The sequence below is a fragment of the Hyalella azteca genome, unplaced genomic scaffold (genome assembly GCF_000764305.2).
Source record: "Hyalella azteca isolate HAZT.00-mixed unplaced genomic scaffold, Hazt_2.0.2 contig6160, whole genome shotgun sequence".
Lineage (NCBI taxonomy): Eukaryota > Metazoa > Arthropoda > Malacostraca > Amphipoda > Hyalellidae > Hyalella > Hyalella azteca.
Window position 1 is genome coordinate 758,087 of NW_025936328.1, and position 72,089 is coordinate 830,175.

Below are 72,089 nucleotides of genomic sequence, written 5' to 3' on the forward strand. Positions count from 1 at the left end.
AATTTACTATTATTGAAATTTCAGAATTTTATAGTGAAATTCATATACATGTATGTGCTCGCGTCAACATGTAATGTCAAAGCCACAATTTCTCTTAGGTATGGTCTTACGCGACCATTAGAAATGTTTTTAATATTTAGTATGCAATAAATGCACAATCAAAAGGGAAATGATTGCAAAATGGATATTTGTAATTGAAGATGAATCCAACAAAACCGGGGATTATACATGTTCAAACCCATTGTGAGAACTGGGTTAATTGATGGGCTGAACTAGGTTTATTTATGCACTATAGGATTGCATCGTTATACCTGTTGTTAGAAACTTGTCAGCAAAGTTTCGATTTCGCGACTGTTACTGGCTAGAATTTGAGTTCATGGAGATACCTAAGTTCAGTGATTTAGATTTATTTCTTCAGTGTTAAATCAATTTGAAAATATTTAGTGACTGATTAAAAGAGTAGAGAGAGATCAAGATAGACATAGAGTGGTGTTAGAAGCTTATTTAAATCTCATAGAACTAGTAACCATGCAAGTTGGGCAATGAGGGAATGATATCATCAAGTTTAATTATTAGAAAAATTAAAATGTATTAGTGAAAATGCAGGAAGAAATCATTGATTACTCCAACAGCCCTCATTTAAAATTGAAAAAGACAGTGCAGACGCAGTAAAATGCAAGGAACAATACTCACAACTGAGTATTGAACTCTGGGCAGTAAAAAGTATGAGTTAGTTCACCTACATATACATTACTTGAATCGATGTATGTATTGGTTTATCTAATATATCTGATTTAAACTTAAAATTGACTATTTTATAATAAATTATCACTAGTTCCGAAGAGTCATAATTAAAAAGCAGCTAGTGATATGAATATCAGTAAGTTCATGTGAGCTGACACTTACGCAATAGCGTGGTATTTTTTACTTACATCAGTGGATCCTATCCAGGTTAAACTTTACCATAAGAATATTAAAGCAATATATTTCATTTTATGATAGATAAAACCTATGTAGTCATTCTTCAAATAAACAACGCATAATTATGTACATTTAAAATGCAGCTCATAACAACAGAATAATATTCGTGAAAGAACATAAATAAGCATCCTACAAATTTAAAAACGCATATTTAGAGAGCAAATATGAACCCAGTCCTAATACTTCATAGTAATACTTCATATAACATACGTCATATGTGATATTTGGCGAATATACGCCATATATGGCTTGGAGAAAATAGGCTGTTTCAGAGATTAGCCAATGGATTTTGCTAAATTAAAATTATTAATCGAAAAAACTACTAATTTACTCAATAAAATTATGTTGAAAGGCTGGAACCATGTAACAATTCTCATGATTTTTCAACATCCTTAATATTTGATTCACCTCTACGAGTTGACATGTTGATTCTCAGCCTATTACCTTGTAATTAAACTTTAAAAAAATCAAGGAATGCGAGTACCTTAAAGTTAAGGTTAATAGTAAGTAGTTCATGTAAAGTTCATAGTCAGTAGTTCAAATCAAAACAAGTTCATGTCGCGATTTGACAGCATTAAAAGTTCAGTGATATTCATAAACCAAAAACGATATTCTAATTCTGTATTTTTTTCAGCAGTGTGTTTTCGAGCCAAATAATATTCAAGGAGTAGGAAGGAGAAAGACATAATTTTCTCGCCACTTGAGTCGGCGAGATTTGTGAGCAAGGAAACCGCATTAGTGTTGGTTAAGTCAGGGTTGGGTTAAGAAGAAATCGATGAGTTTGCTTTTATTTTAATCTAAACCTGCAAAATGAACGCTCTTCCGCTGCTCGTCGTGGGGGCAACGCTGCTGATCTTCTCAACAACAGGTCAGATTTTAAATAAATTTAAGGCATTGATGTGTTTAAATTCAGATTGTGTTACTGCTATGTGTTTTTATGGCATTGTTATGCGATTTCACTTCAGCATGATGAAATATTTTCCCCCCAATTAGCATAATTAGCAGACGTATTTGAATTAAAATTAATTAATTGTAATCATATGTAATCATCGAGTTTTTTTTCGTGTCATGTAAACCACTCGGTTGGGTAGTTGAAGAAAAATTTCTAGTAAGATCGCAATTTTTCATAATAAAAGCTACGATTTCTAGGAATAATAGTGAATTCGTTAATATTTATCGCTGTGAAGCAAGTCTACAATTGAGCCTGCAAACTTATAGCCTTTGTACCTTGGAAAACTTCGTCAATTTTTACGCTAATGTTCGAGAAGTGAACTTGAAACGAACACGCTCGCATGCTTGGCATTTGTACCCCATAAAGTTGGAAATATTTTGTGCTTATGTCTAACTTTTCTGTAGTAATGAGAACGTGTATGACATGCGATGAGAATCTCTGTGCATTTCGGTTTCATTAGAACTTTGAGCGAGAACCAAGCGCGGTATTATGGCTAGGAGGGCAAGCACGGTATTATGGCTGGAATGTCAAGCTCGGTTTTATGGCTGGGATGTCAAGCGCGGTATTATGGCTGGGACATCAAGCACGGTTTTATGGCTGGGATGTCAAGCACGGTATTATGGCTGGGATGTCAAGCACGGTATTATGACTGGGACATCAAGCACGGTATTATGGCTGGCACATCAAGCACGGTATTATGGCTGGGATGTCAAGCACGGTATTATGACTGGGACATCAAGCACGGTATTATGGCTGGGACATCAAGCACGGTATTATGGCTGGGATGTCAAGCACGGTATTATGGCTGGGATGTCAAGCACGGTATTATGACTGGGACATCAAGCACGGTATTATGGCTGGGATGATAAGCACGGTATTATGGCTGGCACATCAAGCACGGTATTATGGCTGGGATGTCAAGCTCGGTATTATGGCTGGGATGTCAAGCACGGTACTATGGCTGGCACATCAAGCTCGGTATTATGGCTGGGACATCAAGCACGGTATTATGGCTGGCACATCAAGCTCGGTATTATGGCTGGGATGTCAAGCACGGTATTATGGCTGGCACATCAAGCAAGGTTTTATGGCTGGGATGTTAAGCATGGTATTATGGCTGGCACATCAAGCACGGTATTATGGCTGGGACATCAAGCACGGTATTATGGCTGGGTCATCAAGCACGGTATTATGGCTGGGACATCAAGCACGGTATTATAGCTGGGACATCAAACGCGGTATTATGGCTGGCACATCAAGCACGGTATTATGGCTGGGACATCAAGCGCGGTATTATGGCTGGGAAATTAAATAAGCCCCTCAGCCTGGGATGTCAATCACGATATTATGGCTGGGGCATCAAGCACGGTATTATGGCTGGGGCATCAATCACGATATTATGGTTGTGGTGTTAGATGGAATCCACACCACAGTAACATTTTGGAATGGAGAGAGAGAAAAAAAAAGAAAGACAGATAGAAATAAAAGAGAAAAGAGAAAGGGAAAAAAGACGGAGAGAGGTAAAAAGAGAAATAGAAAAAAAGAGAGAACAAGATGAAAAAGAAGAGACAGAGAGAGAGAGAGAGAGAGAGATAAGAGACAGAGAGAGATAAAAAGTGAAAGATAAAAGATAGAAAGAGAAAAAACAGAGACAGAGAAATAAGACAGAGATAAAAAAGAAAAAGAGAATAGATAGAGAAAGAAAACAAGAGACAGAGAAAAGGCAGAGAGAAAAAAACTAGAAAGAGAAGAATTTTTTCGTTTGTACAACTGTTATTTGCATAAGGGAAGTTATGACCGTACGCGTAGTCGAGACTACAATAGAAAAGGGACGAATTCATTAGAGAAGATAGAAGCCAATGTGACCAGATTTCTGGTTAATATGCATCAATTCATGGGGTTTCCAATCAAATAAATGTTCAAACAAGCTTGAATTTCTTAAAAATCACGTGGGAGCGATAAGGTGAGCCGTTTGAAAATCATTATACTACAAAATTATTTTAAAACTGAAGTCAGATGGTATCCTTGTGTTCAAACTTTGAGGTTGCTTTGTTGGTAAACAAATAAGAACATTTTTATAGAAACTACATTATGTCTAAATAATGTATGGTTACAAATTAGGTTTAAAATTGAAAAATTAAATAGACTAACCACAGAATGATTTATCTTCTGAATTTTGCGTTTTTGAGCAGCTTATTTAAATGCAGTTTAACGTATGTTAATTTCCATTGTGATTAGAATAATTTATGTAACAGCCGCAAATCTTCAGAAAATTATTTTAAATAGCTTATAGATGAATAAAAATACCTCAGCAGTGTAAAAAAACTTGTCATGAATAATACGAAATTTAAAATCAGATCAGATATCCTGGCGCATTGATTGCAAATTAAACGGTGTATAACTTTACTGCATCATGCTTTATAAATTCAGATTGTGTGAGTGTGAAGTCATTCTATCAGCTTATAACTATCACGTAGTTTGTAGCTCCGAGTGGTAGAAGATTCAGTAATTAATTCAGAGCTCATGCACCAACATACTAAATAAGTGTACAAAGATTTTTCTAACCTCTTTAACCAACGTTTTTAATGAATTATCCATTCGTTTAGGGAATATTTCTCTACAAATTAGGGACAGATACTTATTTATTTACAGATATTTGGAATATTTTGCAAGAATTTATCGTAAATATTAATTTTCCGTATTTTCCGCACATTTTACGCGCTTTCATACTTTTCAACGTACCTATATACTATTGTATTTTTTTTGAGATTCTTGCTTTTTTTTTTAAATTCTATACTCTAATTCGTTAAAAAGTATTGATAATTTTTTCCTTGTTTTGATGAACATAATTTTCACAATCCACTTATTTTTATTCTAGCACCGCTATTAAACCGTTTGCGGCGTACAATACTTACTCTCCCCTATTCAGTGTCAAAATGCTATAATGTCTGCGATTTCAACTATGAAAAATCAATTGAGAAACATCTACAGATTTTGGTCTGATAATATCGGTTTTCTCACGAAGTTAGTGCATGCACTCAGGAAAGAGTTTTGTTTAGTTTTCAGAGTAAAAACAGTAACAAAAAACGTAAACTGTTACGAAAAAATGGAACAGATTTTATGTTTTTTTTTTATTCTCTAACATATTTTGTTAAAAGTGAACGGGAAACGAGCTCGGAAAAATCATTGTGAATTCTCACTTGATGATTTTTTGCAGGTTTGTATGAAGCACTTGAAAATTCTTTTGGAGATATTCTTATTATTTCTGGTACTGAAAAAACAGCCTCAAATTACCGGGAAAATTTCTGTCCGTGTTTTTGAGACGCTCAAAATGATATTGGAAGAATGCTGCGGGTATTGGCATCTTCCGTAAAACGCTGACAAAATAAACGATAATGAAGGCTATCATGGGATCGATGAAAACGAATGAGGGGCCTAGATGGGTTCACTGAGACGCTTTGCGGTGGAAATTCTCTCTTAGAGATGACAACGAAAAAAGACGGTATAGTCAAATAGGAATCTATACGTGGACTTATAGAGAGGAGAGCAAGCTATCGTGCGATCATTTGCTTGATGGGCTCATTCAGCGAATGCGTTTGGATTTTCCTTAAAGTTTTCTGGTGTCTACTGAAAAGTTCCTCACTTCATAATTGAATTTTTCTTAATGTTTTCTCCGGTTCCTTGCGAAATTGCAAACTACAGCATTGAAATTTCTCCAATGTTTTCTCCTATCTATTTTGAAAATATTTTTTCATACTGAAGTTTTTTTCAAGCGCAACGTTTCCAGTTCAAGTTTTTTTTTCAAGCGCAACGTTTCCAGTTCGTTTTAGTATTTGTTTGCCATGACATTGAATTCGCACTTTTCACTTGAGTTTATTCAATTTGTAGAAACGTCTCAAACAAACGACAGTTGCAACTCTACTCATGCAAATCTTATATCACCTGATATATAGACTCTATCCTACGAAAAAGCAGTATGGATGTTTTACGACATTGGCTACCGGTAGACGATCTATAAGAAAGTTAGCGAATAGGCCATCGAGAGGCTACAAAAGGATTGAGTTCTCATTTGGTTCCGCTCGATCCGACCGAGAATATATTTTGAAAGTTCCGTGCATATGTTTTCTCGCTTTTAATTGGGTCCGATAAGCGAGAATTTTTTGCCTGAATTCCGTACTTAAAGTTTGCTGTTCACGCATTTTTTTTACTGAAATGTGAAATAAAAAGAAAGAAAATAGTACGGGATTGTCAGGACCAATAAAAATTTTGCAGCTTTTATTACAAAATATAAATATCAATGCCTTAATCATTCATCCTGCTACAAAGTTAAAGTGCTTCAATGATTAATTGCAATGTTCCTCACAACCACGCTATCAAAATCCCAAATACCGAACATTAATGTTGCTCGTAGCCTGCTAGCCGTCAGCAGCTATCTCGGCATTCCCCATTTCCTCCAAGGCAAGAGAAAGAGAAAGATGAACACTAAATGCCTCGGTATGCATTAAATTACAAAAGCCTTTAATTGCCTCATAACAAGGCTTGCTCCAAGCTTTACGATGCTTTCCGGACACAAGAAAAACTTGGGGAATGAACTCCATGAAGTCTTTATTGTACACTAAAATTACTCCAGAAATTGTCCAGAGTTTGAGAGATGCCAAAGAATGGCTGGATTAATTAATGCTCGCTCACAAGTGTTGACAGGAGTTATACATGACGAGGTTGTGTTCAACAGAATAACAAATGTCCACTGTGCCTGTTATGATTTTGGCGCAAAAATGCTACCCAAATAGCATGCATCAGGATTTCTTCACAAAAAAACGTTCCTCAACAAGCATGTGGTCAAGATTTTTTTCACTTGAAATGCTCCTGATCCCGCTGGCTTTCAATTTGTTTTCATGGAAAATGATTTTAGAACTAGCATGCTATTCATATTTCCTTATATTAACTGCTCCACAGCTGACATGCTGCCACTATTTTTTCACATAAAATACTCATCAACATGCATGCTATCAATATTTTTTCAAGCAAAATGTTTCTTAACGAGCAAGCTGACGAAATTTTTGCGAATTAAATTCTCTTAAACTGAAATATGCCAGTAAGTTTTACGTGAATTGAATGTTTTTCAACTAGCATGATATCAAGGTTTTCTCGTGTATTAAATGCTCTTAAAAATGCATGCAGCAGGTACCAAGAAGGTTTCTCAAGTAGTTCTGGTTATAAATCTAATCTTTAGAATGCCTGATATTTCTTATAAGAGGCTTCTAAGCTGTAAGCGCTTAACAACGCTCAAATCTTAGTGTTCATTTTAATTTTTCCCGCGCTGATGAACCTCGTAACCCTACTGGAGATTATTCGATATTTATTGTATAAATAAATCTCAAATGTTTGAAAATATCAATGTATGAAGAATAAAATAACTTTTGTTCGGGTTTTAATCTGAATAAATGACATTTATTAAACTGAATATATGATCGTATAACTGAAAATAACCGGGGAGTAGGATGAGTTAATTCATAGTGAACATCATAAATTAACTGTAATTTAAGTAAAATAACAAACATTATTTCGCATAAATTGGGATATTTGAATAAAAAATCGTCTTACAGTCGTGGCATTCATTAGAATACTATAAAGAGTACCATAAAGTGTGCCTTTAGCTTTTGCTCAACATTGCGTAACACTGAAATATCAGATGGAATTCAAAGCTAAAATACGCCAATACAGCCGTTATTCCCGTAAATTGCCAACTTGTATTCGTCATTTCCAGCAATTTCAATAGCAATCATCAAACTCTATGGTGCACGGCGAACGCCTCGTTTTGCATCGCACAATTCAGGTCGATCTATTCATGTCAAATTCAGGCGCTTGCAGCCCTCAAAAATGGAACCAACTATTCATCCTGGTCGACGCGGGAAAAAGTGAAGGGTGTTGGCAGGTGGAACAAGGCAACCTTCCATGTTACATCGTAGAGTGATTTTTCTTCATATGAAAGAAGCTGTAGATGTTATAACGTTACGGAATAGGACCGAGCAAGAGCTTTTCATTGCCAGAAAATCCTTGAATTTGAGTCAAGAGAAAACGATTTATCATGTGAAGGATAAAATAAACGGACAAAAGAAATTTCTACGTAAGGAAAAGATATTTTTGCGAATACACTGTAAAAATAAGTTATGGATAAAATATTCGGCAAATTCATGCTTACATCGTGAGATTAAAATCCGATGAATACGCTTAAAAAATCACGTTACTGATAGAACTCACATATATCATGCATGATGAATATGCGACACGATGAGTGTAAGGAAGGAATAACTGCAGACTAGGCAGGCGTCGAACACAAAAAGAGTTGAGTCGTACGGGTGAGAGTCAATAATTTGTATGATTTAAAGTAGAAAGGAAATGGAATCATGAATTCTTATGCTGTCTGATGAAAAGTAAGTCGGAGATTAATGATTTTCGTACTTGTGAACGAAGTTGAATAAGTTGTATGAATGTATTTCTAAGGTGCTTGTATGAGGAAATTTTATCTTTTCCAATTTGTAATACAGTACGTTGAAAAAATCAACAAAAGGGTGCCAGAAATTTTACACAAATTACGGATGAAAAAATACTAAACAAACAATTTTATTTGCTCATTATATCGCTCCAGTGGGCGCTGCTATGGCTTGGTATGTTGTCGATGACGATGAGAGGATTAGCAAGACGTGGCGTCCTTCCCCGCGTGGCGTCCTAGTGACGTGGCGTCCTTCCCCGCGTGGCGTCCTATTGACGTGGCGTCCTTCCCCGCGTGGCGTCCTAGTGACGTGGCGTCCCTCCACGCGTGGCGTCCTATTGCCGTGGCGTCCTTCCCCGCGTGGCGTCCTAGTGACGTGGCGTCCTTCCCCGCGTGGCGTCCTAGTGACGTGGCGTCCTTCCCCGCGTGGCGTCCTATTGACGTGGCGTCCTTCCCCGCGTGGCGTCCTAGTGACGTGGCGTCCTTCCCCGCGTGGCGTCCTTGTGTCTTTGTCTTAATCTTCAGAAATATGGAATCCTCGCGAGTCAAGATTCCCATTTTTTGCCTTGCAATTTTTTAATGACAGAGCATATTTACTTTACCAAGGGCAACAGAATGAGTTTGATAAAAAATGCTTATTCCATATGTATTTTGACAGATGCTAGTCTATATAATATTTTTTCGCAAAACTGGTCGTTTGAATAATACAATTAGAATTTGTGGAGAATTTGGAATTGAGAACCACCGACAGCCTGTAATATAAGCACAGAAATTGTTCATTAATGTCAATGCCAAATATAAAAATCTATTTATCATTGATACTAACAATCCACTCTGACATTAAATAATAATGTTACCAATTTCCGTGTTAGTATTTTATATCCGTTTTGCCTGGGAGTTCAATGGAAAGAATTAAAAAAGCAACTGAGTCCTCATCCAGGGTAAGATTTCAGTCATATTCTTTGAATTTTTTCGTTCTTTGAATTTTAAACACTTCAAAAATACAATTACTTGAAACAATTTTGAAACCCGCCATTAAGTGGAAATAGCGTTCACGTTTAATACAGTGAATAAATTGAATAACAGTGAATACAGGGAATAAATTGATAAAGAAAATATTAAAATTAATACAGTGGATAAATTGGTAAAGAAAATATTCGCAGATCAATGAATAAATTACTAAACTACTACGTTTTCATATCGAGACACTTATTTCATCAGTGTTTTACAGATCAATAAATTCGAAGCATGCGTTTTTCATTAACGTGCGCCTGGTTGCTTTGACAGGTTCATCGAAATTAGCAATGAAGCGTTCATAATTAAACTGTTTGCAGGATGAAAGCTTCTTGGGAAATATGCAAGCGTGTCACTTCGATGCTCGGGAGTAATAATTAATGGAAAAGATCAGCGACACCGAGTTAGGAAAGTCATCAATAACTCTCACGTGTATGAATGATTTAGAGTCACTGAGCTTTCCTCTTAGAATATTCGGGAACAATAAGGTTATAAGAAGGTACGTTAGCGAAGATTTTCGGTTTTGACGGAAGTGTGTTGAACTGTGGGTCTCTTGCTAAAATGACACAATTAAATTAATTGTTGAATTTATCTCATTAGCTTTTTTTTCAGGAAGAAAATGATTTCATATAAATTACCAATTAATAAGTTTACTTTGAAACAATACACGAAATACTGTTTAGAGCAATGTTATTTAATTTTTATATGATAAGCCAGGGAAGAACAACGCAACTAATTTCTTTTTCACAACTCAAATTATTCAGTGAGCTATTCGGTGGAATTTTAAATCTAACGTCTAGTCTACGCAGAATTTTGGTGAGGCTTCTTCGAATCTGTAAATATGTGCATGCAAATATCTAGCTCATATATATTTTGATCGAAAAATATTATCCTGTCATTTCAACTTAGTTAATTGGCATCATTGAATTTTGTATGCAAAATAATTCTGGACAAGTTTATAAGTGATTAGTAATTTCCGAAACTTGAATTTCTTTATTTCCGTACGTATATTGTTACAAAGTGTCAGATTTTATAACCGAGCTGATAGTTTCATCAAAAATATTCTTTTGCTCTGATAACTGGGCTTTCAGTTAAAACATTCAAACTTCAAAACATATTCAGAGAAGTGATGATCTTTGTAACTAAATTGCATTTATGCAAATTTATTAACCACAAGCATAATATTTAAAAGAATTTGAATGATTTGTTTCCCCCTTTAGAGATTTTCAAATGAGTTCCTCAAATGGGTTTCGTCCGCCGTAAATCTGCTCGATATCTCTTTCTCAGGCGCCTTTTATCCTGACTATCTTAAAGACTGCAGAGAGCGGCGACCATTTTCGGTCTTTTCCGAAGTGAGTTGAGTAGGAACTCTCATTCCCTAATGGAGTCTATGAAAACAGAAAAATATATAAATTAGAACTCATGTCCTACAATATAAGCTATAACACGGTTGGCAGAACTTTAACATATTGTTGGTTGTATTGTTTTTATAATCAAAATATAAATACCTAAACGAGGCTTCAATTTATTTCGAAGTGAAAAATCAAGTTTAGGGTCAGAGATAATAACTGAACAAAAAATTTCGTCAATTCACAGGCATTCTAGCAACGTTTCCGGGAAAACTTCGAAGGTTTAATGGGCGTTCGTGCCAGCTTCGTCATCTCAATTTGAATGCCACGGCCCCATGAATTCACTGAATATTTTTCGTTGCCATAGCACGCATGTCGGGCAGTTGTGGGACATGGTCGGAATAAATGACTTCATTAGAATGAAGATCAGAGGTCAGACAAATGCGTTACGTAGGTATTTGATAATTAAACTTTGTTGCGTAGATAATTTTTTGTTCATGATACATATTAAGAGCGGGAAAAATAATTCGAAAATGTTTGAATTATTTGAAAATCGATATTCATTTCATGTCTCGATTTTTGGAAAAAGTTGAAATATAGTTAAAAATTTATGATATTGAAACTTGAAAATTAAATGTTTATTTGGTCATGCGGTCAAATTTGTGAAAAATCTCCGATGTACTTCTCCCAAAATACGCATCTTATTAGAAGGACGCTTATTTATGACCGAAAATCAGTGTGCGAATGATTTTGAGTTTGTTCTCTCCGGGAGATGGTCGAACACAAATGAAAATGCCATGGATTCAGATTCGAATTTCGTCGGTTTTATAGTATGAAATAAAGTATAAGAATATATATAGAATTATCGGATATTTTCCATCACAACCGACTGTAGGGATAATTGTGATTGAAGGTTCAGATTCCCCTTTATATACCCTACTCTCATTTTGAACTATGGAAATAATTTGCTATATCACATGATAAATCACAGGAATTGTCACATTTTTATTAGTTTTTGGTCTAATTAGTATATCATAAAGTGTGCAGTGGTAGAGTGTGTAGCCGTAAGTTGAATGATGGGAAGCGAGGTAAGAATTATCAAATCATATATGCAGATTAAATTTATTCTTACAACCGTCAACACATACGCCCCTCAAAGAGTGCTGTATATTTTACAAATTTCATATTAAAAATATGTGGACCTATATTATGCGGGAAAAGAGGAGGCGTTTTTACCAAAAAAATGACAATATTACTTCTTCTATTAGTTGAGGCACAAAGAATTTGAAGGCCAAATAAAGTCGTTCCGAGTGGCATTGATGGTCAGTCAGTTTTAAAAGAAGGCCCCTCGACCAAAATCAGAGGGCGTTTGCCTTGGTAAAAAGCCTCATTTCGATTGAAAATATACCGTACTTTTCTCCAGTTATGAAACGCAGCCCCAGGGAGTAAGAGCCTTCTACTTCAGAGATCGGAAATTTTGGATGGACCTGAAGAGCAAGAGAAAATATGTATTCATAGACTCTTTCATAAAAATTCTTCATTACGTTTTGATTAATTTACAAAAAATCCCATCGTTATGTAGGAGATTTTTTTTGGCATAATGACAATTAATAATAATACGAATTGTTTGTCTTACTGTCGTGTTGCACATATCAGGCAGTTGGATTAGTTTCTGTGAGAATTACTGTCATGAGGGGAAACTTTCGTATTTTTGTGGTGATATTTTACTACATTAAAAAACTACAGCATAAGTATTTTTAATTACATTGAAATTTATTTGAATATCGTTAGTTTATGTTTGAAAATATTTTTTCAAAGCTCAAAAATGCATATTTCCAACCCTTAGAAATACCAACATTACTCCAATTTGAGGAGTAATATTACAAATATCAAGACAACGTCGAGACAAATAATAAAATTGACCAGGATTGACCATCTTTCTGCTGCAGTCTTCGTGCAGTCAGGCGATAAAATGAGTCAACGAAGGATATGAAAGGCTCTGCAGCGGCAAGGCTCTCAGTTTTATGTTTTGAATGTTACGCGTTTCTTCGCGATATTTTCTCTAGGCTTTGAAGAAGTTCAATACTGCGATGCTGATATTAAACTGTTGATCGAGAAGCTGTTTGCTGCAAGAAGTTTGGCGTAAACATAATTTTTTGTGTCATATTGCGCATGGAAAACCTGTTCGAGTTTTTTTGTAATCTGCACGAATCGATCAAAACGAAGTGAAGTTCTGTAAAATGGAAGTAGTTTGTCTTCATGCTGCGAGGAAAAAGAAATAAATTTATAATAGTTACCTTTAAGCGTTTACGAAATGAAATCATATTATTCAAAAGATTATTATGTGAATTTAAAATTTAAATTATTTGTGTGTTCGCAGTAAGAACTTGAATACTAACTAACCAATTTTTTTATTCCCAAAACGAATTAAAGAACATTCCGAACTAGATGATAAATTCCACAGAGTGATAAGGCGTTGAACTGAAGAATTTATTATCTTCAGTTTAGAAATTCATCTGGGTTTGAAACAGTCATTTAGCAACATATATTATTGTCTGCTCTAGTCTGTTCTATAAGTCGTTTGTAAAAGTGCCTTAAGCCGCGACTCGGAAATAAATTCTTCCTTTATTATACAGACAACTTGGGATAATTTGCGCTTCTCATTCTGAAAAAGTTGGATGAGAATCAAAACTTTTGCATGATTTACCTCGCCATTTACCGCATCATCCATCAAACTATTCTAGTCGTATTGATCAATCACACCTTCAATTCATCTTCGTATATTGGCAAATCTATGCACTGACAGGTAGCTAAAACTGATGCTTAGGACCTTCGAGTCTCGTAACTTTGTTCAGACCTTCGAGTCAAAACATGTCAATTACGCCAAAATGTACAAGTACTTCAAAACCATCAATTACTTCAAAACGTACAAATACTTCAAAGCGTACAATTACTTACTAACGTACGATTACTTCAAAACGTGCAATTACTTCAAAACGTACAATTACTTCAAACGAACAATTATCTCAAACAAACAATTATTTCAAAACGTACAATTACTTCACAACGAACAATTACTTCACAACGAACAATTACTTCATAACGTACAATTACTTCATAACGTACAATTACTTCAAATCGTACAATTACTGCAAACGAACAATTATTAATTTAAAACGCGCATTGCATTACCGTGCTAGGTATAGAGATAAAATAATTTGCTCGAAAAACTTGCAAATTACTTGCAATAACATAAAAATACATTAAAGTTTACTGTAAACTGGGAAACTGCGAGCTAAAATTCAATGAAGAATCACACACAGCAATTATGTACCCTAACTGTCTGTTCTAGAAAACAGAAATGCATCAAGAAAATGCAATTGTTCTTTTATTCTCGTCAACAAGCTTTAATTTTTTTAGTCGATTTTTTCTCCTAATTTTTGGATTGCTTGTAAAATTTCTGTCGTAGAGTTTCTATTATCGTTTGAGCGGCGTTTATAGGTAAATTATGGGTTTTGAGTACTAACGCAACATAAAACTTCTTTTCAACTTCTATGCTTCTTCTTTGGATAATGCAATAAATATATATTTTTCGGGATGTAATCATTGTTATTAACAAATCATATTAATTTGTAGTGTAAATTTATAGGAGCTTCCCATAATAATTTCGAAATTTCACATTTACGAGTAATTTTTTGGCTCGTTATTTCAATATAGCTACGAATTTTCAAACATGTAATAGAAGAAGCGTGCCGCCTATGTCGCATTCTTATTGTCTTTCTGACCAAGAGTTATGCGTCATTTTCAAGAAAACATTGTTAATTTGTTTGTCAATTTGCCTGGCTCATCCCGTCATGCATCATGGTGCAATGATGACACGTAATGATGACACACAATACAGGGATTCTCAGGGCAAGCGAGGAATTTTAGGCGCAGTGATTGCCCTGGTCTTGTAGTTCATGCAAAGATCCATCATGCCAAACATCTCATTACCGCGCGGAAAACCTGTTTATTGAGGGAACAACTGCTAATTTGTATAAGAGTACAAGTAGAACCGTTAATCAGCGGTGGAGTGATTCATATAACCTTTCATTGATTAGATTCTGTCATAAGAGTATCCCAAAAAAACCTATCATTGATCAAAATGTTCGATCTGTGTAGCCTAGTGCAATAAATATTAGTTAAGTACTCGTTCGGCCGATAAATGACCCTAGGATCGCAATAAATCTAACTATAGTTGTGTAAAATTACTGTAATCTTTCAAAAATGTTCGCCTTTATGTCTTTCTCTAAACTTCAAGCAGAAAAAATCCGCTTTGAATTCCTATGCCTTTCTGAAAATCTGTGAATTAATCACTTTGTTGTACGAAATTTATGTATTTTCTCGAACGAATTTATTCCGCCTAATACTTTCCTTCTCAAATTCTTCGAGATATATGGAAGCGGATCTGCTCTTGAAACCACAAAATCTCTCGACAAGCCTTGGAATTTTATGTTAAATCCAATAATGTCTTTTAAAATAACATCGGAGTCTGTAAAATATTTCTGTGACGCTTTCGCTTCCCCAGATTTGGAAAACACTTGTGCTAGATTGGACACGCAGACGGCGATCAGCCGGATCAACGCTAATGTTGTCCGCATTTGAATGAATTCTAAGGAATTATCGAGCCTTTTGGTCGCTATGTGCCTAGAGTCCGGAACTTTCAGTTATTATTAAGCTCTGCTGACTAAGAGTATCAACCAAAATTATTATCAACAAATGGAGCCGTGTTGCCATGCAGAGTTGTCACGTAAATCCTTCCTACACGCGTACCATTTCCCCCATTATAAAATAATTCACTGAACTTTAAGTTCAAATATTGACTAGCATCGTTTACCGGCTAGTAATCTTACCAGGAACGATTAAAAAGATGTACGAGGAGAGGCAATAAATAATATATATATATTTTTTAAACTTAGGACATTATGCTATCCAGGTTAGGTGTTGTACTAGTTTAAAAACCATACCATAAACAAAACCGTAAAAACCATAAAAACATATAAACCATATCCGATGTTAGTTAATATGTTAAAAAAATTATTATAGATATATTTTACTTGAGGAAACCTCAGCTTTCAGCTAACAATATGCAATAAAGTTGTTGACATTTTTATATCTGTTTTGTGTGAATTATTTATTTGTTTGATAATTATTTTATTTCAGATTTGTCGACTGAAAAAAATTTGCGTGACGTCATAGTAAACTTTGAGACTCTCTCGGAGTTCAGAGTTCGTGAAGGAAATTTTTTTTCTAAATCCTGTTACTCGCACAATGAAAACTTTGGCTCTCCCAAAGCGCGTTGGAGAGAAGTTAGGACGTTTAGTGATTTTTCAAATGCCCTTCCATTGCTAAAAGAAAACCTACTTCCTGAGTTTATTTCCACCTCAAGTAATTCATCTCCCCGGACCGACAACACCAAAAGTTTCTTACGAGTTCAGCCCAACGCTTGAATTTAGTCATTCGTGTACCAGGAAAATTTACATGAAAAATATCTACGATAAAAGAAGTGATAATAAAGGCTTAATAAAGTATGGAGAATTTGTAATGGTTTAACTCAGGCACAGAGATCTTAACTTAATTGAGTATTGAGTTTTAATAACTATTTATATTTATATATTTAACGAGATTGATTCATGCCTCCTCATTTTTGCGATAATAAGGCAATCCAATGAATGAAGCATGCATTTCGTATCAACCACCAAGATTTGGTTCACAAATCACAAGTATTTAATGGCAGTAAGCACTAGCGTTCAGCAATATACTTTTCACGTAATTTATTGCCGCATTAATTGAGTAGCGTCACGCAACAAGTTCAATGAGATTAATTGAGAATCCGGAAAAATAGGATGTAAAAATCCATGTTCTCCCTGTTTTAGCATCCGACAAAATCGCGCGTGCACGTGTAAAAAATACAAATGGGTTGTGATACTCGCGTAAGGCTGCTCTCATCTCCCTATCTTAACGTGTGAGCAAATTCATGGTAAGGCACCATCACGGCGAGCTGTCTGATGTTCGCTGCGATAGCCTTCGTTTGATTCACTACGCGCATCACAAGCTTCTTTTTACTGACTCGGGACATCAGAAGGTGTGGATCATAAAAAGCATGCGTGCATATCTTGGTCTGTTTGCAAGACGGCCGCTACCAGTTCCTTGCATCATACCGAGCGGGCTTCCAGCTGCAGAAATATTTTACAATATGACTTGCAAACATCGCATGTCGAGACGCGCGAATTATTTTTATGATGCGATAAAGATACGAAGGCTTGGGAGAACGCTGCAGCTGTTCGTTCCTTAGCTTTGATGCCCGCGAGTTGTGTTAAAAGAACGTCTTTTGAAGTTGTTTGCTCGTCGAAGGTGGTTGCTACGGTCGCTGATGTCTGTTCTGATACAGTGATGTGCTGTGCTGTTCTATTCCAAACAGTCCCGACAATAGTTGATCGGATGAATAAATGTACTTGAGTGTTTGTTTTTGACATAAAATCAATAGACGATGAGCATGCAATGTTCGTATTAGCATCTTGAAACAATAATCGTTGATTGATTATTATAAAAAACCTGATAGTAGTTAATAAATTATTTATTCAGCAAAAAAATACTCTACAATGAAATTAGGAAGCATTGATTCGAAGTTGGAGGGGTGCGTGCTAACAGCACATATATTATAACAAAGAAATTATATTCAATTGATTTATTGGAGGCACAACATGCCGTGACGCAGGACATGATTTTCACTTTGACGTTTACCTTGCAATTCTTCCCTGAACTGAATTAGCGATGCATTGAAAATTGATAGGGAGACGTGGACATTTACCGGACAAGTGTGAGAGGCCGGTGGACACTCGTCTGTAATTACAGGCAATAGCGGAGAGTGGTTAACATGCACAGCGGGAGTGCGATACGAACTTATACCCTCTGGGAGGGGAGAAGGGCATGATGACTTGTAGCGGCAAAAAGAGAGGTAATAGCATAGAGGTAATAGGTGCGAAGATATGAATACCAATACCCTCGTCTTCAGAGAGAGGTAATAGGATAGAAATATAAACACCAATAAATACCCTCGTCTTCACAGAGAAGCAATAGGTTTGAAGACATGAATTTCAATACCCTCGTCCTTCACTAGAGCGAACACCCACGTGATGAACAAGCGTTAAAACTTTCAACAAATGAAAATGACCGAAAAACATTGGCTGGAACTTCATTCATGCTAACAAGAAAGCCGTATTATTCGTACAATTTATACTAATGGTTATTTTTACGTCAACATGTAGTTTTTCATAAATTGCCCACATTAATCTAACATTTGTTTATAAAAATCACAATCAATACAACTTTTCGAAATCAGACAGAGCAGTTTCTCTTCAGGGTATTCCTATTTGAGATTACATAAAAACTCAATAGCAAATTAACAGGGTGCGGATTTGCATTTTTCATTATCACATTTCAAGGCAATTTCAGAGTTCATTGATCTCACTGATGCAATGTATTTTTAGTGAATAGAAGAACTACTTGATCAGACATCGGCACGCGTATGAAACAATGTCGTTTCATTTAACGCTCTGCCAATCGCACATGTGAAGGCAGTTCAATTAACTCAAGCCTTTAACGTACATCACATCTAACAAAGAGAACTACTTAGAAATCGTGGAATGAGATTCTCTTTTCTGTGCTAACAATTAACTATGTAAATTATGTCGTTAAAAACTTGCCTACTGCCTTTCATTTACAAAGCAGCCAGCCCATTTATATTTAAATGTGTCTCAAACTCTTTTAAGCATTCAAGAATGATAAGTTATCTCGTTAACAAGAACGTACTAGAAAAAGTTTCGAAGTCTTTAATGTAGCAGTCATTTCAATCAATGAACAAATTCTTAAATGAAAGGCAAAGAACTTCGAGACGGTAATTTGTACTGCGAAGTTCCGATCAAGTTTCATCTTCCACAGTTTCATTTAAACATATAAACTTATTCAGATTTAACTGCGTTAGGTAAATCGGATTTTTTGTACTTCAGCCTTATTAACACAAGCTCAATTTAATTATAAAACTTTTAAATGTAAATATTTTTGATTAACCTACCCAAATCAAATAAAATATCAATACAGTTCATGAATTCTAGCGCCTAACCAGAAACTCTAACAATTTTGTTCCCATGGACAAGCAGTTTGATTGAAAAAAAAAACAATTTGAATACATGAAGCAGAAATAATCTCCGCAAATATTAGGGCTCCCGGCAAAGGAACGCGCGGCATAGCATTTTTTTGCCCCTGCATGGCGACTTTTTTGTCTGGATGTCCAATCCATCATAAGGCCCTCCGTGTTTTCTTAGTGAAAAATAATTATTTTTAACAGAGGCTGGATTGATTAAGCACTTTTATGACGGAAAAAACTTTCCAATATTGGTCCAAAGACTTCTCCGACCCTCAAATAATTCAACTGCACTGAAACATCAATTCAACGTCCCTTACCTTTTGTAAGGGACGTCCCTTTTGAAAGCATTTATACTTTAACAAATACTGCGCTACGCTCACCACTAGACAAGTACATTTATATCATCTGCCCTTTAACACTAACTGGAACATATCTCGCTCTTAAAACTAACTCTTGGTTTGCTTCCATACTTTTGAAAATAAGTTCATTGGAAATGTTACGTCTAAGGCTTCAAACGATCTAGTAAAATATATTTTCTTTATATTAATACAATATCTAAATTAAACACAGAAGAAACCCAAACAAAAAATCTATGAATCCCTTACCGATTGACAGGTGCTACCACTACACAAAAGCCGTTTGTGATCGTATAGTTTCGGTAGCACTCGATTGTCTCTTGAGGTGTAAAAACGCGACACTGGTGACCGTAAACTCAGATGCTTTACACATGAGACAGTGTAGACTCCCTTATTCTACTTTGGCTACTCGAATAACTGCCGTATCCAATATTTTACCTAACGAAACACATTTCTAGCCAGAATCATTTGCTTAGTTTTTAGGCATTACTTTTAATTGAGACAAAAATAATTTCAGACCAGTTAATAAACTTGAAGTTGAGATAAAAAAATCATAAAAGGCAATAAAAATACCGATTTAAATAATCAAGTAATTATTATATGGTGAAAATCAATATGTGCAAGAATTGAAATACTACAATAAATGAAATCACAATATTTAATGAAATTCAATATTTAAGTAGGAAAGCTCTAATTATGTGCACCGTAGAGAATTATCTAGAAAGGACTGGTTAGAGGAATGGTTACAAATTTGTAATTCCTCTCTTCAGCTTGATATAATAAAGCTTTTTACCTCATGCAATGCGTTATCAGAGGTCAATATCCGCTTACCTGCTTCGAAAACGTGCCATTATAATAACTCGTTTTATGGCGTTTTCTTTTTAGACTGATGACGAGGTTAATCGGAAATTATATATCGTTGACAGTTTCCATAAAGCATTATACTGTATGGTGCTCGGTAATGGTTCAATACAATTTAATGGCATATGGAAGCTGTAATATCATTATACTGTATGGTGCTAGGTAAGGGTTCAATTCCAGTATAATGGTATATGGGAACTGTCATGCCATTATACTGTTTTGTGCTCGGTAATGGTTTGCTCTACATCGTCTCTGAGTGATTCTGTATTTCAATATATGTATGCCGCGGCCGGAGGTTACATGTGGAGATCTTCAAACTGTAATAATATAAATATTACTCAGAATTATTATTAATGAACAAAATTATAAAAAATTAGCCAAATATCACTATTTATGATAATAGACTTATACTAGATACTTGCATATGTGACACTCTATTCGTATTATTTTCATGTAGCCCTGTGGTCTGTAAGAAGATATTCGAGCGCGACTAGGCAATAATTATCGCATCGAAATATTACCTGGACCTGGCAGGGTATTTTCATTAGTAGAATCATAAGGTATTGTAAATAGAAGGAGAGAGAAATGACACGAATAATAATTGAATTGATTAATGCTTCTTAAGATTTTCTATGTGTTCATTTTATTCATGAATATAAAATTGAAGTTTTATTCAAATTTAAAAACGACAGTTGAATAAGAGTTCAATGCCTCAATTGGTTTAAAACTTGAAGCTCATTATTTAATAGAACTTTAACTTTAAAAATTTCCGTTAAAAATTCAGAGGAAACTTTATCAAAAAATATCAGTGATTTTTTATCTCAATCCACGCTGGGCTGCTCAGCTAGTTTTCATATTTTTTTTCTAGTTATATCTTTATAAATAAAACTGGAAAAAGCTAGTTTTTATATCTTTTTGTCAGCTTGTTCAGGGAAAAGAGGATCAATGACATGAATGCCTCCACGCAGCTTTGCATGTCATCGATTTTCGCTGGTCAAGGCTTAATTGGGAGCAGAGATTGATTGTGCAGTCAGGGCGCTGGTCAAGTGCTGGTCAAAGTGTGCAGTTTGCAGTGCAGTCGGCAGGCAGGATAAGAGAAGAATAAAGTCAATTTTTAGTACATTTTCTCATCTATGGAAAAAAGGCGCTATTGTGCTCGTCATGTCCGTCCGTCTGTCCGTGCAGTGCAGTAGGCAGGCAGGATAAGAGAAGAAAAAAGTCAATTTTTAGTATATTTTCTCATCTATGGAAAAAAGGCGCTATTGTGTTCATCATGTCCGTCAGTCCGTCCGTGATTTGACTGACGGACGGACGAGAAAATGCGCTCTCTGTCACTCACTGCAGTGAGTACTGATCTAATTTCTTGTGTTAATTTTTCGCTGTGGATGCTACGATGTGGGAAACGAAGGTTTGCACTGAAAGATTAAATGTCATGGAAAATAACACAGAATGGTTTCTACCATAATATTTTAAGTACAATTGGCGTGTGATATCATCTCAAATTAAATGTTGTACATTATCTATCTACAATCCTTTGACAATAAAATTATATCAAGGAGTAAGAAACTTCTTCATAAACTTTATCTAAAGAAGTATTAGCCAATCTTTGTGAAGGGTAAAAATTCCGATTGATCGCATTTTAAAGTAGGTATAACGTGAACGCATTATTCATGTTCCAGAATTGCCTGGTGACTTGGCAATAATTACCGTGATCAAACGGCACAGTTCTCTATAAATTATTGAAATTGATCCTTCGAGAATCCCTTGAAGTTCTTGCCATGGCTGCTATTCTGATCAAATGAGGTATTCTGCCACAATGGGAATCTTATCATCTAGAAACTTTTCATCTCGCTGCTTCAGCATTAGGCTCATTAAAGGATTTTCTTTATAGTTAAATCGTGCACTTCATTAAATTAGCATGATTGATCACCTATAACAATTGTGCGAAACAAATTTGTGATAAACATAAATTCTATAAATAAGGCTTTATTCCTTTTTTATTATTACAACACTTCTCTTTAACTTCACTTCTTGTTTGTCTGTCTGTCTGTCTGTCTGTCTGTCTCCTACAAATCTTATAATCGATATTTAACACACTTCTACCTGTCCAATCGTTCTGAAATTTTGCACACTTACGTAAAGTTGGAGACAATGCATGAATCAATTGACAGAATAAATAATTTTATAAATAAAAAAATTGTTTCATTATTAAATAAAATTTAAAAATTATTTCGTCTTCTACAAATCTTAAAATCCATATATGACACTATTTGACCTGTCCAATCGATCTGAAATTTTGCACGATTGCATAAAGTCAGAGACAATGCGCGAATCAGTTGACAAAATAAATAATTTTGAAAATTTTAAAAATTTTGATATATTAAAAAAATTTTGAAAAATATTTTTTTAAATATTTGAAAACAAAATGAGAAATTCATTGTACATGTGTAACATCCAAGACTCTAGATTCTTCAGAAGTGTTGTCTTTAAAAAATAATTTTTAAACGCATATTATTTTGATATCTGTTTATTAATTTCATATCTCTGTATTAATTATTTTAGTTACATGCTCTTTAGTTGAATGCTTACTTGGTGGAAAAAAAACGAATTTCAATTCGCATAGTTTGAAATTTCCAGGGATGACGTGACAAAATAAATCAATACAGCAAACTATAGATTAAATTTTCAATAAAAACCATTTCGATTGGCCTAAATATTTTTCAAAAGACAACCTTAATGTAAAACTTCATAGTAAAAAATGTGCGGTTTCATTGAGTGCGCCAATCAAAAATAATTTATTTGTAAGCATTTTTCAGCTCTTTCGCCTACGAATGAAATATTGATGATTTTTTTCCAATATTCAATTGATTGTATTCAAATTCTAGATCAAGGTCGAGGAAAAGTTTTTACTGGTGCTACGGCGAAGAGATTGGTAAAGAAAAGATGCTTACACTATCTTAATCTCAAACTGAAAAAGTTGGGGTTATATATGAGGGAGATAATGGTTCCATAATATAATGAAAAATTTTCTTGCGAAAGAGTTAATTTTAAACTAAAAAAAAGAGAAAATTTATCAGGTGGGAATTACGGATAAAATTGAAAAATATTAATTAAAATACCTACGAATTTTAGAATCATTATATATTTTTAAACAGAAACCCAGTTTAAATGCTGCATTCAGTTCCTATCCTCTACAAATTGTAAATAGATAGTACTTTCCCTACATGTCATCTCATTTTTATTTCTGTTATCTTCGATTTTAGTTCTAATGTCTCAAGTTTAGGTGAATTGTTTGAATGTGAATTTTAGGTTACTAATTGTTTGTACCTGTGTTCTAGGTTTTGAACTGACGATGGAGCTGGACTCCGAAACGTTTTCTCTTATAAGAAATGGTGAAATTTTTGACAATAATATTTATTGACGAAATTCAATGCCATCTATGTAATTGGTAATAATTTGTGCACAGCGGATAAAAGAGGAATGGATCAAACATAAAAAAATCGTTTTAACGAAGCCTTTTCGTTCAATGGCCGTGATATGCTGTAATAAAAATTAAACATTGAAATTTAAAAATAGATTTCTAAGTTCTCTAGGCAGTCATACAAGGAAGTTGAACGAATTCTTTACAATAAAAATAATACTTTCGCAAGCCTTATCTCATAATTCATTTGAGGCTACACATTTGAAATATATTTATTCCTTTCAACATTCCCTCTAAGTAAATCAAGCTGTGATATTAATCTCGAAGATAACGCGGGATGAACGCAGCCTAAACCTTCCTTGACCAGAATCCCCAACCCAAGGCCCGTAATTTGCAGGCAAGCTTCAGTTGTTCAATGATGCCATCAGGGCTCACCCGTACCTCGGACTCCATTACGCCGGCGCCTTTGAAGCAAACTTTGACAATGGCGCGCTAACTTAACCAGAAATCTCTGCGCCCCCCGTATACCCGTAATGGTTTAGGGCAAGGAAGCTGTGGGTGTGGGCAACGTATGGCTAGGTTAGGTTAAGATAGGTCAAAGTAAGTTTTTTATTTGATTTTGAATCGCCTCTTATTTGAGTCGCCTATGATGGTCTATGAAATATATATGGACGAAGGAAAAACTGTGCTGGATTTGCATTAAGATAAGAAATCAATATTAAATTGTCATTGTTGTTATTATTAATTAGATTATTATGTAAAGATACTTAAACTCTAAAAACAAGATCTGCTGTTAAGATTATACGTTTATGTATATATTCTTCGTTATTACTTTCTCGGCGAGGAACTCAACTGAATGTGTCGTGAATTGTGTCATGAATGCGAGGCGAGGAATAGCTTCCTAATCTGCGGCATAGTTTAGGCTTCCATTAATTAAGGTAGCGTAAGTGCAACCCGTGAGGCCGCTATACATGCGATAAGGGACTGGACAGAACTCCACTTGGTGCCGCCTAAGTAATGAGATCTAAAGCACCAGTACGACCCGCTATCGTAATCGGGTTCTGCTGGATATAATGCTAATAGAATTCTACGCGCGACGTTCATTTGCAATAAGTTTATGTGCTTTATTTTGGCGTTAAGTTTGAGCATCTAATCAGGTGTGAATTTAAATAATTTATTTGTATGATACTCCCATAGATTTCACGCAGAGCACAATTTCATTTTTATGATTGGTTTCGAAGATTTTTTATAATTTTAGGATGTTCATTAAATAAATATTGGAAGTTTGATTTATATGCAAATTTGCAGAGATTGCCTTGATTTATGCCAGTGTCATTGTGTGGATTCAGTTTTTTTCCAATTATTTTCAATGCATGACAGCTTTGTGTGCATGGAACAATAATACTTAAATATTTTATGCGAAATGACGGTTTCATAACTTTTAATGATGAATGCAATCATTTTGAAAATTTCACGAAAATGTGATGTTTTTAAATTTTGGAGAATCAATGAACTATAAATAGAAGAATCATTTAAACATTCAGTTTATTTTATATTTTTATTTTCAATAGCTCTTTAGTAAACTATTACGACTGCTGCTTTAGCTAATTATACGTCTCTTTTGTAACCCTATTTATTCATTTAAACAATTTATTCCAATTTATTTATTTTACTCGGATGTATCCTTTCATTTTTACCGAACTGCATTCGGTTTCAGGGAGCAGAATGGAATTAACACACAACACCTATGGTATAAATAAGAAGGCAACTCATTTTTAAAAGAATGAGATCATTTTACATAATGGGTCTTTTTGATCCTTCAAAACCCAGCCCATTTCCACGAAAGTTTTTGATTAATAGTTCGTTCCGAATCAATAATTCTTATGGTTCACATAACTAATATTATTATTATTTTTATTACTAGATGAAAAAACAATAGATTGTTATTAATAATAATAAACTATACTGGATTTGAATTGATGAGCTAAATTAAATAAATTTCCTGCAGGTTTCCCATCTTCTTTAAACTCACAATCAAAAAGAATAGTGAATATATGGAATCAATTTCGTTCAATATTGAATATATGGAATCAATTTCGTTTAGCTTTTTTTAAAGCAGGGAGAAAATTGAATGTATAAATACTAAATTAAAATATACTGCTCTTCCCTGCTGTCTTAACATTGGGCATTTTTCATTTCCTACAATCTTTCCAGAAATTTATCGTTCTTACAATCTTTTAACTCTAATGAAAATACTGAAAATGTTACTTTCCTGCTGCCATGGCAAACGTCTAAAATACACGTCGCATTTCCATGCAGAAGAAAGTCGTTGGTTTTACCTTGTGAAATTTATTGATCCCATTTTCTTAAACTCTTTCCAGAAATTTATCCTTCTTACAATCTTTAACGCTCAAGAAAAGACCAAAAATGTTAACTTTTGCTGCCATTACAAACGTCTAAAATACACGTCGCATTTCCAAGGAAAAGAAAGTCGTCGGATCTACCTTGTGAAATTTCTTGATCTCTTTTTCTTACAATCTTTCCAGAAATTTATCCTTCCTACAATCTTTAACTCTGTGGAAAAGACTGTAAATATTACTTTCTTGCTGCCATGGCACAAGTCCAAAATACAGGTCGCATTTCCAAGCAAAAGAAAGTCGTCGGATCTACCTTGTGAAATTTCTTGATCCCTTTTTCTTACAATCTCTCCAGAAATTTATCCTTCCTACAATCTTTAACTCTGTGGAAAAGACTGAAAATGTTACCTTCTTGCTGCCATTGCAAACGTCTAAAATACACGTCGCATTTCCAAGCAAAAGAAAGTCGTCGGATCTACCTTGTGAAATTTCTTGATCCCTTTGTCTTGCTGCAGATGGCGCTGGCAGTGTCGGCTCTTGGTCCCAAGTGGTCGAAAAGTCGCCCGAGAAGAAACATGTCACGGCGCACGCGAACGGCGAGAGGCGAGGTGAGAATGTTGTTACCGGACCAGATTGAACATAGTTCATATGATAAAAAACTGTGATGAACAGTATTAATAGTTTACATGACGAAAAAAACCGTGATAGGCAGTATTAAGTTCAAGTTCAGTAATGCACAACAAATTAAACACTTACATAAGCAGCAACTGGTACGACACACGAACAATGTAAGTGACAAACCGCGATTGAACGTTCGTTGAAGTATCGTGTATAAGATTACAATTTAGTCGATTCATATTAAGAGTAAATTGTGACAGTTGTGGTGAAAGATTAGAAAATTTTGTTATTAATAATGTCATTACACAATAAATATATTGGTTGAAAATATATGTCCCTTAGCACGTTAGTCAGACTGCGCGAGTTATTGCACCAAATAAAAATCTATTCGATTGCAGGCCATTCGTTGATTTGCTGAGTATATCAATCGGAGAATAACATAGGAGATTAACGTCTATTGACGGATATATATGTGCTCTAATCATGTGTTCAATGCTTTTTTAAACAGTTTTGTTCGTAATTTAGGCATCAGGAAAATTCTGCCGATTTTAGCCAATAAATCATTAAACTAATTTGTTTGTTCAAGTATCATTTGAACAGAAATGGATGGCCTGATTCTCTATAAAACAGTGCTGTCAGAAGAAAAACAAACATATGTGACCTTTATATATCTTTTTATTTTAATTAACTAAAGCAGACCATTTGAAAAATCTCAAAGCATTTCAAAGTGAGAGTCGTCAGTGTTCAAGGTGAGTTTGAGTTAACCACCGCGACAAACAGATTGCTACTCAAACACAGTTATCGATGTTTAATGAACCTCAAGATTGTGCTTTTTTCAAATAGTACTTCCTGTTCAGAGATAAAATTATTAGAAATGTTTTCGATGTATAAAGTTCTCAGTTGGTTGTAAATCCTAGGGCCACGTCCCATGAATTTAAGATAGATTTTATAACAGGAATATATTTTTGAGAATCAGCCGAATGACATAATTATCTATCTACTTACTGAAATGTGGATAAATAATTCACATTAATATAATATATAGTAATAATTCACCATAATTCCTACCTAAGTTAAAAACAAACTGGAATTTGTCGGTTAAGCCATTGCATGTCGAGTCCTGTTCGTGAGATCGCCGCAGTGGCACGTCAATTCGAGGATCTATAGTCAAGATGTCCGCAGCTTTTGCCATTAAATCTTATTTCGAAATCATTCTTCCTTTAAAGAATGTCGCACTATACTTCAGCTTCTGCTCTTGAGCTCAGAATAGGCCTCTGAACACGCAAAGATATCGTTCGCATGCGTGACAACTCGAGGTTAGAGTTACAACTCGTGGTCAACTAGCAATTTTTTATCCGCAGTATTTCTGAATGTTTTTCCGTTGAGCAGATGCTACAGGACTGATTTTTTTGCATTATGCATACTTGTGAATGGTGTCTGAGAACTGAAGTTTTACGAGTGAAAAAACTCTAAATGATAAAAAACTACGAAAGTTAAACGGGTGCGACTTGCAGCTTAGGCATCAACTTAATATATCTTCATAAATTCAGTACCTAAAGGTCGTAGTCATAGTTGGAATGAATCCAAATTAAAAATTATCAAGATAGTACAGGGTTATTCTTGTTAAGAGCTCCTAACAGATTAAATTTGTAACTGAATTGCGAAAAATGTTGATATATGACGTTTACGAAAGTTATGGATGAAATTCTGTTAGTTATAAATCTCGATTGAAAAATGAAAACTTCGTCGCAAATTATTGCATCATTCATTTTCGATTACATCTATTCTGTAATCCCTGATTAGTGCATTTGACTGATGGAAAATGAAGCATAATTATATAATTTGTTGGCTGTAAAAGGATCAGCTGCATGTGGACGGAATTTCAATGTAGTGGGCGTTGCAGTTTGCAGTAAATTTTGCTGACTTACAGTTAAAGTTCCAGGATTCCAATGAATATTTCTCAACGAGTTGTGAAACTGATTGAGCAGAAAAAGTCACATCGGAAGTTGTTCCTATATTAATTATTAAATTCAGAGTGACCTGATGGGATAAAAGTTCTCTTGTGTAGACCAAGATATTTCATCGGCTGCATAATGAGGCCTTTTTTTGCTAAATAAATTGGCTGTATAAACTTGAAGGCCACGCAACGATTACTCATAATGAGTTATGAGCTCGCGTGTGAGGAGATCTGAGCAGGCCCGTGTCTTGTGAGGATAATCCGCCCGTCCTCAATGAGAAAGAGAAGGAATTTCCTCGAACTGCTGATCTGTGTTGGAAGAACAATGCAAGGAATCGCAATCGTTTAGTTAATTAAATCAAAAGTTCAAGTAAAATTCTTCAAATAGGAAAGATTTCAGGTTTATTAGATCAATTTCTTTAATTAAAGAAGGAGCAGATTGAAATTAGTCGAAAAATTTAGTCGAAAAATTTGCCGCGATTATTCACCATTGTCGTATTGAACTAAGAATAAGTGTATGCGAGATCATCATTATTAATAGTCATTAATTAATATATTTATTATTTTATTAATAGTCAAGACATATTTTATTAGGACATTATTTCTCTGGCTTAATCCTAAAATTTATCGAAAGGATTACATCGAATTGCATACCACTTTAAAAAAAATTAATGAACTGAATCCCGAAAACAATTTCTTAAGAAAATAGTTTCTCAAAAAGATGGCACACAAATTACGAACCAAGCTAACGCAAAAATTACATGATTTATTGTTAGTAAATTTCAAAGCATAGAAATAGAATCGGGACTAAATACTCCATGATCTTAGGTTGTTAGTGAGGCAACACCTCAACTTTCATACAGCTTAGTTACGCATAGATAGTGTTGGTTCGAGCAAAATTCCATTTTCAACAAATCAACTGCAAATAAACATTCCATCATTTAATGTTTTTTTAGCACTACTTCAACTTTATTACAATTTTGTGTGGCAAATATTGTTGTTGTTCGAGCACAATTTGCGATTTGCTGCCCCTTCGATAATAACTTGTGCGACATGTGCAGCTGTAGCTTATGCGACACATCCTCTGTTCTCTCCAGTCCTAGTAAACAAGTGAGGTCGACCGCTATATTAACGACCAAACTTTGCTGGTCTCTGTCACCGTGCAATCACACGACATCCGACTTCACTCAACTTCCCTAATCTGAGTTCGTGCCTGAACATAATTCAACTTGGCCACACCAGCTTGGGCAGTTTCACATAACGTGAGAACAAAAGTTCAGAAACAAGTGCCTACAAAATGCACATGTTTCGTGTAAATGGATTAATGACACAGAATGTTGATCTAGGTTCATGTCACGCCATGATAAAGAAGGCGACAAAAGTGCTGCAAGGCAGAGCCCAACGGCTGGGTGTCGATTGCTACGTGCAGGCCTTAAACGAGAGTAATTTGTAATTTCATTCCGGGTACGTAGGATAGTGTTTGTTTTTATAATGCACGGACCTTTTTAAAGCGATTTGCATGCATTTTTTAAATATTTTTATGCATTTTTCATTGATTTTCATGAATTTATTGAACACAAGTATTTACTAGAAATTACTTACCACTATATACAGGTCTATTGATAAAATTATTTTAATATCATATAAATGCATAAAAAATTGTCTAAACTCATGCCTTGCATCTTTTTTCATCTTATTTCCTTCAATTGAGTTTTCATACACGTACAAATATTTTCCATGCATTCAAAAACATTTTATTTGCATTTAAAAGCATTTTCTACGCACTAAAGACCATTATATATGCATTTATAAGCATTTTGGGTGCATTTACTGACATTTATCAACCAATTTCACAGTTTTTAGGTCGTTTTTATTAATTTTCTTGAAATTTCGATAAACACGTATTTTTCCACTCGCACATTTCTAAGTGATTTTTACTTGTTTTTGTACTTTTTCAAGCTATAAACAATATTCATTACGTTTTTGGTTTATTTTACATTGTTTTTCTACATTTCTTATTCGATTTTTCCGCATCCATGGCACCATGAAGCCAGAAAATTAGAACAGGCATTGAATTGAGACTTTTATATGGCGAGCTTCTTCGTAAAGTCTTTTAAGAATTAAAGTCTTCGGTTTCCAAATAAGTTTGTAATCATCAAAGACTTGTCACCGTCATGCGGTAACCGTCATAGGGGTGATTAAGTTGTCTGCTGGTTGGAATGATAATTATAATATGTAGAGGTGACACGGTCACAAACAGTCACAGTGACATCGAAAAACCAAGTAATATGAATGACATCAACATCTGAAATGTGGATATTAGTAGCTAATGGAAATTTATATTACATGTACGTCATTAAAATTGAAATTCGGTTTTGACTTTACCATCCATCTCATTTCCATTTATTTGTTTCAGAAAGGAATTTTCATTCGGCTCAGAAAATATTTGTAAAAAACAGATTCGGGTTTACAATTTTTTGAAGAAATAATTCAATAAAAAGAATCTTAAATTACAGTGCAATATTAATTAAACACATTTCTACCTCAAGCGTTGATGAGTTTCTTCATTGCTGTGTTTGCATGGAGTTAAAAAACATTATTGAGATATCAAGGTCTTTGCTATGTCAGAAGTCTTACAGAAACTTCAATACTGAGAGTGTTTCTTAACATACACAAAATTCAGAATTTATACAACCATTTGTACTCCGACCTTAATTAAACAAGCATGCCTCAATTAAATTTTTGACACAAGAAAGCAAAGACGTCTTATTTGGTCGGCAGGAGCACATGAAATTAAGTCTCGGAGCCTTGAGTTTACAATTTTTAAGGCCACAGCAGTCGGCCGTCCGTTGCAATATCAAACCAATTTTGTAGCCTCCTGTCATGTTTTGCCCAGGCCAGGTTGGCGAGCTCGTCTACTGGCTTTTGTTTGGCTGGCACACGCATCGTTTATTATTTCCGTGTTAATTTACAAGTCAGGAGTGGCCGGTGACACGAGAGATTGATTGAAGGAGTTCATATCGTGTTTCCGAGCCAGTGAATTGAGAGGAACGGTGTAGTACGAGGCTGCGTATCCGTAATGAAGTGGCGTAAATGCGAGCGAAATTGCTCCAAGAGGACCATGATAAATTGGAGCACGATGCCATGGAAAGCTGCCTACGTCGCCATGGGTGCATTTAGCATGAGGAGGAACATGGGACACGGGCTATCCTTGCTCTAGGAATTCCACATTCAAGTAATTCGTAATTTTTTCTGAAATAATACCTAAAATACTAAAAATAGCAATGATGCGGCATAAATAAACGATTACAGAGATATATTAAAATTAGTCGATTCTCGCTTTTACATTGTGAGAAAAGGTTTCTTCTTCACAGATCAGTGAATGGAAGTTAAACAAAAGGCGTTCCCTTTTGTACCGCTTGAACTGAATTCTAATTTACGATAGAAAGGCAGTGGTAAAATATCTTTCCTGTAAGTTAGTATAGTTGCCGCTATAAAAGCTCTTTTTTTTTGTTCTAAAATTCAAGATATTCACACAGATCTTGTGCCAGCTAGGCTGCTATAAAGCACGCATTATCAGCCACAGGATTCAAGTGGTAGAAGTGAAGGAGATAAAACCTAAGTCTGCATTGCTTCAGCATTTCCATTTCTGTGCGCACTACATAGACGAATTTAGTCATAACAAATTCTGTATATTATTTTTTAACAAATTCTTTCGCGCGTAAGCATAGAAATATAAATGTATTCAAATTTACGAAAAAAGTATACGAAAGCGTGATCAATATATGATATATTTACTAAAAAAATTACATGGTGAAGGAGAAAATCGCAGTAGAATAATCATGCATTAAATACGGCCACTTCACTAAAAAATGATATGTAACATAAATTCAAACATTCATATGTAAAGAGTAGTTATCCAGCCTCATTTCAACTGAACTTCATCAAGTTACTCATATTGATTGAATTTATATTGCAACAGCCACCTTTTAAAAAATACGGAAAGTGCGTCAATTTCATTGCCCGAGTCCAACTTTCATTTCTATGCTCATATTTTTGTTCGTGAGCATTGTACGGGGTGATGCTTTGTATGGAACGATGGTGAGATAATTGTTGATTGGCCGGGGAATGATAACGGAACCTCAAACACGGACCGGGGGCCGTGGTTGGTCTTCTTGGGAGGCGATTTTAAGTGATCAAATATGGCAACTTGCACGCAAAATAGCGCATATAGTGTATTTGAAATCGAATGCATCCGTAGAAACAAATAATTAAGACAACCCTACTTACTTTATTCCTCGTTCTATGGAATAGCAGTAAACCAGCTTTGACATCAGTTTCTGGAATAGATATATATACGTAGGTACAAGATTGTTTTTGACATTATTTTGTGTTTTTTTTTAATATCAACTAATATAAGTACAATTAAATTTTTCATTTGAGCTGGAATACATATCGTCATTATTTTTCTTAGATCAGGTAAAATAAAGTATTTTTTACTCACCTGGATAAACTACATACAAACTTAATTTAAAATAAAACATCGCGAAAGAACTCAACAAATACTTCTTACATTCACTATGTACGATGACGATTAATATAAAGTGAAACAGAAAATGAAATTGAGGTATGGAATCGCAATCGCTATAAATTGGAATGTGCTCAGAAAACGGAAACTCTTTAAGAAATTTATGAACGAGTCAATCTGAGATTGGTATTCATAAGGAATTTTAAATAGGAAATCTTGATAAACGGAAACTCTATACAAAAGATCTCGGATCCAAATATCGGATGACGCTTGCAATGCTGAGTCATGAACTTTCACAAACCCTGCCATTCGATACAGAGAATCAGAGCGCCAGTCGGAAATTCGGCCAAAATGATGTCCCCGAGACCGTATAAATTGCTCAGAGAAGGCATCTAAATTCCAACTTGATGCTCATTGAGACCCAGGACCGCAATTTACGTTTAAGAAGGAGATTCAAGGACTTGCCTGACTTTAACATTCACATCACCTAAATACGAACTAAATTTAAATTGAGATAGTAAATGTAAATTCGTCTCATGCTCTTTATTTCTTGCTCTGCGTGTCTTAACTATGCTCATCTACCGTGTAAAATATACACTTGAGAGTTTCATTGAGAAGGACGAAAACCCTTTAATATTTTGCTTGAGTAAACTTTAATTTCGCCCCCAAAAATAGCGCTGCAACAATTTTCTGAGTAAATCAGAACTCACATTAACACCTAAAGTAATAATCTCGAAATTTTCAGAGATCTTCGTGGGCCACCAAGGAATCTTTAATATTGATAACATGTTCAAATTTTTTTCTCAAAATTTCTAGACCTTCGGCTGTGAGCATGAAAGTACCTAGAAGTCGTTTGGTAGTCGTCCTAGTAGAACAAGTCGTTTGGGTCTTTTACTATTTCCGATGCTATTTTCAAGCGTTGCTTAAATATAAAAACTCTGAACTTTACTTTAAGAGTTAATTTTTAAGAAAGCTCCAATTACGAATATTTCAACTTTTTGCCTCAAAATTAAGGCTCCGACCGCTTGCATATTCATGAGGCCTGCATCTCTGCGCGACCTTTGCGACGTTGCTGCTGGTTTATATGCTTCACGTTCAAATATTCATCCCCGCAAAGAACACAAACTTGCGCTTGAACTTTTCCGGGCCTTTTTAAAAATTCCTTTGAGGCGTTTTAAGTCTGAAATACGACAAGCTTCTTGATTGAATCCTTAATTATGTGCGATTCTTTTGTTCTGACTACGTCTCAGTGTGTGCTAAAGTCTGTGAGGTTAGAATTTTTTTGGTACAATTTCGTTGTTCCGATTTTGAATTTTTTACACACATATGGACTGGGGTATTCATTTAAACATGAATAGTTTTATTTAATGCAACTCCGGGAGCATCAAAAGATCAAAAGCATGTAATTAATATCTCATAAAGCTTACAAATATTTTTCTGCGATTGTTTTAATTTGGGATGCATATGCGTGCAATGAACTCTTTCCTAGAAAATTAAATTTTGTTTTTGTACGGGAATAAGCGCAATAAACTAAAATTTACTACTTTAAACACTGAGAGCGAGGAAAGTGACTTTCAATTTTTTTCCATATTTATCATAAATACATTGTAATCATCTCTGTGCTGTGTTGCCAAAAGCTATGAAAAATTTCTATTGTTGAAACTGATTTAAGGTGATACAACTATTTTAGCATGCATATCAGCATAACTGGTTCGTCCAATTAAGATTTTGCATTACGAAAACCATGCAAAATCCAATGCTGAAAGTAAAAATGGTGCTTCTTGTTGTAAATAATATTAGGCTAATAATAGCACATTTAACGCTGCAGTGTCAAAATGCTCTAAAAAATCTCATAGAAAATGTTGCATAAAAAAAGGCAACACCGAAATGTAAAAGGCAAAAATATAACTCACTACTCACTGCAGTGAGTAGTGAGCGCATTTCCTCGTCGACGAAAATGTGAAGTCACGGACGGACAGACAGACAGACGGACAGACAGACGGACAGACGGACGGACGGACATGGCGAGCACAATAGCGCCTTTTTTCATAAATGAGAAAATGTGCTAAAAACTATTGTTCGTTGATCATCAGAATAGTTTAATACTAATCATCCCATGAATAATAATATTAATCATCTTATGAATAATAATACTAATAATAATCATCTTATGAATTCAATACTTATTCAATAACAACACTAATATTAATCATCTAGTGAATAGGAAAATTACTTGTTATCGCCAGGTTCTCCGTGGGCGCCAGACCCAGGCGAGTTGCTGGGGCCTTACGAGGACGAGGCGCCGCCGCGGGACACCGAGGCGTATTTCTTGACGCCCAACAACACGGCCGTGACCGTCCAGGTCGGCAGCACAGCCGCCCTCAGGTGTCAGGTCTTCCAAGTGGGCGCCCTCGAGACCGTGAGTTATAAAGAGTCATATGTAAAGCTTTATACTGAAATAATAATACTGACGCCCAACAACACGGCGGTGACCGTACAGGTCGGCAGCACAGCCGCCCTCAGGTGTCAGGTCTTCCAAGTGGGCGCCCTCGAGACCGTGAGTTATAAAGAGTCATATGTAAAGCTTTATACTGAAATAATAATACTGACGCCCAACAACACGGCGGTGACCGTACAGGTCGGCAGCACAGCCGCCCTCAGGTGTCAGGTCTTCCAAGTGGGCGCTCTCGAGACCGTGAGTTTCAAAGAGTTATGTGTTAAGCATAATACTGAAACATATTATAACTAAAATATAATTTACTTGTAAAATATTCATTATTTCGAAATGCAGTCAGTAAATGATGTACATACAACTGCATTCAATTGGAAATTCGTTTGCTGCCACCAGTTTCTCCGTGGTTGTATTGTTGTGGGCTCAATATATGCTGTCCAGATTTTACTCCAATTAATTTGATAAAATTATTCGCTCCGAAAAGAGATGAATCATATAATTGCGGGTCTGCAGGTTTTGCTTCTGCGAGTGTCACGTCGTTTAAAGCAGCTGTGACGAAAGTCTAAATATCAGGAGGATATACATACTTGGAATTATTATTTCGTAATATCCACTTTGTTTTAATTTTAAGTAATCAACTGTCATGCGTACAGTAAGCTTTAGGTACCAATGATCCGTATTGACTAGAACATTCTAATGACGATCATCTGGAAACTAATGACATGCATTGCATTATTGATATTAGAGCTTGAGTAACCAAAGGTTGTATAAGCTTAAAGAACTTCTCAATGCCAAAAAGTGCATTGAAATAGAGGGAAAAAATTTAAATTTACTTTTTTGCCCGAGACAATTCTTCATAAGTTTTTTCGCATTTTCTCTTCACAAATCCATAAATTCGTTTTTGTTTTTCGTAATAAACGTTAGCAATCAGAAAAGTCAATTCTGACGTTGAAGAAATAACGGCCCCCGTGTTTCGACATATTTTATACTTTATAAACAGTCAATTGAAATTATTTTAACATTTTGAGTTAGATATATAACATGGTGCATATTAGTTCCTCATAATTAATTATTTTTAATAAAAGTTGCGCGCAGGAATTGTATAAAATTCAATCGCGTTTTGAATTAAATGGTTGCGGCAAATTATTGAAAGAGAGAAAATATTGAAAGACTATAAGGGGTATAACTTGACACTGTTATAAGGCTCATTTCCATGAGAGGGAATTAAAAAAAATATTAAAATTACGAGACTTCAAGATTTTTGCATCAAGATCTCATTTGATATTTTTTATCTGTGGATCATTAGGTGTAAGGCTTATGATTTCGTCATCAAGTTTCCAGGAGCAAATATGAACAAATGAAGAAATTGAAAACAATCAGCGAATCTCAAATTATTTCAGCCGGAATTAAGATTCACTCGCCAAACTCGAGGCTGACTAAAATAAAATCAGAAATTTTCTCGTAAAATATTAAGTCATTTAGTTGATATGAGCAGACTATGCGAAATATTTCAGATCACACATGAGATACCGAATACTGAAGTTCATGTTGTGTGACCAAACCAACTTCCTGAGCTCGAAGTCTTTTATCTCGCTCGCACGTCGGATCGCGAAGAATTATCCCATTCTATTAGGTTACTACGAGCAGAATTGACAAATGTGCAATACTAAGAATAATTTTTCTTACCATTTTTTATAATCCGCAACTATTTTTTTAATGAATCCAGTAATTCTTTTAAAAGCATACTGAATATTTAAATGTTAAGAAATTGAAATGGTTCGATATTTGCGAGCAGCATTTAAAAGATTACACGGTGAAGAGTTTCTATTATGAAATTCCCACGTTCCCACGCAATTAACAGTGACTGGGAAATGATAAACAATAAGTGAATATCGCAGAAAATTCCATCCAGAAATCAATAATAAGTTAAGTCGTTTTAGTAGAAAGAAGCTTTTCAGGAATTCAACAACATAGTTAAGATTAAAATTTTGTTTCATATTGATTATACTACAACTATGGACAATATTTATTATAGCAGGTGAACAAATCTCATCAACTTCTCTATGCCGCAGATGATGAAAGTAGTAGTCTAGTAACTTTTTTTTTGAGATCCCAATGCCTTTTCCTGTGGTAGACAAATTTTCCAAATGGGTGAGCTTGAGTGGGTGGAAACTCTTGCGAGGAATTGGGTGACTCGAGTGGAAGGGATTTTTTTGATGGGAAGTGAGGCGTGCTGAGTGATCGAGCCTACGCCTGAAACGACGGTTCTGTAGAGAAAGTTTAATGAAGCATTTCGTATTTTTAATGCCACTTTGCAAATGTACCTTAATATATTAAAGCGGCAACTAAAAAATTTGCGCACATTCGAAGTTTTTGATTTCAACGAAAGAAGAACAGGTAATTTCTAAAAATACCAATTGATTTGAACCGCAAACTGGAATATCGCAAGCGATCAATTTATTGAATAAGTATTGAATTTTGGTACAATTGGAAATCAAAAAACAAAGAAAGCGTTGAAACTTTTATTGTGGTTCCGCAAAGAGAATTGGTTCGCAGAATGAAGCCAGGAGGTAATGAAAAGCACGAAGTGCGATGAGGAACTCGTGCACTGTAGAAGAATAAGTTCTCACATAAGTACAAGTTCAAACGATAGGAGTTCAGAACACAATATTTAATTTCAGTTGAAAGAGTCACTGTTTCAGGGATGTCTCTCTCTCCAATTCTCACCATATATGCCGGTGGCAACAGAACGTATAAGCAAGAAGTTCAGTTCAAAAATAAGAAACGGCAGAGTTGAAGACCAAGTAGAGGCGGTTGGGTGGATTCTTATCTGAATAAGACAGAAAACCAACTTAAGCCTAAAATTAATAGATTCAAAGTTATACCGCAATGGATTTCAGTATGATTCAAAAATAATATAAATTCAGAATAATGATAATAGTTTCAAATAATCAAATTAACAAACCTATTTGTTTCCGTTGAGGAACCCTAGACAAGAGTTCTCATGTAGAGAACTATTAGAATGAAAATAGTGAAAACAGTATAAGGAGTGTTCGCTCGTACTTAAAGAGTAAAGCGCATGCAAGCATGCAAGTTAATTCACAGCACTAGGCATGTGACATAATCGGTATACACCGAAACTCCAAGGAACCAATAACCCCTACGGGTTCAAAGCACTGGCGTAAAGCCGGTAAAGCAAGAACTTAATTAAACGAGCGAAACACAGAAGTTCTAACATGCATTGAATTGAACAAAATAAAATGAAAACACACTCGCACAAACTCAAATTAAGTAACAGATAAGCAAGAGTTAACAAAAGTAATAATACTGTTTGAGCAAGAGGTCTTCACTCCGGTAAGGTTAAAGCAATAGTGAGTAAGATCGAGCTAACGAGCGTCGACTATGCCTCTTAACACGAGACAAACGATAAGCGTATAAACGTTAACAAATTAATTAGACAATAAATTTTAACATAAGTAATTGAAAAACATTTGCACATTTATAAGAAATAAACGCCCTTTAAGTTCATCACGCTCTATATTCATGATTTGAGGGCAGTAAACTGTTTTAACAGCATATACATTTTTTTTGTTATTTTTATCATTTTTGTTTACAATTATCTTCTCGACAATATCGATTACAGAATAATTATTGTTCATGAGAAAAGATCAGAAAATAAGCGAAGAAAGTGAGTAGAATAATAAATTTCTGACGTGCTTACAAGAACTCATCTTTTAATTGAATTTCTTGACTACATGCATCTGGCCCATTCCTTGTCGGGAAAACCAATCAAATATATGAACAAAATATTTTCGCTCCTACATGTTCAGTGTTATAAAGTTACATAAATATTAGTAACCTAATAAAGATCACAGAATTGTAGTTTTCTGTTCATAAGAAGTTGTTGAAGACTATCTAAAAATATCTCATTCTCATGATATCTTACCAAATATTCTCAAAATGTTTCGCATTGATTGCGCGTTTCTTTGAGCGCTCTGGTCCTTGTTAGGGAAGAAGATCTTTCAGTCCCGCTCGTTGAAGAGAAGGGTGCCCCTGAAATGAAACTCAAACAGATTCATCTGAGGTAACGGAAAGGTTTTATTAGTTCTTTAAACACGCGCGCAAAATACCGGCCATCATTTGTACAGCTCGAGCCATTTAATGCCCACCGGACAGTTTTATCAGAGCCAGAACTACGGATATTAACGGAGCGGGGGTAAAGATATTGAAACATTTGAACAGATGGAATTGTGAAAATGGGTTTTCATGTACGTGAGGGAATTTTATTGTGACATAAAAAAGGTTATATACCATGTACAATTAAAATTCATTCTGCTAACGAATCCAAACTGCTTTAGAATTTTATTTGAATCTGTTTCAAATGATATAATGAAATTAGATGAAACTTTTTGTGAAATGCCTTTTTTGCACATACTATATCTTACCCAGAGAAGGCGAACGCTAAAAATTGAAGGTGAACGCTAAATCAAGGTGAACGCTAAAAATTTCATGCATTCATTATAATGCAAGTGTTTCTTTAAAATATTACCAAAAAATTCAGACCAAGATCGATAAAAATAAATGGCTCCGAATTTATATTTGCAACCAGGTGTCATGGATCAGACACCGAGATCATCACTTGATCACCCTGGGCTCCACCACTCACTCATCGGACGATCGTTTCCAAGTCACGTACGACCAGAACACAAAGGTGAGTCGAAAAATTTAATGATGAAAATTTTCCTGCAAAGTAATTAATAAATCTACTCAGCTCAGCAGTGTTGTTGTGCTGACATTTCGGCCTGACCTTCGAAATATTAATAAGTACGGAAAGCAGAAATATTGTATATGAAATGAATTTTTTACCGGTCAATTAAATTAAGTAAAAAACTTTTCGTGAATCTATTTAAAGCTAGAATTTGATTTACAATATTTATAAACAACTCGTCAGAAGAACAGCATAAAAAAAGACAAGTTTGATGAAAGTTAACAATTAGCTGATTGAATGACAGTGCAAGGAAAATTTTGTATTGAAACAATCAGTAGGCAGATAATTCACAAATTTAACTGATCAGGACCTAAACTTCTCACAGCTGAATGAAATCTTTCGGTTCTAATTGAAAATGAATTCAGAATATAAGTTCAGAATTAAAACATGCAATCCCGGAACTAAATTCACCTCTCAGCATTATTTGGATAAACACTTAATATGGAACAGAACATTATTGTTACACCCACTTCACTTCATTTGGCGTTTTATTCTTTCAAAAGGATTGGACACTTCACATCCACTTCACTCAGCCTCGCGACGCGGGCATCTACGAGTGTCAGCTTAATGCGCATCCACCCATTGGAGTTCTCACCAAACTTAACGTTATCGGTGAGAAATAATCTCCTTGTTCGCCTACTGATATTCAATGCAGATGAATTTTAATTGAAAATAAGGATTCACTGTTGATTTTTAGCGAGAGTTTAATGCGTGCGTAAGCACAAAATAAAAATTCATTTGATAAATATTTTAGCTTGGTAATTCACGGATACTCTATTCCCCACAATTATCCTATTGAGCCAAGAAATTAGAGAATTACATTGAAAGTTTATTTTCCTTTACAAGGGAGCTGCAAAAGTGTTGAATAAAAGGCTTTTCATGTTTAAAATATGAAAATTATTTTATTTTCATTTACCGGTTTATAAATGAAAAATACCCATAAAGCTAGCTTTCTTCTATTTCAATAAGAAGACTAAACAGTTTCAGTATACCTCTAAATGTGCAAAGGATATTCATAATAAAGAAATTCTCGTACCAGTCTCTGGCACAGTTCAGCGAATAGCTTTTGAGCAGGTCTATACTCCAGCCATCCACTCCGCCTCTCACGGTAATAACAGTCATTTGTCGCGTTCACTACAGAGGCTGTAGCAACCATCGCAGGAGGTCCTGAAATGTACATACAAGTTGGCAGTTCAGTTCATCTTCAGTGCTCCATCGAGCGCTACACCGAACCCCCGACCTACGTCTTCTGGTACCAGAACAACAGAATGATCAACTATGACAACCGAAGACAGGTTTGTGGGCTGACTTGACTCTTAAATGGATAGATATATGTACATGAAGTAGGTTTTTTATATGATATGAAAGGTGGATAATTTAATATACAGGTAAGAAATTTAAGAAAGCGGGATAATTTTACAAATTAAGTCGTCTGGTACCAGAACAACAGAAAGATCAACTACAAGAATAGTGGGGTGGCTTGACTCGCAAATGGTTATATTTTTAAAGGTTTTAGTGGTGTGCATTAGATGAATTACCTATATTTTAAAAAAATCAGCAGAGTATGAGAATTTTTAGTTGTGTGTCTCTGTATGTGGGATGCAGAACTGTGTCAATTCAAAGAGTATTGAGTCATGATTTCTTGAACAGATATTTGTCAGGACAGATTCTTAAAGGAATTAGTCTACGGATTTACAGACTCACATTTTCTTAACTTTTTAGCACTCATGTTAGTAACAAAGAAATGTATTAGAGAAATTACTCACACCCACTCGATAAATGATGTATTAATATCATTTACTACGATGCAGAACTTGAGCCCTAATAATTTGTAACTAACTCAACTAATTATTTTAGGATTAAAATATTGTAAGAAAGGAGGCCATGGATAAAAATACATCATAATTCTTCATAAAATATGATATATTCCTACGTCAATATAATTATTTATTTCCATGTTAAATATATTATTACTTCATTTCGGTATGTATTATTTGTTGATCAATATCTATGAATATTATATATTTTTCTAGGATTTTAATCCTTGCATGAATTTTTTCGTAACCATTATGTGCATTCATTAAAAAATTAAATAAAGAACTCGACGTGCGACTGTGACATTCTGAAAGTATTATATACTTCCCCTTGGTGTCACACTTGAGAACTTTTACAGTGCAGCCATTATTATGATGCATTATTGTTTTAAAGTCATTAGTGTATCCTTCACGCTATAAGTCAGCATACTGTCCGACTGAAGTAGTAGCATTTTCGAGAAAAGCCATTATTTTATTTTCACGCTATAGTTCAGGGTGCTGTATGTCCTTATTATATTTTTACGCTATGGTTCAGCGCGCTGTATGTAATTATTAAATTTTCACGCTATAGTTCAGCGTGCTGTACGATGGAGGCGGTCTGAGCGAGCTACGTCTGGGCAGCGCGTCAGCCAGCGACTCCGGCAACTACAGCTGCGTTCCCTCGAACGCTCAGGCGGCCTCTGTTGTCATACATGTCATCACGGGTGAGTGATGCTGGCCTTTGTCGTCATACACGTCATCACGGGTGAGTGACGCTGGCCTCTGTTGTCATACACGTCATCACGGGTGAGTGATGCTGGCCTCTGTTGTCATACACGTCATCACGGGTGAGTGATGCTGGCCTCTGTTGTCATACACGTCATCACGGGTGAGTGATGCTGGCCTCTGTTGTCATACACGTCATCACGGATGAGTGATGCTTGCCTCTGTTGTCATACACGTCATCACGGGTAGGTGATGCTAATCAATGTTGTTATATACGTCATCACGGGTTTAACAACGCTATGGGCTCTGTGTATTGGCATCGTTATTAATGCTAGTTCATAGGCCATGGATTGTAAAAAGGTAATGGTTCGCATCAGTCTTATTTATAGGTGGAGTACTGTTTGTTCAACAGCATTTCTTTTAGCCATCACGCTGATTAAAATTTTCATCTGTGCTCTCTATATCGCGAATGTGTCATAAAAACATAAAAACATATTAATTTATTGAACGCAGCAGTGATGCAATAAAAGCTAATAAAAATTACCATATATATATATAATCAAGACCAATTTATAATTTACAACCAAATTTCATCTGCTACCAGGAGAAGCTCCAGCAGCGATGCAGAGTGCCTCGTCTTCGAACTACTACCACCATCTCGAGGTGGCGCTGCTGTCGGTGTCGCTGCACATGCTTTCCAGACTACACTTGCCAGCTTTACATGCTACGAGATGAAAGAAATCTCGATTTGCAGGCATTTTTTAAACGGTATTTAACGACAGTGTCTAGTTATTTAGGATTTTACTGGCTATAGAAGATCATTTAGTCGAATAGTTAAAGAAAACTCGATTTGCAGACATTTTTTAAACGGTATCTAATGAAAGTGTATAGTTACTTTGGTTTGTACTGGCTATAGAAGGTCATTTAGTCGAATAGTTGAAGAAATCTCGACTTGCAGGCATTTTATAAACGGTATTTAATGAAAGTGTCTAGTTACTATGGATTGTACTGGCTATAGAATGTCATTTAGTCGAATAGTTTACTGAAGTGTAGTGCAGGTTGAATTAGGTTTCATAACTATAATGTATAAAGTATATGACTTAGATATTGTAATAAATTTGGTTTGGAAAGTTCTACGTTGGATGTTACAAATGACCTAATAAATTTAGAGAGTTAAGAATTAATGTTAGAATTTCTATTGAATTGTTTCAATCTTGCGGTTGTTTCAATTGTCTTGATAAACTGTACGATGAGCACGGCATATTGTACTGACCGGACCCCTATGAAATTTATTGTAAAATATACACGAATGTAACTGTGTTTACAGATCATCTAAGACGAGAAAAAGGTGAGCATTAACAGTTTGGATATTGATATTTTTAAAGGCAGAATTATCTCGTTTAGCAATTAAAATATTTTATAACGACTTATCTTATCGGACACGTACGAAAAATTATTCTCACAATAAATAAAGCTCATTTTAGCTAGCTAGCTAGCTGTCGATTTAACTCGCGTATTAAATATTCCCCATAATATGTCATATTTTAGCAACGATTATCGATAAAATAGCGCACTCTTTGTCACTTGCGTGTTCATAATAGCTGCCGAACGGAGTACTGCCTAGTGGGTGCATCAATTGCGAGACATAAGAAACTGCTGTATCGTTACTGGTTTCTCCCGTTATTATACGATATTACTAATTATTAAGTTTTACGATTATTTCATGCAAATTTATAGACACAGACTTCATAAACCATATTTGGAATAAAGATGAAAGCATAAATTCATCATGGCTTTTCAAATCGCAATCGATTTGCTTCTAGCGTTCACATTAGCATTCGTGAAACTTTTTTCACCACGATCGCTACTTCAGCTTGCGCAAAATTCCGATGATTCCATTAGCGAGCGTCGTCTCGAGTCGTGCATACAAGATTATCGTTATTGGCTCAGTGTGCATTCGAACTAGGAGAACTATGTAGAAACGGTCAGGAGAGAAAAAATTTCCGGAATCCTCATATGGTTATTGAAGAGCTGATGATTATGTTAAACCAATTAGTGTTGAAATCCATCCCACGTTTAATATTTATAAAAATTGCCGGTTATACGAAATACAGTTAAGGTGTTTTGTATTATGCAATTTTGGTGCAGTGAAATGTTAATAATGAATAATAATATTCTGAGCACAGTGGAAAGTTACTATGAATTCAACGTGAGTGTTTCACCTAATTCGTATAAAGAGTTAGCAGGCGTCTGGAGAGTTAGCCGGAAAGTTAGCCGGCGAAGTCGCTAATTTAAAAGTTTTCTGCTAATGTAAACATAACAGTTAATTAATTATTACAGAGTGTACCCTTTTATACGTGATTTATATAGAATGTTAGTTGTATCTGACCAACATTTACTGGTTAATATATGACCGAAAGGATTTCTGACTGATGTGTTAGAAGATACTATTAGCAATGAATGTTTATTTAGAAAAAGTTTCGGTGAAATGGGGACAAATTTTTGCAATAAATACGTGAAAATTTGCAATGTGAAATATTTCTAGCAGAAATCAATGCACAAAAGAAAAAAACTTTAGTTGCAACTCAGGTGAATCTTAAGGAGCCCCTTACTCGTGTGAAAGAAGAGAAAATCTGAGACATTTTTAATGCATAATAAGAAAGATTTTCAGATTGTCCTCCATACTGCAGGTCTCATACCAATCATATGCCAGTCACGGTCCAGTTCAATATTCTTTATTGAATTTCCATCGAATCATTCACACCAGCCATGAAAGGCACCTGCCATGCCCTTGGTGTAAATGATTCTATGATTTACATTAAAGAATATTGCATTGGACAGTGACTGGCATATGCCAAGCAAGTGCCCGGCAGTATGGTGTGCTCCCGGCCTTGGGCATACTTTCAAAAAAGTTTAAGAGTTCGTAAGTTCATTAGCCAATCATTGGTGGCCTTTCAAGCAAAATCCACCAATCATAGACAAGAAAATAGAGCGTAAGTACTAACGTTCACTTAGCGAGCTTTGAAAGTATCCACCAATCATAGACAAGAAAATAGAGCGTAAGTACTTACGTTCACTTAGCGAGTTTTGAAAGTATGGCCGCTCTGCTCGAACCGCTCTGTTGAACATGAATCGTCTCAGCTTTTATTTTTCTATTATTAAGTTATGGGAGAACCAAGTTAAAAAGCATACAATTATTTCGGTAATAAAACTGAGATGTGTTCTTACCTTAACGCAGTAGAAAATCTGTGTGCGCATGTTTCGGTGATGAACGAAAAATTTTTTCGAAACTCATTAAATTTTCGACAAAATGTCAGATTTTTTTACAACGAGAATGCCATTTTGTGTTCTTTTTCCTCCCTCAAATAGGAAAATTGTTTTTCATTACTTTAAATGATATTTAAAAGAAAAATTCATAGAATTGCATCGCCTCGTAATCTATAAATATTTGCATTTGTAAATGAATTTAAAGAGCAATCATCGCTATTTTAATTAATCTTCTCAAATGGGCAGAATTTTTAAAAATTTAAGTGTCTTTTATACAACGAAATTATTCAACTTAATGATATTGCATATAATATTTTTCTTTCAGACATTTTTAGCGCATTTTCTCATTGATGAAAAAAATGCACTATTGTGCTCGCCATGTCCGTCTGTCCATCCGTCTGTCCATCCGTGACTTCAGGTTTTCGTCGACGAGAAAATGCGCTCTCTGTCACTCATTGCAGTGAGTACTGAGTTATATTTTTTTAAGAAATGAAGATTGTTCAGCTTAAGAAATTTTGTGAACTGATTCCCGCGGACTGATTTGTAAGGAAGCTTTTTGGAGGCGACTTGTTGTTGTCCTGCAGTATTGGGATATTTTTCGTTAGTTGTTTGAGTGTTCGTCATGTTGATCGTTATTAGGTGTATCAGCTGTGCTTAGTCTTTACGGAAGTTTTTAGGTTAGTTCATACGTATATGAAGCTATAAAATACAATAAAGTTCATCGTTAGATAGACTCATATGGTTATATAACTGAACCTGCAATGGATAAATACAGATGCCCTGTATAAAAATAATATAAAAGTTATTAGATATTTGAAAATGTTTCATTCCTAGCAGAGCTTATGAAATGATTGAATTTGCATACACTTGATTGAATGCAAAATATTTGATTATATTAGTTATTTCGATATTAAATGGTTTAAATCGGCCTTCTAATTATCATTTAATATTTTAGACAGCCATGAGCATCAGAAGCTGAAATGTTAGACGAATCTTTCATCCAGATCTCGCCACAGTATATGCTCTCATATATGCTCACATTATGATTTTAGATATTCGGAATATATCGAATATATGTGATAATCGGGATATTTATAATATTTAGTTACAGTCGAGATATTTAGAACAAATGGTTACACTCTGGATAATTTGAATATATGGTGACACTCGGAATATTCAGAGGATTTCGTGACACTCGGAATATTTAGAATATTTAGTTACACTCGAAATATTTAGAATATTTGGTGACACTCGGGATAATTTGAAAATTTTGGTTACACTCGGGATATTTTGAATATTATGGTGACACTCGGGATGTATAGAATATTTGGTGACATTCCAAAGCCGGTCTTAGTGTAAAGGCTTACTTCAACTTAGCTTCACTGTATGCATAGAAATATTACTACTAAATTAAATCCCATTTGATATTCCTAAGTAATTCCGGGATTATTATTCCTGTGAAGCCATTTATAGAACTTTGCGCCATGCTTTTCATTTGCAACCAGATTATCTTGAGTATATATTATGGCACCAGTTCAAATGAAAATTTAAACTTGCATCATTGCTGGAGATTTTCCTGGCTTAATTATTTCAAAGATTTTTGCAGCAAAATTTGACAAATTCAAGTCTTCATTAACAAATTTCATAATTGACATTGACCGTTGTTAACATTATAATAAATCTAAAATAGTTAGTATCAACTTTTATGTTAAAAATTCGAAGATGGCAGACAGATATATTAATAAAGTTAAGCTGGTTTTGAATATATTGAACATAATCAAGTATTTGTTGATTGTCTGTTGCGATTATTGCGTCCTACTACCCAAAACCGCATGATTTCCGTTAATTAGTTTTAATAATTAATATATCTATTATATCATATTTATTGAATCATAAATATAGGTCTTGCCTACTATAGTATATTTATGTCATAATATTTGCCTTCAGAAACCTGATGAAAATAAATTGATGACTTTTTTATTTTTCCTTCAAACTGGAAGCTCGTAGTTGAAAATCACATAGAACAAAGTCATTATAATTCAATATTTATCTCATTTGTGTACAGGACGGGCATTACTGCACTAAAATTGACACTGATTGAGAGTAAAGGGTTTTTGTGCATAGGTTTTCATTCTTCAATTTGACGTTTTGTACATAAAGACGTGTAATAAAGACATATTTTTATTGATCTGCGTCTTAAATATCCTTTACATTGTTGAAAATTAAAAAAATACACAGAGATTTGTTTTTCGTTGAAGCTGAATCTATTGTTGTTGTCATTTGCTAATGATTAAGAATATTTGGATCAACATCGTACTTTTGAAAATCAATGTAACAAAGCCAGTGAAAATATAGTTCAAACTATATAATGTAAAGTTTAAATGAGCGGCGTGATTTGCACTAAGAAATGGTTTGAAGTTAATTCAAACGGGATTTCTAGCTGTACTTTCAGCTAAGAACATTTGATTTGTAGCATCAAACAAAAGACATAAATAAATTCCAAGTAAATTATTTGAGGCGGTTTGGACGTTAATTTAGGCAGCATCATGATCCTTGAATCCTGAATGATCCGCATCATAATCCTTCAGAGAATCATACGATTTTTTTTCCAATTTACATAGGTTTTATTGAAATTTCTTTCCTATTTGCAAAACTTCTCGACCATTGAACTCCATCGTAACGTTATTTGTAAAAGCTTCATCACAATAACAATAAATATTGGTACATTATATACTTCCGACGTCGTGTATTAAATGTCTTATAACATACAGACTTTGTGAATCTCTCATTTCAAAAGACCTTTGAACTTCTCAGTTTCTTGAAGTCGAATTCCTTAGGCAGTTTATATAAATTTTGAAACTCTGTGTCCATGCTATTTCCATTTCCAGCCTTCAATGAATATTCACTGTCCGTAGATATCCGGGAATTTTCGGCCTCAATGCGCCGTCTTCCTAGAATATCCTTGCGTGCTGCAAACATGGCGGCACGCGCTACTGCAGTCATTGCACGCATCTCCGAGAATTTCATACCAAACTAGAGAGCCAAAACTTCCTTCAACACCAGCTACTTAAATGAAAATAGTTTGCAGGCTCCAAAAGGAATAGCTTAACTTTCTCCATATTGGAAGCAATCTTAGGAAAGAAAGATTCCATAAAGTACACTGACATATCTGCCTTCCCTTTCAGGAATTGCCTTCATGTCCAGTATTTCTCTCGCTTGGAGACAAACAAATTTTGATTCAGGCATCCTTTGACTGCTGAAAAAATAGGATTTTACGTACATTTTATGTTAGATTTTTACTCAGACAGGCAAGAACTTTGACACTAACCACTTTTTATAATTTATGTGATGTAACACAATCTACTAAGTGTATCCTACATATAGGAGCTTCTAATTTAAATTTATAATCTTTTTATATTAAACCGTATTCTGATTGTGTATAAATCTCACAAATATTTAGCTAATCAGATAGAAGCCTAACATTTGATCTTATTACTTACCACTAATTGATCGCTCAACATGTAATCTCATCATAAAATAAAATCATTTAGAATGATATTCTTCTTTCACAATTGCTGTTGAATATTCTGTGAATCTCATTGATTTCCGGAAAACCTCGACTTATTCTGAGAAATTCAGCATCCATCCAAAATAAAATAATTTACCGCTCAGAAATTGTGAAATTTTAAGTTTTTACTAATATTTTCATAAGTGAATCAACATTTGTGACTTTTCAGATGGGTTGCTCAGGAAGGTGATAAAGTTTTGAAAAGCTTTCTCGCGGAACAGAAACTTGTGTAACAAGGCACTTCTTGAAAGATTTGTTTGAACTAAAAAGAATCTTTTCCTGCGAAAAATCTTCCACTCTTTACAACAGACACAACGGTGCTCATTTCTCATTAAGATATAAAAGTTTGTTCAAAGATATGAGCTTATCTTTCGTAGTTACTCGTGGTTAAGATGTAGTTAGATGCAAGGTCAAAATGTAGCAAAATGCAAGCTTAAAATGTAGCAAGGTGCAGGTTTAAGAGTGGCAAGATGCGAGGTTAAAATGTAGTAAGATGATAGTAAACAATGTTGCAAGACTCAACGTTGCGAGGTAGTAAGATTCAAGGCTAAAATGTAGCAAGATTCAAGGCTAGGATGTAGCAAGATTCAAGGCTTAGATGAAGCAAAATTTAAGGTCACGATGTAGAAATTTTCAAGGTTAAGATGTAGCAACATTCAAGGCTAAGATGTAGCAACATGTAAGGCTAAGATGTAGCAAGATTCAAGGTTAAGATGTAGCATCATGCAAGGTGAGATGTAGCAAAATGTAAGGTTAAGATGTAGCAAGATTCAAGGCTAAGATGTAGCAACATGCAGGGCTAAGATATAGCAACCTGCAAGGTTAAGATGTAGCAAAATGTAAAATTAAGATGTAGCAAGATTCAAGGTTAATATGTAGCAACATGCAAAGTTAAGATGTAGCAAGATGTAAGGTTAAGTTGTAGTAAGATATTTGGTTAGGATGTAATAAGACGAAACGTCACGATCGATGTGCCATGCTGCAAGGTTGAGATTAAAATTTAATTGAAATTAAAATAAACTTGTGAAATTAAAAGAGAGAAACTTGAGCGATAAAATAACAATGAACTTAAGATAGTCGGAACATAAAATGTCGAAGATCTTGAAACATAAAAGATAATAATAGATAACAATAGTGAGTTAAAACGATCGAAATTATTCCATTTTAGTCACCATGTCCCAATAAAAATATTCTATTTTCAGTGGTAGAGGCTAATTCTTTCAAAATGCTTAGCTTGCGGCGATGCGGGGTCGGAACTTCATTTACTTTCATCGTCACGTAACTGTTGAAAAGAAAATTAAATTAGAATTAAACAGTTATAATCATTTTAATGCAATAAATGCACTTGTTAATGTATGAAGAATGGTAATAAAAAGTAAAAGTATTTTTCATAAGTAAACTAGAACAAGATATATTGCCGTCCCTTCATTAATTCTTGCTGGTTAGTAGGTTCTTTGTTAGTAGGGATCGTCTATGAGCGAATATTTGTACGAGTATAAATAAAATTTTCAATGAATATTTTTGGGGTTGGCTTCAGGCTTTTTTCGGTATTGGCCTTTATATATGCAAATCGGAAGTAAATCTTTCAAAGATGCGGCAAAGCTTCAATGCTTAATTGAATTACCGATACTAATGCGCTATCGAGATCACTAATTGAGCGTGGATAACGCGCTGGTCAAATGGGAAATTTATATGTCGATTTTTAAAAAAGAGATATTTAATGCAAAAATATTCAGAGCCCTGCCCCAAAAGCTAATTTTTTATGACAAGATTTCTATAATCACTCATTATGATAATCGCAATAAGTATTCAGTGAAATTTTATAATAATAATGAAATGACGATATGACAAACGGTGTACCTGGTTTGTGGAACGGTGGAAAAATTGTCGGAGTTAAAATTTGAGTGACTGTGAGAATGAAAAGCTAATTAAACACAGGCGGGATGGTGAACAATATAGTCTTAAATTCATTTTATAAATGTTTTTTTTTTTAATTTTGCTATGTAATTTGTTACCTGGATATAATCTTGCTAATTTTTCTTATTATCTTATTGGTCTAATAGTTGTTCACCCTTTCTCTTGCACCAGACCAATTCGATTCAGTGCAAATTCGTGTACTGTTTCATTAGCCCCTGCCAGCAGTCCGTACACAGTTTGTCAAAGCTTCAACACACATCTGGTTAGTTTGCCCAGTTTTATGGCACGCACCTGGTCAGTTCGTCACAAAAGCTAACAATTTTTCGAGAAATTGAAAACCGGCGCCCAACTTGGGACACATGTGCTGGCTGCGCCGGGGCCACGTTCTGGAAGGCAGCACCAGCAATGCCTCTCCTGAGACGTGACCGGCATATCGCTGAACAAATGCGGTCCACATCACCAGCGCCATTCCAGATGTTGACTCAACTCAACATGGCATGAAAGAAAACAACTCGTCTAGACCGAAGACTGATTGCTTGATCGGAATAATGAAAGAAAACAGCTCGTCCAGACCGAAGACTGATTGCTTGATCTAGACCGAAGACTGATTGCTTGATCGGAATATTGAAAAAAAAAACAACTCGTCTATACCGAAGACTGATTGCTTGATCGGAATAATGAAAGAAAACAACTCGTCTAGACCAGGAGACTGATTGCTTGATCGGAATAATGAAAGAAAACAACTCGTCTAGACCGAAGACTGATTGCTTGATCGGAATAATGAAAGAAAACAACTCGTCTAGACCGAAGACTGATTGCTTGATCGGAATAATCGTTTTGAGAACAAACAATTCTGTGTAGATTAGACTTGGCAAGCATGGCAACTGATATCTCGGGATCATCTATTGGGATAAACGAAGTTCTATGTAAATAGAAACGCTCTGGTTTATAAAAACATAATTTAGAAGTATAGTAATATCAACCAAACTTAGCGTAGCAGGGAACACAAACACTGCTCAGAATATATTGATGACGAACTTCTTGTGGAAAGTTTAGCGCGGCATCGCTCTGTTCCACACAAGCGCCGAAATTGATCTTGATAATATTTTGATTTGCAACAACTATGGAAAGACTACAAATTATGGATGAATCGCTTGATTACCATTCGCCTGTAAAGGAATTTATTGCCCAATGCGATTCATATCTATTACGAAGAAATAATCAATCGTGATGTAGATCATTTATCTAAAGTTTCATTTGTCGGGGGCCATAACTTCTTGAAGGTATATACTGGAGTTACCCCCGTTGAAACTTGATATTCCCGCTACTGAAGTTTCGCTTGCAACAAAACGAGCTTTTCAGTGAACAAAAATATTGATTAAGACGAATGCATCCATGACAACTTCTCACACAGACAGGACAGCTTGCGGCGTTGAGGCTTTATGTGATTTTTCTTTACTTCTTTCAATTTATTTGCTTCAATTGCCAAGGATCGATATTGACTTATACGTCATAACCTAGTCAATCAAACAAACAATATATATCGAATTGCACCCAACTTAACTAAAAATTAATATAATCTCTAATGAACTCGAACTCGAGCCACATAAAAATTATGAATTCTTCATTAATTACTGATTTACGCTATTTTTACAAACATTTTATTAGCACAGCACTTCGTAAGTATATAAGATGTTTAGGGTTTCAAGAAATGCTTAGTTCAGTGATGAATAATTAAAAATAGTTTTACTTCAATGCCATTTAAATTTAATCATTTTCTTTTTGCCATAGGAAGTGTTAATAAAAACCTACGCAAATATCGTACAAACAAAGCATTATCATAGATAATAATTCTAGATTTATTTTAAATTTTACCGATAAAAATTTAAAAAATTTACCGGTCCTTAGTGTGGTGAAACCTGGGCCTCATCAGGGAGTTGAAGAAGCTTGGTCTCTTCTTTGAGGCATTGTGTTACAAGGCAGCCATATTGCCACAAAATAATGATGTTCCCTTCAAACTTTCCATATTTTCTTCCTTTTAACAGCCCAAAATGACTTTATTTTATCAACAAGTATGATGCAATAATGACGTAGGTATGGATCCATATAATTTTACGAGGAACACTTCTAGACCAATCCTTCGCATCAAAACATCAATTTACTTGCACTTTAGTAAATCGTATATAAAATATTTATACATGAAAAATGAAAAATATAACTGTAATGATTTTTAGTCTAGAAATTTTGTAGCACATGTTCTGGCAACATCGACCAAAGTACTAGAAGGACTTGTCTTACGGCTTGGCCAATCGTTGATTCTTACTAAAGCCAGCCGCTTGTCTTCTTGCTTTTGGAGAACTTCCCTCCTCTGTTCTGCTGTCTACTGCTCTACTTTAATAAACTTGGAACTTGGATCCAGCCTAATGACATTCACCCATTGGAAGTTACCGCCAATGAATTAATAAACTCGTCCGTTTGAACTTGAACCAATAGAAACATTACAATAACGTAAAAACGGTTGTATTGTAGTCAGAAATATAGACTCTTCGCTATATTTCGCTCCACCAGATATAGACTTTTCGCTCCACCAAAAGAAATAAAATTTTCACAGCTATATTTATATGCATTTGATTTCAATGAAAATATTAATTTAGATTATGATAACGAGGCAAACGCCTGCAAACGAACTTTTCAAACGAAGGGTATTTATTATTTATCTGAATTTCTTATCTACATAGTTTTCGTTTTTGTGTTATGTACTTTTGCACTGATTGAGTGTAAATTTTAGGGGCTGCAAGGCTGTGAATGAAATGTAATATATTTGAATCAAAAATAAATATATTCGAGTTGACATCTTTTTTACTTTATCACTCATATAGACCAGCGCAGATTCACGATGCTTCTGGGAACAAATTTTTGTGAAATCTCTATTACCTTAAGTTTACTTTTATTTGAGAACACCAATCAGAGCACATAAACTTCAGCAAGGTTAATTAACCACTAATAAACGGTTTTAGAGTGTGAACATTATTGCCTTCAACATTTCATTCTGAAATTTCTGTGCCTGTTCTCCATGAAATTTCAAAATTCAAAAGCAGACTTTTGAGCTTATATAACAAAGCATGTCACCTTACTTGTTGTTGAAAATGTGCCTTTATTCTTAAGATCTAAATAATCAGGTAGTCAGATTGGTAGTGAATTAACAGCCTATTTTCCTTAACTTAAAGTTTGAAGTTGACACCAAATAGTTTAAAACTAAATTCATTGATTAATATGCAGTTAGGAATTTGGAGCCATATGCAAATATTTCAATTAATGTTAGATTTATTAATCGCGGCAATCCTGCTACCACTATCAAGACTAATTTATAGTGGTAGCATTTATACATTCCAAACAAAGAACCATCTACCCGGCCACAACGTCACGAAAATACGTCTGCGTGTAAACAGTCAGTCTCTAGCAACAGATGGTGAGGTCAACAGTGCCTCCATGCAGTCACCTTCGATTTTCACGCTCAAAACACCAAACATCTTTAGCCGGGTAGCCTGCTGAAGACCACCACTGCCCTGGATGTGATGGACCGTCATGATTCCTGCATTCCGGAACGTAGCCTTCAACACTTCCAGCCGTCCGTATCGAGGCCCTCGGTCGGCCCTCGGTCGAACGGCCACTTGTCGAATGACGATAAATTTAGGAAGAGAAATCTGCTATCTGAAACCTAACCTCAGATGCGGTGAACGTAAAATTACGTAATTTAACGATGCCCGGAAGTCAGATTCGATCCGCGGCCTGGTGGTGCACGGCAGGTTCTATGCGAGGCCGTAGGAAGGCAAAGCCGAGTGGTTCACGGCTGATTGGTGGATGTTCGGAGAGATCCATGGCGTTCGATTCAGGGCTTATTGGTGCACAAAATTGGTGGTGCACGGCTGCGCTCCCCTTTAGCCAATCACTATGAAGCGCTAGGGAGTTCAATTGATGGAGTGACGGGCGGCGGGATGGCGCTACCTTCGGCGCTACCGTTTTGGACGTCTACCGTTCGGACTAACGGCGATGGAAGTTTGACGCGGCGACGTTGACCAGGTGATTGTCGCGCATTGCTTTGTTACCATTAGAGTCCAATCTGGCTCCAACTCCTCCACTTGCTCCTTAAGAACCTACATTTTACCGGAGGAATTGAAGAATGAACATACTCCAAATTCCCAAATGACTATTATCAGTTTCGTATTATTACCCGATTCTTAATGTTACTTAATTCTTATCGTTACCTAAATCTTGCCATTACCTAATACGTTACCTAGCTCGAACTATTACCTGAATACCTTAATACCTTAACGTTTTACCAAATAGCTTAAGTGCTTGTGCTTCCTTACCTTGTAGTGGAGGGAAATGCAACTTTTATAGATGTCTTTTACATTGATATTTTTCTAATAAAATGGCTTTAGACTTCCGTGCGATGTTGCCGGATCCGCTCTGTATTGCGGAATAGTAGTAGCTCTATATAGGATCACTCGATCTGCGCCACCATACGGGACAGGTGTGTACTGTGCACGGGATAATTTGATATTTTTAAAATAGGACCAATATTGTGAGCTTCATTGTGACCTGGAATAGATTAGTGCGATGCCAATCTGTATAGCTATAGGTGTGAAAATGTCTTCTTAGTTTTTATGATAAAGTTTTAGGCATGACCCATCGTGTATGTTTAGTGTCCGTAATAGTTTTATCTCATACAGAGAGACCTCCAAATCGTGATCCGAAGTCTTGACTTCGCTTAAACTCACAAACGCCCTGTTTATCTTGTCGTTGTTGAATGAAAGTTTTGCATTTGATTGTCCTTATTCTCCTGTCGGTTGGTGTGCTGATGTGCAAGAAGTGTGACGAACTGTGGTTGGGTTATTGCGGATAGGATAAAGTCTCACGTTGCGCCCAGTTGGTATACTGGCCCCGTAACTACCTTACCTTAAAGCCTTACCAAACGTTACCTTACCTGCTAGCACTGAGCTTATTACCTTATATTCGAGTAAATATTTCTCTACTAAGATATTGAACGGCTACCATTACCAATGTACCTACCTGTGTCATTACCTAGGTATATTGTCTGATACATTGTATGTTTAATAGCCGGGTTCAAAATTCTTACCAATTCAAGTTGTTTTGCGTCTCTCATAATTTTATTATTTTGACAGTTGCACTTCATCCTCCTTTTCGGAACCGCGGGTGGCGGAGGGTCGGGGGGAGCGCCACCGACGGGCTTAACCCGTTGTCCTCACCAACCGTCATTTTCACTATAGCTTCATTCGTCCGTTTAATAAATATTCTTTGAATTGTAACTTAATTTATCCCCTCTCGCCATAGTTTTCGAAATGGCGCCCAACGTGGGGCAAGTGGGGTTAGTTTGCCGTGGTATTTGTGTTGCTGAGCCGTACCTCATGTATTCAGTTGTCGTAGCCGCCGAGCCGTCACTGATTTAAATATCACCATAATTTGTGGTCTTTTTGTTGACTTCGCAACTGCTTTACAATTGCTTCTTAATCATGTATCCTCATGGCTGATTTAACCACTCGTACTTTCCGGTCACAGAGGGACTTGAAAGGCTTGATCTGAAACAAATATATTCAAGTCTACGTTCCTCGCAGCGACGGATGTGAAGTTCTTAAAGAACAACCGCAAGTACATGCGGACCGAAATAATGCGTACCTCTAACATTATTAATGTGAACCTGCCGACTCTTACTGTCGAAGAAAAAGTACAAATCTAGCTAGGTTTCGCGCTTTGCAATCGGACTTGAAACATTTCGATTTAAAAATATCTGAAAGTTTATTCGTGGGAGAAAATGCGGAAGCGGCACTACAGGCGTAATACGACACCTATACCGATTATTCTGGGAAGCTTATCGCTGCGACTGCAGTGCTGGAAACGTTGCTTCGAGCGGAGCGACCGGCGTCCGCAGTGAGCACCACGCGAGAAGATGTGCACCGAAGTCAATTGAATCTACCCCAGCTCCTGTTACCGGAGTATGGACAGCAAAAGGGAGAAGACTTGAATAAGTTTTTCCTCAACTTCGAAAACGTAATTAGCGAATACAACCTGACCAGTTACGAAAAGTTCATCTTCCTGCAATCACAACTTAGAGGTGCACCCCAAATTTTAATTCAGTCCTTGGAGGTGGGAAAGCAAAACTACGAAGATTCTAAGGACCTGCTACAGAAAGCATTTGCTTCTCCAATAACGCAGAAATGACGCGATCAGGCGTTTATCGGAAATAAAAGTCGCTAGAGGCGATGATCCCTATCGATATATTGGTCAGATGCGTTCCTTGGTTGAAAGTTTCACTACGTTGTCCATTGACACCAATACTGACCTCCAATATTTTTCTGGCGAGGCCTCAACGACGACTTCCAACAGCAATTCATACACATCACCAACAAGAATAAGCCCTCACTTGAAGAGATGATGGAGCATGTGTAGATGCCTCCGAGAGGTACTTGAATGCCAATCCGAAGATTAAGCCTGTGAAAAATGGCCCTGGTACTAGTTTTTCGGTGGATGTTAGGCGACCTGAGATGGCTGAACCAGACAAACGACAACCCTTTTGCAGTCTCTTCTCAGGGCTGGGTGCGCGTATGACCTCGCACTCCACATTCAACTGCCACGTTTACCCGAATGCTAAGGCAAAACGAAAGGATGATTGCACTAAACGGTTGCACAAAATGCGCTAACGTGGCCCATACGAATAAAACGTCACTATAAGTTTATGAAGAAATGCTTCAAGTGCTCACAACCTCATTATACTTTCTTGTGTATGGATGAGTTGAAGATCCGATCTGACCCACAGCCCGATGGTCGCAAAAAACCGGAGAAAGAAGTTAACTCTGGGGTCGTTGCTATCAGTAAGGCGTTCATGACGAGGGATGTGGACTACGGAGAAGATGCAATAATCCCCACCTTCTTGATTATGACATCTCGTGGTCCCCTCAGAGGTATGAGGGACAGCGGCTGTCAGCCAAACTTCGTCACCGAGAGCTGTGCGGCCAGACTGTCGCTGCCAGTTCTCGAACACAATTTCTCTCTTAGGGTAAATGGATTCAACACATCGGAAGAGTATCTCAACAAAGTTGTTGAAATTGAAATTGATCCATATCAACCTCCGCTGAGAGCGTTCTGCGCTCGTTTTTACTCAATTACTGCTCACAAAGATTAGGTGTAAACAATCCAAACAAAAAAATCAATCAAAGAATGGAAAACAAACATAAAGTTCACATGAACTTTTCTTGTAGAACATCATATTTTTGTGTCGGTCTCCTTCAATATTATGTGACCGAGCTGTGTCAGATGGCGTCTTTCTCAGCGGATTACATAATCATGAACTCTCAATAAATATGAGTTCATAATCATGAACTCTCAATAACACCAACCCAACTTATTTATTGTCCACTGCTACAAGCAGATGGAATGGGTATTTATAATAGAAAATGCATGGATGCTTTGTTCTTCATCAAAAATTGAATTTTTATATATTTATCTCTGTATGGTCAAGAGAATTTCTACAATAGCCGAGAATCTCTTGGATAAATTCGAGGAACTATCCTGGTCAAAATAACCAATTTTGGACAGAAATTACATTTCACTTTCACGAAGCCAAAAAGATTTCCAGTCGCAGGTAATGATTTGATAGGGTTTATTAACGTTCCATGTTTCCGTTCTACGAAAACTGCTATAAATAATGTCACATGTTAAAAGGTTTACAATCGTTGCTATTTTAATTGTCATATCAGAAAACCGTTTAAGACGCTGCTTACGATTGCTGGAATGTTTTATATTTATTATTTTTAAACAGTTCTGAATGCAGCCTGCAATTACTGTACCGGTCTATGTTTGAAAAATTATTTCATTTTTACAATAAAATTTAAAAAATATTTCTGTTTTGCAAGTTTTGAATAGAATGATTACATGGGAAAACAATTAGCATTCCATGGAACAACGTTAATCGCCCCCATGAATATTTTCAATTTTTGTGACATAATTCGGTAAACTTTATCACATCCTATAGTTGAGAGATAAATGTGAGAATTCTGTATTCGTCTTCAAAAAATATAAATTCAATTTGGTTGTCGATTACCTTATTTTTGTATCAATTATTATCATCTATACATGACATGAATTCTTCTGCGTGCTTTTGATTATGGTTTCCTGTGTGTATATTTAGAACTTTATTTACTATTCAGCACTTTAGAGATCCTGATACATGCATCTACGTCGATGGTAAATTTTATGAAGCTCACAATATTTCTACCCCTCTGTGCGCGGAGATTTTTATGTAGATAAAGCAGATCATTGAAGAGACCAAAATTATTATTGAAGCGTTCAACAAAATTTTCGAGAGTGCGGTCGTGTTGGTTTTCCAAATGTGTTCTTGGAAGTTGGAAAAGAAGCATTTCAGGCTCGTATCAACTTTATGTATCTTGTGGTGTGATCTCACATGAACCTGGAAATTTAATTTGTATTTGAGGAGTCATAAAATATCGCTTAGTAGGCATTTTATTTCAAAAATTTGAAAATATGTTTACTGCGGAAATTTTTAGTTGAAAAAAACGAAGTAAAATCTTTCTAATTTCAAGACTGAATTGAATCATTCGAATTTTCAGCAACGTTTAGGCCTAAACTAGTGATTTTTCAATTCTCCAAAATCTCTTCTTCGCCTGCTGAATTTCACATCAGCCAGCATAAGCATACCAGGTTGATCAGGGTTAAATACGTTATTTTCTATGGCGACAAAAGTTGTCGTCAATACACCAGACATTGCTGAAATTGATTATCTCCTCACATGGAGGTTGCTATTCAGTGTCAACGCAGGAAAGTTAAATTTTTAAAAAGGGAAACCACCCTAATTGAGAGCGTCACTAATTTAAAATTATTCACGTTTATTTTTCCTCTTCTCATATGTCTTGTTTTTCGATTGGAAACAGAATTTTAAAGCCTTCTTGAGTATATAAAATAGCAATACGAAGATAACGTGCAATAGAATGATCAGATCGATGAATAAGAATTCTGTCCACGTGAGATCTTTGGCAGGCGACCGAAGATGTAGAGCTCCATGGTGCCGGATCACGTACTCCGTCCAGTACACCGCCCGCTCCACCGGATCAGAAATCTGGTCCCGGAAATTTTCCGACATTCGCTTTACTTTTTCTTGGTACCTGTTCATCGAGATAAATTTATTTTATTTAAATTCTTCTTCAGGCTTTATTTTATGTATATTGAATTTCACAGAAGCTATGAGCTTACTAAAAATTAGCTGAATATTTTTGTGACAAATAAATTACTGATATAATAATTTAATTCTCTAATGTCACTGAATTTAGTTCTACGATGAAATAACTTAATTTTTAGTCTCTATCTCAATCTAAAATTCAAACCATCTACAATCTTAGGCATCAATACAATTCTTAAGAAAAAGTCTCCTTGTTTCCAGAGCTGCACCTAAGCATTATTCCATAAAATGTGATCGATATTCACGACTAGAAAGTTTTAACGTTAGTGAAGACTCTTACTTTGGATTGCTTATGAGTTCCACAATTGCATTTCTGAAAGATTCTTCAGTCAACGTCTTCCACTGCAAGTGAATGGCAATGCCAGCGTTCTGCCAGGCCATGGCGTTGCGAGGCTGATCTCCGAACACAGGCAGACCGAGAATGGGAGTTTGGTGGTAAATAGCCTCTTGAGAACCGAGCAGACCGCAGTGCGAAATAAACACCTTAACGTTCGGGTGAGCTGGAAAAATGCAAAAGGAGTAAATGAGCGAATTAGGAAAAAAGAACTTCAAATAAAATCTAACGAAGAATGAGTTAAATTGGTAAATAATATGAGTAACTTTTGGGTAATTTATAGGCATAAAAAATAGATTATGCGTCGTAAATTTAACTTATGACTTGAGTCTCAAGTTACCGAGAATATCTTGTTGAGGCATCCATTTCTTGATGAAGACGTGTGGCCCAATATCGCTGAGTTCCTCTTCATATTTCCATATGACCTTGTAAGGAAGTTTGGCGAACACGGAGATGATGACGTTCATTGCATCGGGCGGGATGGTACTGCTGCGAGCGATGGACCCTAGACTCATGTACACCACAGGGGTCGTCCCTGAGAGGAAGCTGTCAAGATCCTATAATAGAGAGGAACTTGGAAAGCGATCGAAAAAAATACGTGATTATAGAGGATAAAATACCTCTGTGATCTTTAAACTGAATGAGTTTGAAAATTTTTTGCTTCCCTACGCTGTAACGCAATGCATACAGAGTATGACTCTCCACACACTAGTTTTAACCTAATCTGTATCTTGTACAGATTATATGGAAAAATATAACTCAGTACTCACTGCAGTGAGTGAAAGAGAGCACATTTTCTCGTCGACGAAAACGTGAAGTCACGGACGGACAGACAGACGGACATGGCGAGCACAATAGTGCATTTTTTCAATAAGTGAGAAAATGCGCTAAAAATGAGAGGAGTGATTGCTACGTAAAATATAAAAAAGATCGTCAGGTAGTAATGTAGACAAGCTATCATAGTCTTTGGGTAAAATAATGATATAGCAAAAATAATTCCGTAAGATGGGATCTTTTTCTCCGCTTTTGCCCATTTGGTCCTATTATATCGAAGCTAACTGAAAAATTGGTATACGCATAATCGTTTATGAATAATTTTTGGACAAATTTTTTCACGGGATGTTTCAAGTTTTTACGAACCTGTGGCAAGGGTTTCGCTGGCCTGAGGTGCATGCCGCCTACTTCGACTTGGTTAGGCAACAGGGGCACCGGCAGTCCAAAGGAAAAATGCGTGTTCAGTAATGTTAGAATAGAATAGAAGCTCTCCAAAAATACGTCCCAACGAGGGTAAATAAAAAGTTTCTGAAGCGGTCGAGGGTGGAATACGGACGTGGGAACTCAGACAAGAAGTTGGAGACGTAGGCTGGGTTCAGAACATTGCCCAGCATGGCGCTGTGGTCAGGCTCCAGTCCAGCCGTGTTGATGGTAATGTAGGTGCGGTTGTGTACAAACGGGTACATTGACTGTGTGCACAAATAAAGAAAAGTTATTTACATTAAATTTTTTTAAAAACTTTAATTGACGGTTTTTGGAAATCCGTCCAAAGATTTCAAGATATCATTCCATATTCCAGTCACTATCTATGGGTAGTTTAACGTCGTAATCCGAACTAATACTTTGTTTTTCTATTCAAGATAGAGACAAATTTAACACATAACAGAGAGAAATTTGAAACATAAATGCCTACAGTGAAAAAAAAATCAATAGGTATATGTCTATGAGATTTTATTAATTTGCTTTATCAGTTATTTAAGGTGAAATTCTTCTTAATAACGACGAAACGAAACGACTAAAGCTAAAATGTTCACCAGCAAGATTCACCTCGCTAAAGAGATGATTGATGATGATGAGATCAAACTTGTGTCTGTTCTTGTAGAGCTCCCACACCGCTGGCACTCCGTATATCTCCTTCGCAATGGCCGAAAATATTATTTCGAAATCCTTGAACATTTCGCTTTCATTTTCAGTGGCTTCAAACATGTTGACATCCGAAGTATCGAAGTGTTTCAAGCCGTGATCGACGTAGGTGATGTCAGGATTGTTATCGGCAGGAGGAAGCGTACTGAGCATAGTCACCTTTAAACATCAGGAAAAAATAGTTGATAAAATATTTTCTATTCCTAAAAATATATATTGGTGTATATGTAACAGTTTTATACAACAACACAAACTTTCTAACATTCCTTTGTAAGTTCATCAACACAGAGGCATTGAATCTTGAATCACATCGGAATAGATTACTACTAATTCATATTATAGGTAAGGTTACTTTACCTTGTGTCCCCTCTGAGTTAAAACATTACCTTGTGTCCCTTCTGAGTTAATACATTACCTTGTGTCCCCTCTGAGTTAAAACTTTACCCTGTGTCCCCTCTGAGTTAATACATTACCTTGTGTCCCCTATGAGTTAAAACATTACCTTGTGTCCCCTCTGAGTTAAAACTTTACCTTGTGTCCCCTCTGAGTTAATACATCACCTTGTGTCCCCTCTGAGTGAGGGCAGTAGCGAGAGGCATGAAGACATTGCGATGGCTCTTGGACGCGCAGGGCAGCAGCATGAGGATGTCGTAGGAGCGCTCAGGAGCTTCCAGAGCTCCATGCACGCTCATGCTTACAGCCAGCAAGCATGTGATCAATACTTCACGAAACATCACTCAAGGATAGCATGGAATTCGGGGATATATATGAAACAAGATCCTCGTGTTGAGGTTTCTGAGAATATAACAAAAATCTGTAAAATGATTTACTGAACAATGACTTTAAAAATAATCTGTATTATACGTAATTTAGACTACGACATTATTCTCCACTGTAATATTTAGCAAGAAGCTCAATATGGATAATAACTATAATATAAATTTCGGTTAATTTGAAAAAAATAATCGCCACCAACATAAATTGCTATAGTTTTCATCTTCAACATGCACACAATAAAATGGCCACCAAGTACCACAAGTGGAACGCGAAATCAAAGAAGGAATATAGCAAACTTCGAAGCAGCCGGTAGATATTCCACGGAACAATCAGTCCAATACTTATCATAAAATTTCAGACAAATCACATAGCCATTAATTCTTTAAATGATGTCAGTAATGTAATGCTAAAGCCAGCCTTCTCCACGACCACCTCACTGCGTGGCGGCAGCATGTCGGCGACTCCGACATCATTCTCTTATTGTCTTGTGATTATCATGCTTCTCTTTATCAGTAAGATGATTACGTCCACTTAGTCAAGATTATTGCTGGGCGCTTAAATAATTGGCTGAAATTTCGAGGTCATATTTTCTCTCAGAAGTTCTGTTGTGTCCGATTAAAACAGGACATTAAATTTGAAATTAATTTTTCGCAGTTCCAAAACATGTATCCACGTATACTATTTTGTGTGCCTATTTAAAAAATTCAGTATATTTAGCAGTTGAAAGATTGTTTTCTTTGCAATCATATTCGATGCTTTTATCAAAAATATATTAATCATTCATTCGAGTGATGAAAATTGTTCAAATCGATTATAATTCTGAATTATTTATAAGGCTCGTTAATTGAGCTTTTCCTTATCACCACGTTATCAGTCAACAATCTCCATGCACTGTACAAACATGTTCTACTTTCAGACAACTCATGATAGGAGCGATGCTCAGGCCGGTGGTAACAGTCATTTATTCTTTGTGATGGCCTTATCGTATTTATATAGAATATATAATCAGTGTGCAGTATAAGTACGTGCGTTTACTGTATTCAGTAGGTTGTGCAATCTTCAAAAGTCTACACAAAATGAATAAATAAACGATGTCTTTCATGAAATTTGCAAATCCTGTCTTCTATACCAAATTCAGTGCATAGACAATGCATTTGTTGCGTGATTATAATACTTACATAATTAGTCAGCGATTGAATTAAATGAAGGTGAAAATGCGAAATTCGCAATGACATATGTTATAAAATGTAAAATTTTTGTCGCTACACATTTACCTAAAGAGTTGCTGTATAAAAAAGGGCAATAAAAATGACAATCTGAGGCAATACTAATATTTATCTATAAACAACCTGAAAGCTCCCTAAATTATGAATAATTCATGAAATTTAAGTATAGAAACATACGAGGCTCATGGAATTTCCGGCAGTTGTTTAGTGTACCGTGCTTTGTTTCCAAACTAAATTGAAATCCCAGCAGCCGCATCCGTCCTACCTGGCAACATGAACATATATGAAAAATATATTCAATAAAATTTTGGAAGTTGACTCAGTATTTGAAATGTATATAGGTTAATCGACGCTAGAAATCTTATTTAATTATTGAACGTCGGTTATCAATAAGATAACGGAAGAAAGTTTAACTAATGAGAGGATTAGTTGATGATATCATTCCACGCATGATTATTGCCCAACGCAAAGACATCATTCATTGTCCAAATTTGTCATCATTTAAAATTTCCTATTATTAAAAATATAACACGCAGTCGTTCAATGGACGTACCGAGATTTTATAACGAAATTTTCCGTCTGTTTACGTGAGTTTGGACTCGGTGGTCTTCAGCAGTCACAGGTCCGAGAAAATCTTAGGAATGATCACATCTGCCTCCGTCGAGCTTCCGTACGAAGTTCTCAGGAAATTTGAAAAGTCCTTTCAACAACTTCCGAAGAACGTTTCAGGTAATGAATGGTTTCCGCAGCAAGATGCTTTTGCGAAATTTATTATCCATAGTTTTAAATTTTTCATTAGATTAAGTGATTGCGGTTCGCTTGTTCTGTTAGCTCATTTCTCATTTCATAAGTTCGTTGAAAATAGGTTTGCATTTGATTTCGTCCTTCAATATGATTTGAAATTTCGGAATTCAAATGGATGAGTTTCAGGTACAAAGATACGAGTAACACTTAAAGCTGTAGAAATGTGTAAGTGAATCAGAGAGCTGTACTAAAGATCATTGATGTTGATTAAATGTTTCAAACAGGAAATTTCAAGGATTACTTTGAAAATATTTTGAACATCTATCGTGCCACCAGTTCGTCCTAAATTAACTCGTTTCATTTAAAATTAAACAAAATGTTATATAAAAAAAATGTTATATATATATATATATATTTAATTTTATTAAAAATTTCATTCAATTTGAGTCATATAGGATGCGGAGTTTTTAGCGCATTTTCTCATTTACGGAAAAATGCACTATTGTGCTCGCCATGTCCGTCCGTCCACCCGTCTGTCCGTCTGTCCGTTTGTCTGTCTGTCCGTCCGTGACTTCGTGTTTTCGTCGACGAGAAAATGCGCTCTCTGTCACTCGCTGCAGCTAGTGAGTACTGATTTATATTTTTTTTTGTTCTTTCCAATAAATTGAATGGTAATGTACATATTTTTTGCAAAGGATCTAAATATATTATCTTCATTTTAATGTATCCGATTATCTATTGGTGGCATTTTTTTAAATTTTATTTTGTGTGACCTTGCATTTTTCTGCACTTTTACTATAATGAATATATAAATGAATGTATATTTAAGTGAATAAATTACTGCATATGAATATAAAGTAAAACTGCATACGTTTATTTTACCACTCGTATATTTCCTGCTTCTAGTATTCCTTCATAAATTTTTAGAAATTGCCCTAAGTACCATCTATCACATGGGAAAAATCTAACTTTTTGCCCTAGCTACAGCCAATCAATCTTTCAGTTCAACACCGACCGTACTCCCATCGGCCAGCAACATCATCGAGCAAAAGGAGGAAGTTAAGCATGTCTATCGACGCGATCACATCAACAACACTTCCTATATTTTTAAAAGCAAATATGAAGTTTGCTATTGCTGCTTAGTGTTCTTGACGATCACTAGGTACATATTTTGATTTTTTGGGTTTGCCAATACTAATTTGTCTCGGATGAAAAATTCGTTGCATTAACGTCAACCACTGTTGAAAGTAAGAAGTAAGTAATACGAGTAGTATTGGCTGTAGTGTGTAGAGATATAGTGTTAACGTTTCCATAGACGTAGTACAAACAATCATCTGTTAAAAACTTGTACATTTGTACAAGTTTACAACAAGTGCATTCAACAGATTTACAACATGTACTGTACATATTTTTATTGTACATCGTGTCAAATGACTGACTTGACGTTGATTCGGTCTCATTGATAGCATAGAGTCCATGAAACACATTGTTAAAATAACAATGAGATAACTAAACAAGGAGATATGATACGTGGGAGACTCACAGCAATATATGTATATGTGCATTATCTGCAACTGGCAAACTTTTTGGCTTGGTAGAAGTTTACTGTAATTTATGTACAAAATTGGTTATTTTTACCAGGACAGTCACACGAATTTTATCCAAGGGATTCTTGTCTGTTGTAAAAATTGTCTGCATAAATATAAAAAATTTGTACACCCAAAATATATACCAGATATATAAACAATTTAATTATTGATCAGGGAGTAAGCATTTATGCATTTTCTATTATGAGTTCTCTAGTCATCCGTCCGTAGCAGTGGACGATGAATAATTTGCTGTTCTTTATTAAGATTTCATGATTATGTAATCCGCTGAGAAAGACGTGCCACTTGACACAGCTCGGTTACATAATATTGAAAGAAGCTACACCAAAATACAATGTTATACTGGAAAAGTTCGCTATGAACTTTATGTAAGTCCTTCATACTTTTATTTTTTTAGATTATTTAAACGAAATTACCGTGAGCAAAGATTGTGATAAATTCTTTAATTATCATCTTGTCCTGTCTTATTGATTGTTCAGTAAGTAACTTATCCCTATTCTATCTTGCTCATTACTTTTTAACATCGAAATTCAAATAAGAAAGTTTAGAAATTTTTTCGGTTTGTATAGCCATGAGGAAGGAATTCAATGGATTTCATTAACTAAATGTCATTTCTTTATTAACGTGTCAACGAATGTGTCTTAATAGACATCGAAATTCAGTTACATGGAAATTTCCTAGCATTCCAAGCATCTACACTAATTAAAAAATATATGAATAAGAAGAGAAGAGATTTACGAAATTTTAGGTAAATGCGGCGACAAAAAAATTCACATTTTATAAATATTTATTTAATTTATCGCTGACTAATTTTGCAAGTATTATACAGTAATGTCACAACTAGTGTATTGACTATGAACAAAAAGTGGCATGGATGACACATTTTACAAATTTCACGAGAGACACTGTATATTTGTTCGTTTTGTGTGGACTTTTGAAGATTGTATATCTTACTGAATCTGAATACAGTATACGCACGTAATTATACTGCAGACTGATTATATATTCTAAATAAATACGATAAGACCATCATAAAGAATAAATGACTAAAGTTACCACCGGCCTGACCATCACTCCTATCAGGAGTTGTCACTGAAAGTAGTGCATGTTTGTACAGTGCGTGGTGTTCGTTGACTGATAACGTGGAGATAAGGAAAAGCTCCATTAACGAGCCTTATAAATAATTCATAATTATAATCGATTTGAACAATTTGAACAATTTTTATCACTCGAATGAATGATTAATATATTTTTGATAAAAGCATCGAATATGATTGCAAAGAAAACAATCTTTCAACTGCTAAATATACTGAATTTTTTAAATAGGCACACAAAATAGTATACGTGGATACATGTTTTGGAACTGCGAAAAATTAATTTCAAATTTAATGTCCTGTTTTAATCGGACACAACAGAACTTCTGAGAGAAAATATGACCTCGAAATTTCAGCCAATTATTTAAGCGCCCAGCAATAATCTTGACTAAGTGGACGTAATCATCTTACTGATAAAGAGAAGCATGATAATCACAAGACAATAAGAGAATGATGTCGGAGTCGCCGACATGCTGCCGCCACGCAGTGAGGTGGTCGTGGAGAAGGCTGGCTTTAGCATTACATTACTGACATCATTTAAAGAATTAATGGCTATGTGATTTGTCTGAAATTTTATGATAAGTATTGGACTGATTATTCCGAGAAATATCTGACACTATGTGTTCCGAAATTTGCGATATTCCTTACTTTGACTTCACGTTCCACTTGTGGTAGTTGGTCGTCAATTTATTGTGCACATGTTGAAGATCAAAACTGTAGCAATTTAATGTTGGTGGTTATTTTTTCAAATTAACCGAAATTTAAACTCCTACATTATTTTCCCCTCCAAAATTCAGCAAGAAACTTAATATGGATATTAACTGCAGTATAATACACATTGTTTGTCAAGTCATTGTTTAGTGAATCATTATATAGCTTTCTGTTGTATTTTCAGAAACCATAACACGAGGAAATTGTTTATATATCCCCAAATTCCATAATATCCTTGAGTGATGTTTCGTGAAGTATTGATCACATGCTTGCTGGCTGTAAGCATGAGCGTGCATGGAGCTCTGGAAGCTCCTGAGCGCTCCTACGACATCCTCATGCTGCTGCCCTGCGCGTCCAAGAGCCATCGCAATGTCTTCATGCCTCTCGCTACTGCCCTCACTCAGAGGGGACACAAGGTGATGTATTAACTCAGAGGGGACACAAGGTAAAGTTTTAACTCAGAGGGGACACAAGGTAATGTTTTAACTCATAGGGGACACAAGGTAATGTATTAACTCAGAGGGGACACAGGGTAAAGTTTTAACTCAGAGGGGACACAAGGTAATGTATTAACTCAGAGGGGACACAAGGTAATGTTTTAACTCAGAGGGGACACAAGGTAATGTATTAACTCAGAGGGGACACAAGGTAATGTTTTAACTCAGAGGGGACACAAGGTAATGTTTTAACTCAGAGGGGACACAAGGTAATGTATTAACTCAGAGGGGACACATGGTAATGTTTTAACTCAGAGGGGACACAAGGTAATGTATTAACTCAGAGGGGACACAAGGTAATATAATAACTCAGAGGGGACACAATGTGATGTATTAAATCAGAGGGGACACAAGGTAATGTAACATTAACTCAGAAGAAACACATGGTAATATAACGTTACTGATAATATGCATTTGTAGTAATCTATTCCGATGTAACTCAGTGTATCTGGGTTAATGGACTCACGAAGGAATGTTAGCAAGTTAAAGTTGTTGAACTGTTACATATACACCTATATACATTATTAGGAATAGAAAAGTTGGTGTATCAACGTTTTTTTATGGTGTTTCAGGTGACTATGCTCAGTGCGCTTCCTCCTGCCGATAACAATCCTGACATCACCTACGTCGATCACGGCTTAAAACATTTCGATCATTCGGATGTCAACATGTTTGAAGCCACTGAAAATGAAAGCGAAATGTTCAAGGATTTCGAAATAATATTTTCGGCCCTTGCGAATGAGATATACGGAGTGCCAACGGTGTGGGAGCTCTACAAGAACAGACACAAGTTTGATCTCATCATCATCAATCATCTCTTTAGCGAGGTGAATCAGCTTGTTGGTGAAATTGTATCTTTAGTCGTTTCATTTTGTCGTTATCATGAAGAATTTGACTTTAAATAACTGATAAATCAAATTAATACAATCTCATGGACATATAGCCTACCTATTGATTTTTTTCACTGTAGGCATTTATGTTTCAAATTTCTCTCTGTTATGTGTTAAATTTGTCTCTATCTTGAATAGAAAAACAAAGTACTAGCTTCGGATAACGACGTTAAACTACCCATTGATAGTGAATGGAATATGGAATGATATCTTGATCTCTTCGGACGGATTTCTAAAAACCGCCAATTACGAAAGTTTTTGTAAAAATTTAATTTCAATCATTTTTATCTTGTACACACAGTCAATGTACCCGTTTGTTCACAACCGCACTTACATTACCATCAACACGGCTGGACTGGAGCCTGACCACAGCGCCATGCTGGGCAATGTTCTGAACCCAGCCTACGTCTCCAACTTCTTGTCTGAGTTCCCACGTCCGTATTCCACCCTCGACCGCTTCAGAAACTTTTTATTTACCCTCGTTGGGACGTATTTTTGGAGAGCTTCTATTCTATTCTAACATTACTGAACACGCATTTTTCCTTTGGACTGCCGGTGCCCCTGTTGCCTAACCAAGTCGAAGTAGGCGGCATGCACCTCAGGCCAGCGAAACCCTTGCCACAGGTTCGTAAAAACTTGAAACATCCCGTGAAAAAATTTGTCCAAAAATTATTCATAAACGATTATGCGTATACCAATTTTTCAGTTAGCTTCGATATAATAGGACCAAATGGGCAAAAGCGGAGAAAAAGATCCCATCTTACGGAATTATTTTTGCTATATCATTATTTTACCCAAAGACTATGATAGCTTGTCTACATTACTACCTGACGATCTTTTTTATATTTTACGTAGCAATCACTCCTCTCATTTTTAGCGCATTTTCTCACTTATTGAAAAAATGCACTATTGTGCTCGCCATGTCCGTCTGTCTGTCCGTCCGTGACTTCACGTTTTCGTCGACGAGAAAATGTGCTCTCTTTCACTCACTGCAGTGAGTACTGAGTTATATTTTTCCATATAATCTGTACAAGATACAGATTAGTTTAAAACTAGTGTGTGGAGAGTCATACTCTGTATGCATTGCGTTAAAGCGTATACGAAGCAAAAATTTTTCAAACTCATTCCGTTTAAAGATCACAGAGGCATTTTATCCTCTATAATCACGTATTTTTTTCGATCGCTTTCCAAGTTCCTCTCTATTATAGGATCTTGACAGCTTCCTCTCAGGGACGACCCCTGTGGTGTACATGAGTCTAGGGTCCATCGCTCGCAGCAGTACCATCCCGCCCGATGCAATGAACGTCATCATCTCCGTGTTCGCCAAACTTCCTTACAAGGTCATATGGAAATATGAAGAGGAACTCAGCGATATTGGGCCACACGTCTTCATCAAGAAATGGATGCCTCAACAAGATATTCTCGGTAACTTGAGACTCAAGTCATAAGTTAAATTTA

At 35.6% G+C, this 72,089-nt stretch overlaps 2 protein-coding genes and 2 long non-coding RNA genes across 4 annotated transcripts in view; 2 read left to right on the forward strand and 2 right to left on the reverse strand.

Annotated features, from left to right (window-relative positions):
* Positions 1-1,640: 1,640 nt before the first annotated feature.
* On the forward strand, positions 1,641-35,338 carry LOC125177980. Its single transcript, XR_007156737.1, has 3 exons — positions 1,641-1,849; positions 26,485-26,577; positions 35,319-35,338. It is a non-coding gene; the product is annotated as an uncharacterized LOC125177980 (long non-coding RNA).
* Positions 35,339-38,031: 2,693 nt separating this feature from the next.
* LOC108670181 lies at positions 38,032-38,282 on the reverse strand. Its single transcript, XR_001930707.2, has 2 exons — positions 38,252-38,282; positions 38,032-38,132 (listed from the first exon to the last, which is right to left on the reverse strand). It is a non-coding gene; the product is annotated as an uncharacterized LOC108670181 (long non-coding RNA).
* Positions 38,283-60,434: 22,152 nt separating this feature from the next.
* Positions 60,435-63,777, reverse strand: LOC108670179 (UDP-glycosyltransferase UGT5-like). The gene is made up of 6 exons (XM_018157640.2): positions 63,646-63,777; positions 62,977-63,244; positions 62,309-62,505; positions 61,509-61,725; positions 61,115-61,334; positions 60,435-60,760 (listed from the first exon to the last, which is right to left on the reverse strand). Exons 1-6 carry the CDS (start codon positions 63,775-63,777, stop codon positions 60,475-60,477), a joined length of 1,320 nt encoding a protein of 439 aa, XP_018013129.1. The 3' UTR covers positions 60,435-60,474.
* Positions 63,778-69,459: 5,682 nt separating this feature from the next.
* LOC108670180 (UDP-glucosyltransferase 2-like) overlaps positions 69,460-72,089 on the forward strand; it is a 3,772-nt gene continuing 1,142 nt past the window's right edge. Inside the window, exons 1-4 of the mRNA XM_018157641.2 lie at positions 69,460-69,660; positions 70,314-70,584; positions 71,059-71,255; positions 71,840-72,056. Of these exons, the coding sequence (XP_018013130.1) occupies positions 69,487-69,660; positions 70,314-70,584; positions 71,059-71,255; positions 71,840-72,056 (859 nt within the window). The 5' untranslated portion in view covers positions 69,460-69,486. The remainder of the gene's footprint in view (positions 69,661-70,313; positions 70,585-71,058; positions 71,256-71,839; positions 72,057-72,089) is intronic.

Bases quoted from the DNA above. Each gene is read 5' to 3' on its own strand.
- LOC108670179 (XM_018157640.2), bottom strand. From the start codon at position 63,777: ATGAGCGTGCATGGAGCTCTGGAAGCTCCTGAGCGCTCCTACGACATC. The intron at 61,726-62,308 runs GTTCGTAAAAAC...TCTCTATTATAG, and splicing joins CAGCGAAACCCTTGCCACAG to GATCTTGACAGCTTCCTCTC. The intron at 60,761-61,114 runs GTAAGAGTCTTC...CTCGATGAACAG, and splicing joins GAACTCATAAGCAATCCAAA to GTACCAAGAAAAAGTAAAGC.